The sequence below is a fragment of the Alligator mississippiensis genome, chromosome 5 (assembly GCF_030867095.1).
Source record: "Alligator mississippiensis isolate rAllMis1 chromosome 5, rAllMis1, whole genome shotgun sequence".
In the NCBI taxonomy this organism is placed as follows: Eukaryota; Metazoa; Chordata; order Crocodylia; family Alligatoridae; genus Alligator; species Alligator mississippiensis.
Window position 1 is genome coordinate 218539878 of NC_081828.1, and position 69968 is coordinate 218609845.

The window sequence follows — 69968 nt, forward strand, 5'->3', positions numbered from 1 at the left end:
CAAAGTGCTGCACCCCCTCTGGCGCCGGGTCGGTGCACCCCAAAAGCTGCGCTCTCTCTGGCACTGGGGTTCCCATGCTGCCATGGGTCCTTATGAGGCCTCCTCCTTCCTCTAATAACCTCACCCAAAGCACCAGTCTTAAACAACAAAGAAAACACAAGCCCCTGGGCTATAACATAGCATCATTCCAAGCATAGCAGGGAATACTCCATTCCTCAACAGTGTCAGGAGCTGCTCCTGCAGTCAGGCCTCTGCCTTTGGTTGCTCTGGGAGAGCTCCTTCCTCCTTGGTTGCTGGCAGGGAACTGCTATCCTGGCCTCAGGCCTGGGGTTTATATGTGATCCAAGCCCTGCCCCTTCCTGTCAGCAGACCACTGGCAGGTGTGGGCTGCTAGCTCACTCTGGTTGCCCTGGTAACCAGCAGCTGGGGCTCCCCACTCACTTCTAGGGCTCTTCCCCTAGCAGTTTCCACTCTTTTTAGGAGCCGGGCACCTAAGTGCTCTGTGACACATCTCCCCTCTTAAGACCCTCACTCACCCGAGTGGGTCTTCACATTTTTGGGTATTGCATCCATTGTGGGCTTCTCTCAGCCTTTCTTCCATCACCCAGCAACTCAGGAACAGGAGGCAGAGGTTTTCAGGTGCCTCCTATTCGCCTTTTCCCCAAGGGTGCACCATGTGGGATTTGCTGGGAGTTACCCTGCCACAGGTAGTCCCCCCCACATTAGCCAGCCTTGGTAGGGTGCAACTTAGGCCTGTCTTTTCTCCTCTTCTACATCTGCTAGATGATAGTGAGGATGGTTCCAGGCATGGTGTATTCTTCTGACTGAGACTGCAGGTGCAGCCCTGTAGTCATTGAGAGTCTGCCTCTCTGCTGCCCCTCTGTCCTTCTCCACTTGCTATTTGTAAGGTCTTGGCATTCCTCTTCCTGTCACCTGACTGGCTGGCAGGGCTTGAGCCTTAACTCCTACTTGACTGGCCGGCCATGACTGGAAGGTTCTGGACTTAAAGGGGCCACCCTGCCTCTTAGTAACAGGGTTAGGGTTCCCTGTTACAGCGTCCAAGTTTGTTTACAAGTTGCAACCACCTTCTCAGTCCTACATACTGGTGTGATCCTCTCCTCCCAATCCAAACATCTTTTGTTGCCTCTACATCTACTTGCACATTATACAAAACTGCTGTCTTGCGCTCCAGGGGCCTTGGTCACCATTGCTATTTTTGTGGGTCTAGTGTCATATTGCAGGAGCTGCCGCAATGCACCAGACATCATTTGTGCATTGGAAGACACCTTCCCATGTCCAGCAGCTCTGAGTCACAGCCATGCATTCTGTGCGCTATCACCACTGCAGCTCTGACCTACCTTTTGATCCCTCTGCTCATGCAGGGTTGATTTTTGGGGGATGTGTACACTGTAGACACTGCCTTGAATTACAGCATAGAGCAGTGGTTTTCAACCTGTGTGTCCATGGATGCCTTGGGGGTTTGCAGACTAGGTCTAAGGAAGGATGGGCAATTATTTGGGCTAAAGGGCCATTTAATGAGTTTTGTTGAGCTGTTGAGAGCTGCACATGCACATGCACACCTGTGTGCAGGCACACACACATGTGCAGACACACACACTGCACAGGCCCATGCGTGTGTGCAGGCACACACACATGTGCAGTTTTTTTGAACAGGGACCGGGATATCCCACCTACCAGAGGTAGGGACAATCTTGAAGATAGCTTTGTCAGGCCTTCACTCAGTGCAGATGTAGTTAGGGATCTTCTGCAAGGGCTAGCCATTTTTAAATCTGCAGGTCCAGATGCCCTCCATTCAAGGGTGTTGAGGGAGCTGGCAGGTGCCATTGCGGAGCCCTTGGCTTCTCTGTATGAGCATTTGTGGTTATCTGGCCAGATGCTGGGGGATTGGAAACTGGCTAATGTGGTCTCAATTTTCAAGAAAGGGAGGAAGGAGGATGCAAGTAACTATAGACCTGGAAACCTCACCTCGGTGCTCGGGAAGATCTTGGAGAGAATCATCAAGGAGCACATCTGTGGGGGGCCTGTAGGAGAGCTCATGCTCAGGGGCAATCAGCATCGGTTCATCAAAGGCAGGTCCTGCCTGACCAATCTCATTGCCTTTTATGACCAAGTAACTAAATCCTTGGATGATGGTGTTGCCATGGATGTAGTCTTTCTAGACTTTGAGAAGGCCTTTGACACTGTCTCTCACCCCATCCTGGGAGGGGTTGCGCTCTAGGTCAATGAGCAATATACATCGACCCTTATCAAAATGGAATTGGAGGAGGAGAAAGTAGAAGGATTGTGGGTGAGGTTACATGGAGGTCAAGGAGAAAGGGATTTGGTGGTAGGGGTCTGCTACAGATCCCCACACCAAAGGGAAGAACTAGATTTGGGGCTCCTGAGGCAGCTCTCGGAGATGATAAAAACTAGGGAGGTGGTAGTCATGGGGGACCTAAACTACCCAGACATCTGCTGGGAGATGCAGACAGCAAAGTCCCACCGTTCACGCAGGTTCCTATCCTGTGTACTGCATCTCCACCTGATGCAGGAGGTACACGGTCCCACTGGGGGGAATGCCTTACTGGACCTGGTATTGGCAACGGGGGATGACATGGTAGGAGACCTACAGATTGGTGGTCACCTGGGGGACAGTGATCACCAAATAATAGAATTCATCATAAGACATCGAGTGGGTAAGGTAACTAGTAGGGTGAAAGTGCTAGACTTTAGGAAAGTGCTAGGGTGAAAGAGGCCAGGAGGCTTCCTTGGCTGACCAGAGAAATGCAGAGTAGCCTACGGGCTAAAAGGGGAGCATATAAAAAGTGGAAACGGGGAGAGATTACTAAAGAGGAGTACACCTCCTCTGCTCTCGCTTGTAGGGAGGCAGTTAGACGGGCCAAAGCTACCATGGAGCTGAGGATGGCATCCCAAGTAAAGGATAACAAAAAATTGTTTTTCAGATACATAGGGAGTAAAAGGAAGGCCCAGGGTGGAATAGGACCTCTACTAAATGGGCAGAAACAATTGGAGACAGACAGGGGGGACAAGGCTGAACTCCTCAACGAGTTCTTTGCATCAGTGTTCCTAAGCGAGGGGCATGACAAGTCTCTCACTGGGGTTGTAGAGAGGCAGCAGCAAGGCACCAGACTACCATGCGTAGACCCTGAGATAATGCAGAGTCACTTGGAGGAACTGGATGCGTTTAAGTCGGCAGGCCAGGTTAAGCTCCATCCGAGGATACTGAAGGCACTGGCCGATGTCACTGCAGAGCCACTGGTGGGAATATTTGAACATTGTAGGTGCACGGGCCAAGTCCCAGAGGACTGGAAAAGGGCCAATGTGGTGCCCATTTTCAAGAACAGGAGGAAGGAGGACCCGGGCAACTATAGGCCAGTCAGTCTCACCTCCATCCTTGGCAAAGTCTTTGAAAAAATTATCAAGGCTCACATTTGTGAGAGCCCGGCAGGAAAAATTATGCTGAGGGGAAACCAGCACGGGTTCATAGCAGGCAGATCATACCTGACTAATCTAGTCTCTTTTTATGACCAGGTTACAAAACACCTGGAAGCAGGAGTAGGGGTTGACATCGTTTATTTAGACTTCAGGAAGGTCTTCAATACAGTATCCCACCCCATACTGGTGAACACGTTAAGAGGCTGTGACTTGGATGACTACACAGTCCGGTGGGTGGTGAAATGGCTAGAGGGTCACACCCAGAGAGTCGTAGTGGATGGGTCGGTCTCGACCTGGAAGGGTGTGGGCAGTGGGGTCCTGCAGGGCTCGGTCTTTGTACCGATACTCTTCAATGTCTTAATCAGCGACTTGGACGAGGGAGTGAAATGTACTCTGTCCAAGTTTGCGGATGACACAAAACTGTGGGGAGAAGTGGACACACCGGAGGGCAGGGAACAGCTGCAGGCAGACCTGGACAGGTTGGACATATGGGCAGAAAACAACAGAATGCAGTTCAACAAGGAGAAATGCGAAGTGCTGCACCTAGGGAGGAAAAATGTCCAGCACACCTACTGCCTAGGAAATGACCAGCTTGGTGGCATGGAAGCAGAAAGGGATCTTGAAGTCCTAGTGGACTCCAAGATGAACATGAGTCCGCAGTGTGACGAAGTCATCAGGAAAGCTAATGGCACTTTATCGTGCATCAGCAGATGCATGACGAACAGATCTAAGGAGGTGATATTTCCCCTCTATAGGGCGCTGGTCAGACCGCAGTTGGAGTACTGCGTGCAATTCTGGGCGCCGCACTTCAAGAGGGATGCGGATAACCTGGAGAGGGTCCAGAGAAGGGCAACTCGTATGGTTAAGGGCTTGCAGGCCACGCCCTATGAGGAGAGACTGGGGCACCTGGACCTCTTCAGCCTCCACAAGAGAAGGTTGAGGGGCGACCTTGTGGCTGCCTATAAGTTCATCACGGGGGCACAGAAGGGAATTGATGAGGTTATATTCACCAAGGCGCCCCCGGGGGTTACAAGAAATAATGGCCACAAGCTAGCAGAGAGCAGATTTAGACTGGACATTAGGAAGAACTTCTTCACAGTTAGGGCCAAAGTCTGGAATGGGCTCCCAAGGGAGGTGGTGCTCTCCCCTACCCTGGGGGTCTTCAAGAGGAGGTTGGATATGCATCTAGCTGGGGTCATCTAGACCCAGCACTCTTTCCTGCCTATGTAGGGGGTCAGACTCAACGATCTATTGAGGTCCCTTCTGACCCTAACATCTATGAATCTATGAATCTATGAATCCTCATCAATAAATTAAGCGATTGGGGAATTGATGCCTGCACAGTTGGATGGTTAAAAATTTTGCTGATGGGGCACATGCAGAGAGTAGTGGTGGATGGGTCGTACTCAACCTTGTGAGATGTGAGCAATGAGGTACCCCAGGGCTCAGTCCTCAGGCCTGCGCTTTTTAACATCTTCATCAGCGACTTGGATGAGGAGGTGGAAAACACGCTGTCCACGTTTGCGGATGACAGTAAGATGTGGGGAGAGGTGGACACACTTGAAGGGAGTGAGAGGCTGCAACTAGATTCAGACAGACTACAAAAGTGGGCAGACGAGAACAGGATGGGGTTCAACGTAGACAAATGCAGGGCGCTGCACCTGGGGAGAAAGAACCCACAGCACACATACAGCCTGGGGAGTTCCCCTCTTGAAAGCACAGAGGCAGAAAGGGATCTCGGAGTCATTATTGACTCCAAGATGAACATGAGCTGCCAATGCCAGACCGCAGCCAGCAAGGCCACCCATACTTTGTCACGCATCCAAAGGTGCATCTCAAGCCGGTCCAGAGAGGTGATCCTCCCCCTCTACATGACACTGGTCAGGCCGCAGTTGGAGTACTGCGTCCAGTTCTGGGCACCGCACTTCAGGAGGGATGTGGCCAGCCTGGAGAGGGGTCAGAGGAGGGTCACCTGCTTGGCGAGAGGGCAGCAGGACAGGCCCTACGAGGAGAGACTGAAGGACCTGAACCTGTTCAGCCTCAGCAAGAGGAGGCTGAGGGGGGACCTGGTGGCTGCCTACAAGCTCATCAGGGGGATCAACAGCAAATAGGCAGAGCCCTTTTCTCCCCAGCACCACCTGGGGTGATGAGGAACAATGGTCATAAGCTGATGGAGAATAGGTTTAGGTTAGAGATCAGAAGGCAATATTTTACAGTTAGGGTGGCCAGAATCTGGAACCAACTTCCCAGGGAAGTGGTCCTCGCCCCTACCTTGGGCAAATTCAGGAAGAGGTTGGATGATCACCTGTCTGGGGTCTTGTGAACCCAGCATTCATTCCTGCCTGTGGCAGGGGGTCAGGCTAGATGATCTGTTCAGGTCCCTCCTGACCCTAGCTACTATGAAACTATCAGTTGTGTCCAGCTCTTCTCTCTTCCTCTCTCCCACAGGTCATATCTTTTATTGGACTGCTTATATAGTTGGGAGAGATAGTAGCAAGGTGTCCAGTGCAAAGTGCCCTTCCTCAGCAGCAGACAAGCTCCTCTCAGTTCCTGGTGACTTTTGGTCAACCCCATCATGGACATACAGGTGGAGGCTGGGTTTTTACTATGTGTGGTGAAGCAGGCCAGTTGAATGAGCCATAATGAGCCATTGCCTGTGTTCGGTCCATGGTCAGAAAAGCAAGTTTGTGCTCTGTGGAGAACGGGTGCAGGGGTCCCTTGAGGACACGGGCTGAGAGGTCAGATGTGCAGCGGCTACTCTGTGCAAACTGCCCTCCTGCTGGTGCTGCTCATGCCTCAATTCCCCGATGGGACTGGGACCTGCCCTGATGAGGACAGTGCCCAGCCCCAGCCCCACACACAGGTGGAGGCTGCGGGGTGGTCCCTTGCTGAGCTCTGTGCTTGCAGAGCCGGGTGGGGAGCAGGCTCCCCAGTCCCCACCAGCAAGCAGCTCCCAGCACCAGCTCCATGACTGCAGGGCCAGTGCTGGGAGACCCTTATATCCTAGCACCAGCTCTACGGTCATGGGGCCAGCACCGGGAGTCCCTTATCACAATTTTGGAGTGGGGGCTTGCAGCTCCCTGCTGCCAGGGCAGGGGGAAGTAGTCTCTTCCTGGGCTCTGGGGGCAGAGCCCACCCTGGCAGCTCCCGGAGGCAGGGAGCAATCTCTCACCCCTTGATGGATGACTGACCGGGAGCAGATTTGCTCCCGGTCAGTCATCCACATGAACACTAGTGTGCCATTATGAATTAAAAGTAAATTTGCTTGTGCATTTATAGACACACATGCTTACTTGGCAGTAAACTAAGCTACTGCCCAGTTAAGTGTCTCGTGTAAACATCCCCTGATACGCTTATTTGTAGGGTCTTAGACTCACAGAAAAGCCAGGCTGGCAGTCCATACTAAAATGACCACGGGGTAAAATTCCTCCCTGTCTTCAGTGCAGCACCGGTCTGTGCCTGAGCAGGGTGGGGGCAAGACCCTTTAGGCAGGACCCCACAGTTTTAAGTCCCAGCAGGAGCACTGGCACAGCCCAGTCACAGTGATGGGGGTGTTGCGTTGTGTTACTAATGCCCAGGAGCATTGGTTAGTGCTCTGATTTGCCCAGATGTGAAATGTTGGAGCAAAGCGAATCCTGTACCCAATGGATGGGCATCCCTGGAGCCCCAAATCCTCCTTGCCAAGAGCTCTGGAAACTCCCTCGCAAGTGGGACCCTGGCCTGCTCTGCTCACCCTCTGCCAGGCCTGGCTGACACCATGCAAAGGACCTGGGACCTCCAGGACTGCACAGTTCCCAGCTCTGGTCACTGCCAGCTGTCAGATTTGATAGCTGCAGAAAAGGGTCCAGAGACAGGCAACACAACTGGCCATGGGGCTAGAAAGCAGCTGTGCAGGGGGAGGCTGAGAGGCCTGGGTATATTCAGCTTGGAGAGAAAGTGATTCAGGGGATGGGGCAGCAGTCCTTTGACTGGCTGCCAGAAGGCAGGGGGAGGATGAAGCAGGACCTGTACCAATGGCTCCAGCATTTGCAGCCATTCGTGCTGGAACGGATTTGCTCATGCACGCAGTGATCTGCTGTAGGGTCGGCAAGATGCTGGGGGCAGTGACGTGTGTTAAATATAGCTCTGCCTGCCTTTCTGGTAGCTGCATGGATCTGGTGGCCCCGGCTCTCTCAGGCACGGATGCTATTCCTCTGCGCTGTGCACGGGGGGACTATAACTTGGAGATGAGCCGTACGAGGGGTTTTGTGCTTTGCTGCCCTTCTTCTTTCATAAGTCCAGCTTAAGGTGAGTTCACCAGTCTAATGCTCCTGAGGAAAGGGAATGTATCTCTGCAATGTCACCATCAAATGTGCACTGAGGGCAGACTGTTATGTGGTCCATAATTTGATCAGGATTGCCACAGTCACACTTTGCACAACTCCGAATACACCACTTGTGCATCACGTGACCACAGTGGCCATGCCCAGTTCGGATCTACTTGAGAGCCTTCCTTGTTTCCCCTTTCATTTAAATGCAGGAAATTCTCCCCCTGGAATATGCTGCAGCCCACATTGTGCTGGAGACCTTGCAGGTGCTGAAAGCAAGACTGGAAAACAAGGAGACATTGCCCCTCTTGGTGCTGGGGAGGAAGGAGGGCACATCCTTCCTATTTCTCACCTCTGTTGCCTTCCCATGGGGAAAGCAGCTGGGTGCTGGCAGCCCTCTGGACCAGGAAGAGGCAGCGGAGGGTTTCCCTGTTTCAGGCACTTTGTGGTACTGTGGAAATGGCTCTGGCAGCACAGCGTCTAGACTAATCACCACACACATCCCAGCTCCCCCAGTCCCCATGGAAAGGAGCCTGAGTGCAGACTAGGCTGGGCTCTGACTGGGTGCAGGAGTCTGCATCGGTGATGTGCAGCTCCAGACATGGTCTTCTGTCCTGCCTCCGCCTCTGCTTCCAGCCCCAATGGGCAGAGGGTGGAAGAAGAGCCATTACTATCCTATTCTGTAGGGCGTGGACACCCCAACCCTTGCACAGATCTCCTGGGAACAGGGGCTGGCCGAGGCCCACGTGCCCAACCTCACAGTCCCCAAATGAAGGTGTTTTGAGGATGGTCTGGGGACAGCTGGCAGTGGTGGGTGACTTGCTGCAGAGACTGGGTGGCAGCTGCTCATGCCCATGGTCTTGTTTGGCTGGGGTTGGTTTGTCCCGGGAAGAACAGCCCGGCACCAGAACAGCCCTCTTTATGGCGTCAAACAGGGGTTTGACTGAATGCCGACTGGCAGGCAGCAATCGGAGATGCACAATGTGGAGCAGACCCACCTTCTGGCAGGAGTGTGCACATACATGGCACTCAGCATGTAACATGTACTGTGCTATAAGCCAGTGGTTCTCAACCTTTTCAGTCTGAAGGCATGCCTGGATAGACTTGGGGCCCCCTTTGGAAAATGTCAGCTCTTCGTTTTCAGTCTTTTTTGGACTACAGAAAAAGAATAGAGCTGTTTTTCTGTTGCAAAGAACTCAGGAAGACCTCCACAACCAACACCTTCACCTCCAATACACATGCATAGATTACTAATTCATATACCACTCACACAATGATATCTATATATGCATACATATGTATATTCACTAATTCACACACATACCACCCACCTACACATACAGGTGAATTCCTAAGTTGGGTGTTGTGTTATGTATGTATGTATGTGCTTGGTGTACTTGGGATACCTGGGGAAAGGTTAAGGTAAGAAAGTAGAAGTGTAGGGAGTGAAAGTCACCGGGACTGGGATTAGTACTGGTAGACTAGAGGGGCCTGGGCCGAAGAACTGAGGCTGGGGGTAACTTTAAGCTAATAGATCTTAATTGATTAAAAGACAACACCCAAAGCCTGCAGAAGAGGGGAGGGATGCCAGCACAGAAGCTGGGTCTGGAGCCAGAGCTATGGGGGAGCTGAAAAGGTAGGTGGGGAGAGGGGAAAATGGGACTAAGGGAAAGTGTGGGTGTTAAAGAGATGCTCTGGGTGTGGGGAGCCAGAGGATGGTTCTGGGGCAGCTAGAAAAGTTGCAGGGAGTGGCAGTAGGTGCTGCGAGCTGGAGAAAGGCTCCAGCTGCTGGAGAAAACTGCAGGACAGCCACGAGGACCTGGGAAGCTGTGGTGGGGAGGACTACAGAAGGTGGGAGGGAAGTCTGGAAAGAGAGAGACGGAGAGCAGAAAATCAGAGGAAAAGTGGCAGGAGAGACAGAAAGGTGGCAGGGCAGTGGGAAAGCAGAGAAAGGCAGCAGAAAGTTACAGAGAAAAGGCAATAGATGGCACGGGAGGCTGAAAGGCATCAGGGACAGCAGGAAAGCAAGGAGAGGCTGAGAGGTGGCAGAAAAGGGGAGACAGAATTGGGTGGAGATCGGGAAACTAGTGGGCTGGGGTGGAGCTGGGAGAGAGAGAGAACGAGGCTGGAATTTAAGAGAAGGAAGGGACTGGGATTCAGTAAAACATGAACCAACTCAGGGTTGCAAATGACAGTGGTTTTATTGAACAGGGGAGATGGTGACACAATGTTTTATTGGTTCCCTTGCACCCCCCCCAACACACACACACAGACACACACAATGGCAGCAGGGGTTAGAGAGGCTTGGTGCCGGGGCAGAAGTCCACTGAAGTCTAGGAGGAGAGACAGAGAGAGAGAGAGTCCAAATTGTAGGAGGAGGTGTGCAGGTAATATCTACCTATCCCAAGCTGGAAGTTGATCCTCGATGGCCAGTCGGGGTCTCCTTCAGCTCGGTGTTGTCCAGAGGGTGTCGGAGGCAGGGTCTCTGGGGTAGATAGGTGACATGAAGCTGGTCTGGTCCGGATGGAAATGGTGTTCCCATTGAGTCTGTCTTCACTGCCCCTTTTTATAGGGGCAGACTGTGTGTGACCTTAGTGACAGGAGGCATGCCCAGGCAAGGGTCAGCCCCTGGCGTACTGAGCATGTGTGCTCCATGCAGGGACGTGCAATTCTGGGTGTCTGTAATGGTGGGTACAATGGTCGAGTTGCTGGTTCTGCAGGGTCTTTTGTCTTTCAAATGCTGATCTTGTCTCTGTTCCTGAGTGAGGTCCGTGGTTCCTGGATGAATCAATGTGAGGTGATGGCCCAGTCATTACAGGCCGTTCAGTAGAGACCTGCTACCATTGTATTTCAATCATTCCCAATCAGTCTCATTCATCCGGGAACCAATTTACATGGGAGAGGTACAATGAATCATATTGTTGCAACATGGGATGCCCAGGCAGAGGACACAAGATGGAGGCTTGACATCTAAAATGGAAACTTGACATGACTTTAGTTCATTTACAAACACAGGCCTAAACCATACAATATCCATATGAAACAATAAAAATCAATACGAAAATGATAATAATACAATATACAACAGTAAAAATCAATACAAACCTAATAATTATCCAATATAAAACAGTGGATATCCAAAACCAAAAACTTGCTACCAAAAAAGAAAAAAAAAAGAGAAAAAAATGTTAAAGCTTATCCTAAGTCTGAGCTCGCTTATGCTTGTCTATAGGGAATAGAGAGGGAGAGAAAGAAAAGTCAGAACTAGTTGGGGAAGGGAAGGGAATGCTGCACGAAGGAGTGAAACCCTTGTCCTTGAAACGAGACAGGCTTTGTCAGCACGGCAATCCAGAGGGATGACATGAGGCAGCCAGTCACGGTCCTGCTAGCTTTGATCTCTCTCTCTCCAGCGAGCTGTGCAGAGAGGATACAGCTGCACAGACTTGTCTGTCGTGGAGGAGTTTTTGAAGGGACAGCTAATTCCCGTTATCATCCTACTTCTGGTGTCCTGGGAGTATTTGCATGCAGGAATTCACATTTGCTCCAGGCTCACACCTTCAGAAATATCATTCATCGTTGTGCCCTCTTGCCATAACGCAGGTTGCCTTAGATTTGAGAACTGCCATCCTGGCCCCGACAGACGTTATTCCCTAGGACACTCTCTTGGTCAATGTCTCTGTCTGAATAAGCTGCCAAATGAAACGGTATCACGTTTGCAGTTGAATGAGTCTCTTCTTCCCCTGTCTGTGTCTGGCTGATGCGGCAGGTACAACGTCACTCACCTTTCAACTACAGTTTAATGTTTCCATTCTGGACCATCTCAGCTGTAACATCTCTTACCCTACCACAGCACAGAAGATATCAAAATCCACTGCTTATGGTGGAAAATCTGCAATCTAAAGAAAAAAAGAAGCCAGACTACACAGCAACATCTTCTTAAGCCTGTGTCTTGCTGTGCCTCCCTGCCTCTGTGCAGATGCCCGAGGAAGATTGTGCATTTAAAGGCTTGTCTACCTAGTGGATCCAATAAAAGAGATCACCCTAAGAGCTCCTTGCCTCTGGCATAATTTCTGCACCATCACAGCTAGAGCATCACTCCACTATTTTTGGTAATTCAGTATTACCAATTAAACTAGTTAGTAAGACTGAGTGTTCTCACACATTAAAAGTGTGGCCTATCCTGCTGGGCTCGGGCATGCACGCACTACCCCGCTGCCATCGTGAAGGTGGGGAGAGGAAGCAATGCAATCTTGGTGGTGTGTCAGGGAAAGGCTTTTCACAACCGGCTGTGCAGGAAGCAAATCAAGGGAGCAGTGAAATGAGAAATTATGACATTTTTAGGGTCTTTTCAGCCACCACCTCTTTCTGGCCTTTTTTTGCGTGAAGGAGCTCACTGGCTTTTCAGTGAGTTTGGCAGGCATGCCTCCTTCTGACTTATCTATGAGGGGCTTGCCTTTACGCTTCTTGACCACCTTATCAACCAGCTGCATCAGCTCCTTCACCTGGTTCTCCCGCTCTTGTCCAGTCACTTTGTTGTTGAAAGCGCAGTACCGTTTCCCACGCCATTTGATCAGCTTCCGGAGACCTTTGTTTTTAGACTTTGTCACATACTCCTTCAGGGAGCCGTCGCCCAAGTCTTCTTTCCGAGTGAATAAGACAATCACGAACTTCTTGGCGTTAGGACCAAAAATCCGCTTTACTTGCTTCACTGCTGCCTCGTCTTCTTTAGTGTAACGGCCCAGCTGGGTCACCAGCACCAGAGCATGGGGGCCCGGTGCACAGAGCCGGAGGCAGTTTTTGATCTCCGGGGAATCATATGGCACCTGTCCATCGAAGATGTTGGCAGTGTCAATAAGCTCAAAGTTTTGTCCGTGCCATGTCCCGCTCTCCTTGCTGCATGCCACAGTGACGGGCTGTGCACTCAGTTTGGACTCAAACTTTTTGACCCCGAGGAGGGTGTTTCCTGTGGCACTTTTCCCAACTCCAGTTTTACCAACCAGGACAATTCTCCATGTTGAATCCTCTGGCTCTTGGCTTTCACCCTCCTGTGCTGTTGGGAACAAGTGGGCAGAGTCAGAAGAGCAGCACACACAGGAAAAGGAGCAGTAGAGAACTGCAAGATTTGTTAATAATTATACTCATCGTGTTCAATTTGCACGGAAAGACTTGTGGTGTGTTTGTTAATTAACGCATCACCGTATTGTGACATCGAGTGTTGCCCTGGCCTCAATGATTGCTCACTCATAAAAACTGTTGGAGTTGGTGGTCTCCAAGAAGGGCCCACACAGACAGGGCAGCAGAGGGGAGCTGGGTCTGTGGCCCAGTGATGGAGCTGTGCTGCGTGGATGCCAAGACCGGAGTGGCAGCAGCACTTTCCAGCAGGGTGGAGGTGAGTTTGCCATGTTTGCCCAGTGCTTGCTATGAGCAGGATTAACCTATGCAATGTGCATTCAAGCGGTCATACTTTAGGGAAGCCTGAGCTGAGCAGAAAAGGGAAGGGGAGGTCTCAAAAGAGCTCCAAGCATCATTTTCTTACCCTGGTTGGATTTCTTGGATCCTTTATTCTTTTCTTTCTTGCCCATGTGGACCTGAAACATTCGCAATGCAGAGTTACTTACAAATATGAACGTACAGGTGCAGAGTATGGAAAGCAGTCTCAGCAAAACTCAAATTGCCAACCCCAAGTTTCTTTGGATCACATCTTGTCCAGCCCCCTGCTCAAGGAAGGACCCTCCCTGACTAGACCACCCCAGCCAAGTGTCCGTCCAACCGGCTCTTGCAAATCTCCAAGGTTGGAGACCTCACAGTTTCTCTTGCTGCCTATTCCAGTCCTGGACCACCCTCCGAGTCAGAAAGTTCCTCCTCAGCTCCAGACTCAATTTCCCCTGCTGCAGCTTGAGGCCACTGCTCCTAGTCCTGTCCCCTACGGCCACAGAGAAAAGCCCGTCTGCATCCTGTCTGTAAAATGCCCTTCAGGGGTTGGCAGACTACTATCAAATCCCCTCTCAGTCTTCCCTCCTCCAGACTAAACAACCCTAACACTTTCAGCCTTTTCCGATAAGTCTGTCTCCCAGACCCCGTGTCACTTCTGTTGCTCTGCACTGAACTCTTTCTGATCTGTCCACATCCTTGGTGAAGTGCGGGGCCCAAAGCCAGACACTGCGCTCCAGGAGAGACCTCACCAGTGCTGCACAGAGTGGAAGAAGAATCGCTTCCCTCGATTTGCAAGTCACGCTCCTGTTAACACAACCCAAGATGCTGTTGGCTTTATTATTTTTTTTGCCACAAGAGCACATTGTTGTATTGTTGGCTCACGCTCAGCCTCTGGGCTGCAGTAACCATCAGGCCCTTCTCTGCAGTCCTGCAGCCCGCCAGTCATTCCCCAGTCTCTATTTGGTCCTGTGGTTATTCCATCCCAAGTGCAGGGCTTTGCACTTGTCCTTGCTGAATCTCATCTCATTGACTGCAGACCATTTCTCCAGCCTATCCAGGTCATCCTGGAACCTCGCCCTGCCTTTCGGACTGTCTGCACCTCCATGCAGCTGGGTGGGAAGCCCCATTCCCGCCTGTAAATATAAATCTTCTCTCTGTCAGTTTGTGGCTGTTGTTTCTGGTAAGTCCAAGGGGTGCTCTGGTGAACAGAGCATCTCCTATTTCTTGCTGTCGCCTACCTGATGTATTTATAGACAGGCACTAGATCACCTCTCAGCCTTCTCTTGTGGAGGCTGAAGAGATCTAGGTCCCTCAATCTCTCCTCATAGGACCTTACCTGCAGTCCCCTAACCACATGAGTGGTCTCCTCTGGACCCTCTCCAACCTGTCCACATCCCTCTTGAAGTGCGGCGCCCAAAACTGGACGCAGTACTCCACCTGTGGCCTGACCAGTGCTGCGTAGAGAGGGAGGATCACCTCCCTAGACCTGTTTGTGATGCACCCACTGATGCATGATAATGTGTGGTTAGCTTTACTGATCCCTTCATCACATTGATGTCTCCTGTTCATCCTGGAGATGACTATGACTCCGAGATCCCTTTGTGCTGCTGTGCTGCTTCGAGAGTCACCACCCAGCCTGTGTGTGTGTTGGTGATTCCTTCTCCCACAGTGTAGCACTTTGCACTTATCTTTGTTACACTGCATCCTATTCTGTTCTGCCCACTTTTCCAACCCGTCCAAATCCACCTGAATCTGTTCCCTGCCCACTAGTGTGTTTACTTTGCCTCATACTTTGGTATCATCTTCAAATCTGGACAGAGTGCTCTCCACGCCCCCTCCAAGTCACTGATGAAGATATTGAACAGCACCGGTCCAAGGACCAAACCTTGCAGGACCCCACTGCCCACATCTTTCCAGGTCAATACGGACCCGTCCACCACCACTGTCTGGGTGCAACCCCTAAGCCAATTCACCACCCACTTGACCATGTAATCATCTACATCACAGCCATTTAGCTCATTTATGAGAATGGGATAAGATACCGTATCAAAGGCTTTTTTAAAATCCAAGTAAATGACACCTACCTCAACTCTGGCATCTAAGCATTTTATAACCTGGTTGTGAAAAGAAACCAAGTTTGTCAGGCAGGATCTACCTGCTATGACCCTGTGCTGGTTGCCTTTCAGCATTATTTTTCCTGCTGGACTCCCACAAAAGTGATCCTTGATAAATTTTTCAAAGGTTTTCCCAGGGGTAGAGGTGAGACAAACGAGCCTGTAGTTACCCGGATCCGTCTTTCTCCCTTTCTCAAAAATAGGGACCATCTTGGCCCTTAACGAGTCCTCTGGGACCTGTCCTGAGTGCCAAGTAAAGCAAGAACACTGGGCAGTGCAAGAGGAAGAGCTAATGTGCAGGGAGCTGACTGTATTAAGGACATTGCAAATTCTTCAGTCACAATTAAGTGGCAGTGGATCAGTTCAAGTGCTGCATGCACCGGTCTGCCCCTTTGGAACGACAAAGTAGGTTGTTGCCTTTCTGAACAACTCAGTCTCTAATGGGTCAATGATGTCTGTCTTAAAACAGGAACGTGCCCTTTCCTGTAGCCACTTTTGGAAAATCGACCCATGAATAGCAGCTCTCTGAATCAGTTGGGTGATAAGTTGGGGTCGTCTGATGGTTTTTATAAACCTCCAGCTTTTGCCTGATCAGAAAGTTACTCCTTTTTGTGGAAGAAGGTTTTGACATGCTGGAAATGATTTGGGTCTTCAAAAATTTTTCCGACTTGTATTTTCTCTGAGTGGGTCAAATCATCAAAACTCAGGCTGTGAAACCCCTCAGGCTCCCAGCACTGTTTAACACTGATGGAGCAACTCCCCTGTGCAACACGACCAAGGACAACTGTTCCTTTCATGCATGTAAGAGATAATAAGTCAAACGCAAGTACTGTACATGCAAGTATACATACAGGCAACAGTACACACACAGACACACACATACTACTGCTACCTTTGGGCTGCTGTCTCGCCTCGCAGAACAACTGACTTTGTCTTTTGAGCTGTCTTCAGTCCATTTTCATCCCACTGTCCACGCTGACAGCTGCTCCTATATCCTAATGGGTGGGATTGTGTCTCGTGTCCTCCAACTCTCAGTTTGCAATTCATTCAGTGTCAGCCACAACGTGCCAGCACCGAGAGTGAAACCGAGCAAAGAAAGGCAGCAATTCTAGTTTCCTTGGGTGTCTGGCTGTGGGAGGGGCTACTGGGTTTCAAATAGGCTACAGCACATAAAACAAAAAGGCCTTGCAAAACCTCTGTACAGATCAACACTTCACACCCAGCAGCCTCCTCAAAGGGACTCGCAGTGAGCTCAGGCACTCTGGCTCTAAAGTCGGGATAACTCGGCAGAGCTGAGAGCGCTTGTGCCAAGCACGTGAGGAAAGGGCGTTCTCATAGTGAAGGGCACATTGTACTGTGCTCACCAGTGAGTCACATGGAGAATTAACACTACAAATGAACACAGTTCCTCACCTGGGGGCTCCCTTCGCCTTTTCCTTCTATCACAGGCTCTCCACACGGAGCCAGTTCAGGTGCAAGATGACCTTCCCACCTTCTGCTCCCAAGCATTTCCCCCTTCACAGAAGTGCTGGAAGTCTAGGATGGTCAACACTTGTGATCTGAATGCCATTCTGGGAGGTGATTTTCTTCTTCTTGCTTTTAGGTGCCAATTGACCATTTCTATTACGAGTGGTTGCCATCTGCTGTTATTGCCAACAAGGTGGTAGCCGTTTCCTTCCATGATGCATGGTGATGAGGTTGCCCTTAGTAAAGGTGGCTGTCACCTTGCATTATTTCTAGTGAGATGAAAACTGGACCTACAGTAAAAACGGTGGCTGCCCTATGGGTGAGGGGTGTGGGCAGGACAGGGGCTGTGAGGAAAGTGGAGACATTGTGACAAGTGGGGTGTTCAGATGCAAACCTGCGGAGGCAGGTATCACAGGTGGTGGGTCAACTCACTACTCTGTATTCGTAGCGTGGCTGTCACAGTCATAGAGAAGTGGGGCTGGAAGGGACCTTCAGAGGTTACATCTAGTGCAACACCCTGCCTGAGGCAGGACTATGCAACCATCATCTCAGCTCGACATAAGACTGCCCTCAACCCTGACACAACACAGACCTAACACCCAACACAGACCTACATGCACAGGTAAAGCAGGGGAACCACAGCAGGCAATGTCCTGCTTCTCTGAAATGTTGTGCTGGCTTCCAGTTCCTCCCTTGAACACTAGAGGTCAAAGCTCTACCATTTCCCTTGCACGCCTGCCCTTGTGTCTGTGAGCTCTGGATCTGCACAAACGCACATTCACAACAGTGGCTGATCGTTTCATTTTCTGGGAGAGAAGGGGATTTTTGAACCATCGGTCTCCTCTTTACTTCCAGATTTGCAAGTTGGAACAGAGCTTGAACTCTTGTCTTCGGGACCCTCGTCTTCACCAGAAGAGAATCTGAATCTGTTTTACAAATAGAAGTATTCGGCTGAGGTCCCGGCCACCGTAAAGAAGCAGCAGCCTGAGAAAATGATGTAGAAGGCAGAGGGCTTTGTAAGACAAACACAAGGTATGTTTTCTACACAATGTGTGTGTATGTGTGTGCACATGTGTGTGTGTGTGTGTGTGGGTGTGTAGCTTGGCTAAATGTGAGAAAACGTGTCTGAGGAGCCGTGCAAGAATGTGCCGGCTAATTGCTGAAGGAAATGGGGGTGAGGAGGCTGAATCTGTCTCATAATTTGGCATGTGTATGTAAAAATTATTTGACTTCCAGTCTAGAGAGGGGCTGAAACATCCAAGAGCCAAGAGCTAAGGGCTTTAGTAAAGATCTATTTCCGTTGTTGAAATAAGGTCAGGCTGTTTTATACAACTCTTGGCAACTTTAGTTCCTTTTGCAGCGTCCGGTGCTGACCATATGTCTTGTGGTGAGAAGAGTTTTAGCTAAAGCAAGACCAGGGATGGAGAGAACTGCAATACAAAATTAAGAATGTCTTATAATCAGTCATTGCCTACTGCACATGTGCATCTGGGCCTACACAAAGTTGTACTGTATCAGCATGCATTGTCTTTCCGGTGTATAGTACATTTACAGGATCTTTCACACACACACACACACACACACACACACACACACACACACACACAAATTCAAGGTTTTTGTCTCTTTAACCAGTCTCAAACCCATTGAAAACTAGATTTCTATCAGTGCCTCATTGTATGACTAGTTGGGGGAACTGGCTGTATTGTTAAAGTGTTTCTTAGGCCATCTGCTCTCATGCTAGGTTCTGTTTATTTCATAGAATCACAGAATCATAGAAAATGAGGGTTGGAGGGAGCTCAGGAGGTTACATCTAGTCCAACCCCCTGCTCCAAGCAGGACCAGCCCCAACTACATCATCCCAGCCAAGGATTTGTCTACCCAGGTCTTCAAAACCTCCAGGGATGGAGATCCCACCACCTCTCTGGGTAACCTGTCCCAGTGCTTCACCACCCTCCTAATGAGGAAGTGTTTCCTAATATCCAACCTCAGCTTACCTTGCTGCAACTTGAGCCCATTGCTCCTTGTCCTGTCATCTTCCACCAGTGGAAGGCTGCTATTAAATTACCTACCTCTTTCAAAATGGCTGCCATCTTCCAGTGATCCCAGTGGATGTCTACCAAGGATAGCCTGTCCAGTTCAGTTAGGAGACCCAGCTGGAAAAGGAGGCAGTGAATATAAAGCCAGGGAATGGCTCAGATGAGGAAGTGCCTGTCAGTGGGAGATGGGCTCCTTGAATAGGGCCAGAAGCAGGGAAGTGAACTAACTTCTGGAAATTGCAGCTACCAGCAGAAAACGTTTCTCCTTTTGTTGTTTAGCCCCAGTTTCTTTGTTTGAGGAATAGAACTGTTCCCAGAGGTCAGTCCGGCTAGGTGAAGCCTGTGAGGGGATGTGATGCTATGCCATTGAGTGATGTGCTTAATAAGTTGCGGGGCACTGAATCTGGTCCGACGTGACTGAGGCCAGAGACCATTCTTAATTAAACCATCCCCTTTCAAAACAACCATTGCATCCCATAGGTCTACTTTAACCTGGAGGAAGATGGTCACTTCCTGGACTCCCAAGTGGGGAGAGGAGCACTGCAATGGTAAAGTGAATGGAGCAGGGACTCTCTCTGCTACAGGGAGTCAGTGCTCTTGTTCCCTTTGGAGAGACCGGAGAGTGCCCATCAGGCTGGATTGCACCACGCGTGACCCCAAACCCCGCTGAGAACAATAGGAAGCAGCAGCTATTGTCCAAAAGGCACTTTCTGTGTGGAGTTGAAGTAGAAGGCTTCAGCCTCTTGACAGAAGGCCTTTCCCTTCATAAATAATAATTTGCATGTGTAGGTAGGGGGGACTGTTAGTCCTTAAGAAAATGGTCTTCAAGTTCATGCTACTGCAGCGGTGTTGAACTGTGCAGGAGCTCTGCAGTGTGCCTGTTTAACAACCTTAGGGACCTCAGACCCACGAGTCTGCGCATCATAACCTTGACTTAAATTCCTAGTGTGCTTCCAGGGAAATGGTGCAATATGGGGAAGCATAGCCCACACTTTTGAAATCTAATGAAGGTGCTGAATCATGGCTTTTGGCACAGGACCCAATATTGCCTGAACTATGGAGCATGACTCCCCCCGCCCCCCCCCAATTCTTTTATATTTTTTCAAAAATGAGGTGTTTTAGGTAACATTAATATATTCTGTGGCCTTGAAATAGCCTTTATTCCCAGCCCCCAGCCACAAAAATGCATGCTTGTCATCAGGAAGGGCAGATAAGACTGGATGAGAGATAGAAAACATCGTGTTGAGTACTTTGCCTCAGCCACATGGTGAATCCCAGCTGCACCTTGAAAGCTACAGATTTCCTAGCATGGAACTGCTGAGTCCTCTGGCATTAAGTGATCAGCTTCTCAGAGCTCTTGTTTCAGGCTCTCAGCCGATACAGGCAGGTGACACTACATCCATTTACATATGAGCTTCCCTTCACAATCCTAAGGTTGAGACATGGTGACTGTAAAATGGATAGGGAGATTTTCTATGGCAAGGGAGAGACTTCTATGGTCAAGTCTAGTACTGTAACTTCTGAAGTGAGTGTGTGTGCATGGGGGGACGGGGCAGGGGTTGGCTGTAATGTTCCTGTTCTATGAATTAGTGATAATATTTGTGCATCCAAATTGCATTCACCATTTTTCTCTTTGAGATTGCCAGATTGAGTCAGAAAACTTCTAGTTCACCTTGTTATACTCACAATACTTTCATTACTGCCAGCCGCAAAGTCCAGACTTGCATAAGCTCATTGCAGAGCCTGAAGAAGGCATACTCACCATTGCTTCATCACTTTTTATATGATATATAGCCTCAGCTCTGACAATTAGATTGACTTGTCAGAGCGGCATTTAAAGGCAGCATTTTCTGGAAATGGGTTACAGATTAATTTTTTGCTATAAGAATTCCTCATTTATGAACACAGATGTTGCTACATGCTCCATAGCTTCAAAGGGAATAAAGAGGGTCTTTGTTCTGTGTTGCCAGGTTTGGAAATAACATTGGTTTCATCCCAAATACTTCAGCTGAAGATGGCAAATCAGAGGAGAGGTGAAGAAGTCGTCCATGGTGAGCAAAAGAAATAAAGGAAAAGTTTCTGTTGGCCTTCTAAGATCAGCTTACGGCTTATTTTTAAATATATATGACAATAGATTTAAAACTGTTTGATTATCATAGAATCATAGGGAATTTGGGATGGAAGGGATCCTAGGAGGTAATCTAATCCAACCCCCTGCTCAAAGCAGGACCATCCCCAACTAGATCATCCAAGCCAAGGCGTTATCTAGCTGGGTCTTCAAAAACTCCTTGTTAATTGTTAGCGCTCATGAATACTGAGAGGTTGTCCAGCCAGTTACAGCTTGACTTCATCAATGCTATTTAGTTTACTATTTAAAGTCTTTTTGTTCAAAAGTGATAAATAAATACAAAGTATAAAACTAAACGTTTTACAGTAGCAACTCCATAGCGAAGATGGCTTTCACCGATGTTGGCCATATCCGCTAGTTTTTGCATGCCTCCCTTCTAGTCTGTGCTTGAAGCATGTGATGTATCTGAAAGAATTATAATGGGGAGAGGAAGATTTTTGATGAAAATTCTGTACCTCCAAGATTCAAAGATAAACCAAACTGTTAATTAAAACATAGCCTTCCTTGGGGTTCAGACTGGTCACTCATAATTCACAGCACAGAATAGAGAGAAAAGCCCCTGGCCCTCAAACGTTCACTGCCATGTTCAACTTTCCTCACTCTTGGACTCACTGGGATGCCTTGTGCTTGTAGTTGAGTACTTGTGTGAGGTTGTGGCTGGGATCCAGGCATAAACCTCCTGGCACAGCATGTTTAGACTCGGCAGCAGACAGGAGCACACTTCCGTTCTTATTGGTACATCCTTCCATTTGTTGGACAATCACAATATGGAAATGCAGTAAACTAAGATACATGAATCATTTGTTAAACACCATTCATAGATTACAGAGTTGGAAGGGACCCAATGGATCATCGTGTCTGACCCCCTACCCCTGGCAGGAAAGAGGACCAAGGTCAGACGACCCCAGACAGGTGACTATCTAGCCTCCTCTTGAAGACCTCCAAGTTAGGTGATAGCACCATCTCTCTTGGAAGCCCGTTCCAGACTCTGGCCACCCTAATGGTAACAAATTTCTCCCTAATTTCTTCCTACTGTCTAACCTAAGTCTACTCTCCACTAGTTTGTACCCACTATTCCTAGTAACTCCCTGGGAAACATTCACCCAGTTCGAGTTCTCCTACCTGCCATGGCAGGGGGTTGGACTTGATGATCTGTCAAGGTCCCTTCCAACCCTACAAACTATGAAACTACCTCTGTTTTCTTGCTATGAATCTCTGAATCTGTCAAACCTGTTCCCAGCTGATCCAGGAGAAGGTAACTGCCACATTGGAGCATCAGAGCTGAGAATCATCCTTGTGGGGAGAACTGGAGCAGGGAAAAGCGCCACTGGAAACACCATCCTTGGTGAGACGGTGTTTAATTCCAGAGCCAGTCCAAAGTCAGTCACTGAGACTTGTGCCAAGGCAAGAGGCACCTGGAAAGGGAAGGAGGTTGTGGTTATTGATACTCCTGCCTTTTACAATACAACACACCCTGATAGAAATCCTTCACAAGAGATCAGTCGCTGCATCCAGCTCTCTTCCCCAGGCCCCCATGCTCTGGTGCTGGTAGTACCGTTGGGCCACTACTATGAAGAGGACAAGAAGTCAGTGGAGAAAGTACAGGAGATATTTGGAGAAGCAGCCCTGAAGCACACAATTGTCTTATTCACTTGGAAAGAGGAATTGGCAGATGAGCCCTTGAGTGAATACATAGAAGCCTCAGGTAAAGCTGATCTTCAGCAGCTCATTGAAGCGTGTGGGAATCGATACTGTGCTTTCAACAACAAAGCAGCAGGAGAAGACCGGGATGCCCAGCTCAGCGAGCTTATGGACATGATAGAGAGACTGATGCAGGAGCATGGAGGGCAATGCTATGAGATTACGGAAGTAAAGGAATCAGGGGAGTCCTATAGGGAAGTGAAAGAGGGACCATACCGTTTTGATGAAAACTGTGCAAACACAGGAGAAGAATCAAGGACTGGGTCAGAAGAATTCAAGACAGAAAGGGCAGAGATGGACAAGGTCAATGAAGGGCAGCTGAGAGATCAAAAAAGCACGCTGACAGAGCCAGAGGAAAAAGAAAGAGGTTGTGATGAAGCCATGAGGAGAGTCAATGAAGAAGCTGTGGATGATGCTGGAAAAGTAAGCAAAGTTCTTTTCACTCATATCTGTTGATATAAGTCCAGGGCTCAAACTGTGCTGAATCTTTCTAGGCTGGCTCCTGGCAGGCTGCAGACTCTCCGGACTCACTGAAGTCAGAAGTAACTGTAAGTCTCGAAGTTGCTGACATTTCCTTGACAATATGACAGAAAATTTAGCCCAGTGATTCTTAACTGGGGTGCAGCTGATTCAGAAAAGTTATTAGGGGTGCCTTGAGTCTAAAAAACATGAGAACCGCTGTTTTGGCCAAGGCAAATGCTTTTTATGAGTGAGGAAAGAGCCTTAGACAGTTTACTGAACACCCCTCTTCTCAAGGGGTAGTTATTAAATACCAGCTTGGTTAACAACCTTACCACTTTTTGAGTGAACAGAGTGAAGGTGAGTTCTCGTGCTGCCCTGGCTGGGGAATGTCTCCCTTACAGGTCTTGTGGGGAGGGCAGGGCGTGCAAAGGATGGGGATTTTCCTCATGTGATACCGTCTTTTCCTCCAGCGCTGCCTCTTCCTTCAGGTAGTTAGAAACAGCTGTCTGTCCGTGACCAGCAAGCTGGGTTCAGTCGATCTCCTGGCAGAGGGGTGCTGTAAGGAAGGAACTGAAGTAGAATCCAGCTGTGGCTGGTCGGTTATTTCAAACTTCTCATTTGAGGCACATCCCTTCTCTCTGCCTCTGCCTACCTTCCTGCCCGAGTGGAAAGGGCTCAGCTGGGCCAGCGCAGGTAGAAGGGCTTGAGAGAGGAGGCAGGGACAGTGCAGGGAGCAGGCTAGAGTTTGGTAAGGACAAGAGAAATGGAGGAGAGGGCTTGGGAGGCAGAACTTCCCTCTATGTGCCCAATGGCACAGCTCTGAACACTTCCCGTCCTCTTCTGTGATGGTTCTTATCTCATGCCCATCACCAGGCTCCAGTACACACCACTTAAGATACCCACAAGCAAGGCTGTGTCCAGTTCAGTTTTACACATGACAACAGGCAAGGGTGCAGGAACACCTGGTCCCTCCATTGTGTACACGGCGTCGGTATTGCTTGAGCAACGTTACGTTACTCAGAGCTTGGGCTCAGCTGTGCCCACCTCATTAAGTGCTGTTAGACAGCTACTCAGGGCAAGGATTGTGTTGGTTTGTTTCTTCTCCAGAAGTGGGATACAATGAAAAGTGACTGATTCGCATCTCACCGGCATGCAGGCCGGTTTTGGTTCAACTCCCCGTTGAGAAATGATGCAGTCCCAAACCAAGGCAGTCAGCAGCAAAGCTCTCCACTCTCTCCGAATCAGCCCGTTACTATCTCAGCTCAGAACTCCTGGGACGTTTCCTCACCTAGATCTCAGCACAAGCTTTATTAAATTGACAGAGATGCCAGGAAGTTTGGGTTTTTTTCTTAATGGGCAGCAGTTTGGGAGGTCTGGTACGTGCATGGCTCACTAAAAGGTTTCATTTTCTGCTACAGTCATTTCAGTACTCACCAAGAAGTGTAAATACATTCAAGAGGGACCCGATAGGAGGGGAGGCAAATTTCTTCCTTGAGCTCCTTCTGAAACTCCATACATGCATTTTTTTAAAATTTAAGATTACAATATCATTTTTCTTCTTATTAATGCATATTATTTATTATCATTACAGGTATGTCAGCCATGTTTGCAGCCAAAAAAAGATGCGCCAACTCCGCCAGGTAAGAAAGCAACACTTGAGTCTCTGGTCTGGGGGAAAGGGCAGAAAAAGACTTGCAGGAAACATGACTCCAACACTCATCTCCCAGCTCTGTCCGCCCACTGGCCTTTCCTGAGCCCAACAAAAGGGGAAGGCGACAACCAAGTACACCTGGTTTTCCTGTAATGGCCACAGGAAATCTCTGCTCACTCCCAGCCTTTGAATGACATGGCTGCCCCACACTCTTCAACCAGGAGGGGACAATTCTTGGTTTCTAGTGGGTGGGATCAATTCTTAGTGCTCCTTGATGCAAATTCACTGGCTAGGATCTGGGTTTGTTCTGGCCCTGTGATGCTAAGCACCACCCTCTGGAAGCAGATGGACAAGGCAAGGTTCCCCAGTGAACATAATTATCTGAAAGCTTTACCCTGTCTTGACTGCAAGGGTAGGGCAAGCAGGGAACATCTACTGTGTAGTCTGCTCTGGCCCAGAGAGTGAGGAACAGAGACGATCTGTGGTTTGAGCTATTTCAAAATTCCCCTGTTAAGCACTGCTGCCATTTAAGGACCAGCAGAGTCCTGGCCCCTCTCCTGGTCCTGGCTGGGGATCTGAGGTAGAGGAGATGCCCCAGCCAGTGTTCAGTATATGACAGCCTCCTGATCATAGATTCATAGATGTTAGGGGCTGGAAGGGACCTTGCAAGATCATTGGGTCCAACCCCCCTGCACTAGGCAGGAAAGACAATTGGGGTCAGGTGACCCCAGTGAGGTGACCATCCAGTCTCCTCTCATGAATCAGCTGACTAATGAACTGTCACCGTCTGAAACCCTGCATCTCAGAGCAGAACAAACAGCAGCAGTGACCCCCCCACACCGCCGCGTGCTCCCCGTAGCACCTGGAGGGGGCTTAGTGCAGGAAGTCCCCTCTGTAGAGACCGAAGTCAGTGCTGGAGCCTGCCAGCTGGGTTGGTGAGGAGCTGTGGGAGCCAACTAGATCTTAGGGAAGGTTTGTACATATGGTTAAGATTAAACTTGACATGATTGCACACTTTTGCTGCTAGTGGTCATTGGCCACATGGCCACTCTGGCCTCATGGTTGCACACTAGTGGCAGCCTGTGCAGTTGTTACTGCGCAGTCATTTAGTACTTGCTTGATTAAGTACTAAATGACTGTGCACAGTAACTGGCATTGCTGTGCAGCCCCAAAGCCGCACAGCTATTTTTAGCACTACTGCGTAGTAGCAAAATGCTGCTGAGCAGTAGCTCGTTGCTACTGTGTAGTAGCATGTGTGTCATGGTTTGTTCCTGGCAATGCTGTGTCCCTGTCGCAATGAGCTGCAGCAATGTTGTTCATCATTGCAGCAATGTAGCGTCTCGTACAGGTGTGCCCTCCGACAGGAAGAAGGGATGAAAACCTGGCATCTGTAGCTGCGTGGAGCCCACTCCACTCAGACCCCTACCTCTCCTCTGAGTTAAGGGAGCTGGGGGCTGAAGTGTTTGGGGATTGTTTTTGAGTCTTTTCTTCATGCTTCCTACTGACCCTTGTGCTTCCAGTGCATCAGAGGTGCAGCTCCAGAAGGGGCATGGCACACCCAAGCCAGTGTACCAAGCCCGGCAACCCAAGGAATCGGCAAGGGAAGCTCTCACTTTTATGTTGGGGACTAACCAATTGCCCATCAGGAGCCCCGTGCCCCCCCTCCCCACCATCTGGGCCTGCTCCCCCTTTACCTCCTGCTGCTTGGGGTCTGGGCCCGCTTCTCCGCTCCCTGCTACAGCGGTGGGGGGAGGGGAGGAGTCGGCCTGGGCCCGATGCAGGGGAGGATCACCTCGAGGGTGGGGAGAAGCTGACCCATGGCAGCAGCAGGAGCAGCGGGTCCAGGCTGACTCTGTGGCAGTGGGGGAACAGAAGGAGTGGGTGTGGGGAAGAAGGGGGGTTGGGAGAGGAGTGGGCCTGGGCCCGAGGAGGGGAGGAGGCCTGATCCTGAGCTGGGGGAGAAGCCGGCCTGCTGTGGCAGTGGGGGTGAGTAGCGGGCCCGGCCCGATATGACAGCAGCTGGGGGAGGGGGAGGGGCAAGCCTCTTCCCCTCTCGGCCCGGGCCCACTCCTCCCCCACCCCCCATCCTCCGCCCCTGTTGGCTCTGAGCCTGCTTCTCCTGTTCGCCTGCTGCTGCCGTGTTGGCTCAGGCCCGTGTCTCCCCCGTCGCAGTGGGCCTGCTTCTCCCGTGGCTCATGCTCGGTCCTCCTCTCCCTGCACATGGGGCCAGGGCCGAGGCACTCCTCCCCTCCCAACACCGCCATGGCATGCCCGCTATTCCCCCAACCTGTGTCAGGCCCACTCCTTCCCCCACCACCGCCATGTCATCCCACTTGGGGCCCTGCAGATGGTGATGATGGAAGGGGGAGGGGCAGGCCGAGCCCAGAGCCGTGGTCTCACCCCCCATCCTGCCCCCGTGGTGTCCCAACCACACTTGCCCCCCATGCTGCCGCCGAGGTCACCTGCAAGGAGGAAGGGAAGGGGCAGGCTGAGGTCCGCCCACTCCTGTTCAAACGCTTGTTCGCACTCCGATTTGCCAATCAGAGTGTGACTAAAGTGTTACGGACAGACAGACGTAGGCTTTTGTAATATTAGAATACCAGGGATTAGGGTCACAAGCCAATGAGTTAAGGAGAGCGGGACAGACACAGGCAAATAAATGTTAACATTAAGATACACACACTTAGGATCTGGGTAACAAGAAGTAGGCAGCGATACTGTGGTGAAATCAGCCAAGAACAGGTAATTGGTAGAAAACATTAACATGATGATAGATATGCTTGAGCACGTTTAATCCTTCCACAACACTGGTAGGTTCCAAACCAGCCTCTGGTCCCATAAACTGCTTAATTACCTCCTGCCCAGGCTCCATGCACGAGCCCTTGTGCTGCAGCTCACAGTCCTGGCTCTGCTCTCCTTCTAACTCTCTGGCCACATGTTTCCCTCACGGCTGCATGACTTACGCTACTCCTTCTGCTTACTCCTTCCCCGCACTACCTTCTGGGAGTTATAGTGCACATTGCAGTTTGGGGCATTGTAGTTCTCATTACAGCAGTATAGTATATGACGTTCAGCATCACTGCACATTACATCAGACAAGCATTTGATACAAAAAATGTCCCAAGAGCTCCATTCTCTTGTTAACCACAGCATCACACCGGGGGAGAGAGAAGTAAATTGCAAGAGGGCAGGATGTTTTCCGGAAGCAAATCAGTATTTATTAATTAGCTGGAATCAGCAGGCAGGCAGAGTGGTGGGGCAGGACAGGACAGCTAAGATGAACATAAAAGAGTACCTGTCTGGAAGGACAGGCCCCAGAAGATGTATCTGTTTTGCCTTCTTGGTATCTCTCTCTGGGGTTTGAAATCTCCAGTATTTGGGCGGTCAGGGGGCGGGGGGCTTTTTTATTGCCCTGGTGTTCTTTCTGCAGCTCAATTGCTCTGATGAATTCCTGATGGCTTGTTCCTTACCAGGTAAAAGCTACATACTTCACCTTTTCCTGCTCAGGACAGAGATCTAGGAGTCAGCACAGATAGTTTGTGAAAAACATCAGCTTCATGCTCAGCAGCCATCAAAAAGCAAACAAAATGTCATAGATTATTAAGAAGGGAATTGTAGACAATACTGAAAGTATTGCCATGACCCTTTATAAGTCCACCCCTTGAATACTGGGCCCAATTCTGTCACCAGCCCTCAAAAATGATAGAGGAGATCTAGAGATGGTCCAGAGAAGGACAACAAGGGGGATGGAGGGGTTTTCCTATGAGGGGGAACTAAAGAAGCCAGACCTGGTCAGTTTAGAAAAGAGATGTTTGAAGGGAGATATGAGCAGGGTTTACAAAACACCAAATGGGGAAGAGGAAGTGTATAGGGATTCATGTAGTATCTCTTACAGTATAACAACTAGGGGTCACAACATGAAACTAGTATGTAGAGGGTGCGTCTACAAGGGATGCAACTGCGCAGTGGGTACTGCACATGTATTTAGTACTTCCCCTAGCAGGAAAGAGGACCGAGGTCAGACGACCCCGGCCAGGTGACTATCTAGCCTCCTCTTGAAGACCTCCAAGCTAGGTGATAGCACCACCTCTCTTGGAAGCCCGTTCCAGACTCTGGCCACCCTAATGGTAACACATTTCTCCCTAATGTCGAACCTAAGTCTACTCTCCACTAGTTTGTACCCACTATTCCTAGTAACTCCCTGGGAAACATTCACCCATTTCAAGTCCTCCTACCTCTGTTTTCTTGCTATGAATCTCTGAATCTGTCAAACTTGTTCCCAGCTGATCCAGGAGAAGGTAACTGCCACATTGGAGCATCAGAGCTGAGAATCATCCTTGTGGGGAGAACTGGAGCAGGGAAAAGCGCCACTGGAAACACCATCCTTGGTGAGACGGTGTTTAATTCCAGAGCCAGTCCAAAGTCAGTCACTGAGACTTGTGCCAAGGCAAGAGGCACCTGGAAAGGGAAGGAGGTTGTGGTTATTGATACTCCTGCCTTTTACAATACAACACACCCTGATAGAGATCCTTCACAAGAGATCAGTCACTGCATCCAGCTGTCTTCCCCAGGCCCCCATGCTCTGGTGCTGGCAGTACAGTTGGGCCACTACTCTGAAGAGGACAAGAAGTCAGTGGAGAAAGTACAGGAGATATTTGGAGAAGCAGCCCTGGAGCACACAATTGTCTTATTCACTCGGAAAGAGGACTTGGCAGATGAGCCCTTGAGTGAATACATAGGAGCCTTAGGTAAAGCTGATCTTCAGCAGCTCATTGAAGCGTGTGGGAATCGATACTGTGCTTTCAACAACAAAGCAGCAGGAGAAGACCGGGATGCCCAGCTCAGCGAGCTTATGGACATGATAGAGAGACTGATGCAGGAGCATGGAGGGCAATGCTATGAGATTACAGAAGTAAAGGAATCAGGGGAGACCTATAGAGAAGTGAAAGAGGGACCATACTGTTTTGATGAAAGCTGTGCAAACACAGGAGAAGAATCAAGGACTGGGTCAGAAGAATTCAAGACAGAAAGGGCAGAGATGGACAAGGTCAATGAAGGGCAGCTGAGAGATCAAAAAAGCACGCTGACAGAGCCAGAGGAAAAAGAAAGAGGTTGTGATGAAGCCATGAGGAGAGTCAATGAAGAAGCTGTGGATGATGCTGGAAAAGTAAGCAAAGTTCTTTTCACTCATATCTGTTGATATAAGTCCAGGGCTCAAATTGTGCTGAATCTTTCTAGGCTGGCTCCTGGCAGGCTGCAGACTCTCCGGACTCACTGAAGTCAGAAGTAACTGTAAGTCTCGAAGTTGCTGACATTTCCTTGACAATATGACAGAAAATTTAGCCCAGTGATTCTTAACTGGGGTGCAGCTGATTCAGAAAAGTTATTAGGGGTGCCTTGAGTCTAAAAAACATGAGAACCGCTGTTTTGGCCAAGGCAAATGCTTTTTATGAGTGAGGAAAGAGCCTTAGACAGTTTACTGAACACCCCTCTTCTCAAGGGGTAGTTATTAAATACCAGCTTGGTTAACAACCTTACCACTTTTTGAGTGAACAGAGTGAAGGTGAGTTCTCGTGCTGCCCTGGCTGGGGAATGTCTCCCTTACAGGTCTTGTGGGGAGGGCAGGGCGTGCAAAGGATGAGGATTTTCCTCATGTGATACCGTCTTTTCCTCCAGCGCCGCCTCTTCCTTCAGGTAGTTAGAAACAGCTGTCTGTCCGTGACCAGCAAGCTGGGTTCAGTCGATCTCCTGGCAGAGGGGTGCTGTAAGGAAGGAACTGAAGTAGAATCCAGCTGTGGCTGGTCAGTTATTTCAAACTTCTCATTTGAGGCACATCCCTTCTCTCTGCCTCTGCCTACCTTCCTGCCCGAGTGGAAAGGGCTCAGCTGGGCCAGCGCAGGTAGAAGGGCTTGAGAGAGGAGGCAGGGACAGTGCAGGGAGCAGGCTAGAGTTTGGTAAGGACAAGAGAAATGGAGGAGAGGGCTTGGGAGGCAGAACTTTCCTTTGCGTGCCCCATGGCACAGCTCTGAACACTTCCCACCCTCCTCTGTGATGGTTTTTATCTCAGGCCCATCACCAGGCTCCAGTACACACCGCTTAAGATACTCAGAAGCAAGGCTGTGTCCAGTTCAGTTTTACACATGACAACAGGCAAGGGTGCAGGAACTCCTGGTCTCTCCGTTGTGTACACAGCATCGGTATTGCTTGAGCAACGTTACGTTACTCAGAGCTTGGGCTCAGCTGTGCACACCTCATTAAGTGCTGTTAGACAGCTACTCAGGGCAAGGATTGAGTTGCTTTGTTTTGTCTCCGGAAGTGGGATACAATGAAAAGTGACTGATTTGCAGTCCCAAACCAAGGCAGTCAGCAGCAAAGCTCTCCACTCTCTCCGAATCAGCCCGTTACTATCTCAGCTCAGAACTACTGGGACGTTTCCTCACCTAGATCTCAGCACAAGCTTTATTAAATTGACAGAGGTGCCAGGAAATTTGTCTTTTTTCTTAAAGGGCAGCAGTTTGGGAGATCTGGTACGTGCACGGCTCAGGAAAAGTTTTCATTTTCTGCTACCGTCATTTCAGTACTCACCAAGAAGTGTAAGTACATTCAAGAGGGACCTGATAGGAGGGGAGGCAAATTTCTTCCTTGAGCTCCTTCTGAAACTCCATACATGCATTAAAAAAAAAAATCAAGATTACAATATTATTTTTCTGCTTATTAATGCATGTTATTTATTATTATTATTACAGATATTTCAGCCACGTTTGCAGCCAGAAAGAGATGGAGCAACTCCCCCAGGTAAGAAAGCAACACTTGAGCCTCTGGTCTGGGGGAAAGGGCAGAAAAAGACTTCCAGGAAACATGACTGCAACACTCATCTCCCAGTATTTGGGGGAGGGGCCTGTTTTATTGCCCTGGTGATCTTTCTGCAGTTAAATTGCTCTGTTGAATTCCTGATGGCTTGTTCCTAACCAGTTAAAAGCCACATACCTCACCTTTTCCTGTTCGGGAAAGAGATCTGGGAGTCAGCACAGACAGTTTGCGAAAAACATCAGCTCCATGCTCAGCAGCCATCAAAAAGCAAACACAATGTCATCAATTATTAAGAAAGGAATTGTAAACAATACTGAAAGTCTTGTCATGTCCCTTTATAAATCCATGGTGTGTCTGCGCCTTGAATACTGTGCCCAATTCTGTCACCAGAGCTCAAAAATGATAGAGGCGATCTAGAGACGGTCCGGAGAAGGACAACAAGGGGGATGGAAAGGCTTTCCTTTGAGGAGAAACTAAAGAGGCCAGACCTGGTCAGTTTAGAAAAGAGACACTTGAGAGGAGATATGAGCAGGGCTTACAAAACACCAAATGGGGAAGAGGAAGGCAGTAGGGATTCATGTAGTATCTCTTACAACACAAGAACTAGGGGTCACGTCTACAAGGGATGCAACTGCACAGTGGGTACCGCACATTTATTTAGTACTTGTATAAGCAAGTACTAAGTAAGTGTGCAGTAATCTGAGTTACTGTGCAGTAGCACCAGCAAACATCTTTTAAGTGCTGCAATTACTAATACTGTGCAGATTAGCGCTGTCCATGCTGTGACGCACCCAGTAAATGGCAGTTCTGATGTTCTTATATTATGCTCCAGAGGGAAGTTATTGTATTCTTTCCCTTCATGTAACATCAGACAATTGAGGCAGGGAACACAACACAGGAACAATGATGAGAGAAATATTGCAAAACAGTGACACTTTGTAGCACAACACAAACCCTAAGTTGTATTCACCTAATTTGTTATCTGTGCAAAGATGTTCTCAGTCTGTTAAACTCATTTCCGGCAGCCCAAGAGGAAGGCAGCCAGAACCCAAAGGAGTCAGCATGGAGAATTGTCCTTGCTGGTAAAACTGGAGTTGGGAAAAGTGCCACGGGAAACACCATCCTTGGGGAGAAAAAGTTTGAGTCGAAACTTGGGGCAAAATCAGTAACTTCGAAATGTGCCCAAGGAAGCATGCTGTGGAATGGGCGTGAAGTTGTGATAATTGACACTGCCAACATTTTTGACCCAAATACCCATGGGCCAGAAATTTCACGTGAATTTGGTTCTTGCTTCATGCTCTCCCTTCCAGGCCCCCACGCTCTGGTGCTGGTGACCCAGCTGGGCCGTTACACAGAGCAAGACAAGGCAGCTATGGAGCGAGTAAAAGCAATCTTTGGCTGTGAGGCTCTGACGTTCACAATTGTTTTATTCACTCGGAAAGAAGATTTGGGGGATGGCTCCCTGGCTGAATACGTGAAAAACACAGATAACCTAGAGCTCCAAACATTGATTAAAGCCTGCAAGAACCGATACTGTGCTTTCAACAACAAAGCAGCAGAAGCAGAGCGGGAAGCACAGGTCAAAGAGCTGATGGAACTGATTGAGAAAATAGTGAAGGAGAATGGGGGCAAGTACTGCCCCTATAGTCAGTCTAACCTGGATACCATGTTGAATGAAGAGAATGGAGCACAAATGAGAGACAGGAGAAAGTCTGAGGCAACTATTAGGCAACATGATGGATGGAAGTTGTTTAACAGGGCTGTGCAAGGCTTCAGATCCCACCTTGGATCCGGAGTCCCTTCAGATGCTTCGGTGTCCAAATCGGCACTTCGGGATTGAAGTGGGATTCCACCAATGGTGTCCGGAGCGGGTCGGGGGCATCCAAAGCACTTCAGATCCACTTCAGATGCTTCGGCCATTTTGGGGCAATTAGAAGAAGGAGGGGGAGTGGGGAGGGATGGAGAGTGGGAGGAGGGGAGGGAGGGGCAGCGGGTTGGGGGGAAGACTGAGGTCTGCAGGTAGCCAGTGAGAAGGATTTCTCTCTAGCTACCTTTCCACGACAGCATCTGTGGGGTGGGAATAAAAACAAAAAGCATGAAAGCCTCTGTTTCCAGCCCTTCTCTGCCTTTTGCAGCTTATTTCCTGTCAGCGACTGTGAGAGAGGAACACTGTGACTGAGACCTGCCTGCTCCTTTTTCACGTTATAAAGGAATGGTTAGGATTTAGCTTATCTTAGCTTAGCTATTCTATTTGATTATTAGTAGTATTACAATTAAATTTATTTCTTTGAATTATTTTTTGGAAACTTTGCAAAAAGAAAGTTGTGTTTTCCCCAGCCAGTGTAGCCTATCACTGTGCAGGGAGGCACAGATTGCTTGCACACATGCACACACACCCTCCCACTCACCCAGAATATAGAAAAAAAAATCACAGCAGAAGAAGACAGACAGATATTTACAGAAGAACAAGACACAGGTAATAAATTGAAACACAGGAAGCCACACAAATAATTTGATTCACAGCACAAGACAGACACAGCTATTCACTGGAGAACAAGACAGACTGATATAAAAAAAGGATTCACACACACACACACACACACGCACACACACAGACCTTTTGCAGCACAGGAAAGATCAATATGAAGCGTGCTGGCAAGGCAGGTGCCAGGTCTGCTGGCAGGGGAAGGAGAGGGGGTAGAGGGAGAGCTAGAGCTGCAAGCCCTTCCTCCCCCCCGCCATCCCAAACACAGATGCTTCTCTTCCCGAGCAGCCATGACATCAGTGCTGCCAGTGGAAGCCAGGCAGTGGGAGCAGTGTCTTCATCTGATGTCCCTGCATGTGCACCACCTCTGCTCCATCCAGAAGTGGGCACCAGCCGTGGAATCACTGCCTCCTCCACCCCAATGTCAGCTCTCAGTGCGAGCCTCCCACTGCCGGAGGAGGAGCTGGAGCTGGAACCAGGGATGCTGGGCGTGCTGGCTCAAGCAATTCTGGGGACTGAGGGAGAATCAGAGTTTGTGCTCCACACCCCTCAAGTTTCCCTTAGACCCAGGTCTCCTCTGGAAAGCAGCACCTCAGAGGAGGCTGAGGTTGTGGAGGCAAGTGGCTCAGCCAAGGCAGCTCTTCCTGCTGTTCAGCCTCAGCCTGCTGAGAAGGTGGAAAAGGCAGGATCCTCGCCCTCAACACAGAAGCAGGGGACTAGTGTAGTGTGGGATCATTTTGAGGTGGCAGATGATCCCAGGTTTGCCAGCACTGCTGAAAGCGCATGAGTCGTGGTAAGGACTTGAGACACTTCTCCTCCATGGCCATGCTGCTGTATCTGAGGAGGCACCACCTCCTTCCCCTTCTTCCTGCTCAGCCTGGCACCAGTGCGAGTGTGCCAAAAGGGAAGCCCTACACTTGCTCCAAATCCCTCTTACCCCCAAAGCAGAGGCAGGCCACCCTGGACCAATGGGGGAAAGGTGGACAGAAAGTGGGGCATGTTCCCAAGGTAAGCGAGATCACCCAGCGCATTGGGGAGATGCTTGCTCTGGATAGCCAGCCCTTCTCCCTAGTTGAGTGGCCAGGGTTCAGGCAGTTCATAGCACCTCTGGCCCCATTTTACAAAGTGCCTGCATGCACCACCTTTAGTAGGGCGGTGGTGCCCTCCCTGTATAAGTTATGCAGGGAGTACTTGAGGGAGGAGCTGCACAAGGAAGGGCTGCAGGTAGCCTTGCACTTCACCTCCAAAATCTGGAGCAGCCGGGGTGGTGATCACACCTACCACTTCCTCACGGGGCACTGGTGCACTCGGCCAGGCTGTCAGTGGGCTCTATGGCAAGCCGAGGTGCTGGATGAGTCCCACACAGCAAGCAAGATCCTGGGGGCCGTGAACCGCATGGTGCAGGGGTGGCTCGTTGGGCAAGCCGAGCTCACCCGCGGGTTCATGGTCACTGACAACGGGGCCAATATGGTGAAGGCTGTCCACAGCACAGAATCATACAGGCTGTTGAGACTCGATGGAACTCCACATACCTGATGCTCGAGAGGCTGGTGGAGCAACAGAAGGCCATCCACGAGATGGCCTTGCTTGGGGAGATTGGGATCAGTGCCCCCCTGAATAGAGCTGAGTGGGGTACCATCTCCCAGATGCTGGTCATCGTCAAAGCCTTCCTCAAGGCCACCGAGACCCTTAGCGCTGGCGATGCCCTCCTCAGCCCGGTGATCCCCCTAGTGAGGGAACTGGAGGACCAAATGGAGAAGTTACAGGGGATCAATGTCCCTGGCTGGGGCAGGCCACTGTCACAAGATGTGCAGGCACTGGTGAGGCAGCTGAAGGAGAGCATCAGGAGACAGCTGGATCCCTTGTGGTCCAGTACGGTCCACATGATGGTGGGCATGTGTGACCCAAGATGAAAGGGAACATGTGCACTGGCAGCCCCCAAACCCTTGATCACTGGACGCAGGTGCTGGTGTACAAAGTCAGGGAGGCTGAAGTGCAGAGGTGAGGGGATGTGGAAGAGGGGGATCCACTTTTCTGTGCCAGCACTCCTAGCACCAGCACCAGTACCAGCCAGTCTCCTCCACGCCAGCCACTGACAATGTGGGCCATGGGCATGGCTTCAATGCTGGGGTCCAAATGCACCAGACCTCAGCCTTGGGCAGGTATCGCCAAGGCTTCGGTGGCTACCTATCTTGCTGAGGATGTGGAGCCACTGGACTGTGAACCCTTGGCCTACTGGGCAAACCGCAGACAGATATGGCAGGATCTGGCCACGGCTACCCGGCAACACCTGTCCTGTCCACCGACCAGTGTTTCAAGCGAGAGGGTGTTCAGCATTGCTGGGGATGTTGTGACACCCCACTGCAGCTGATTGGTGGAGCAGTTGGTGTTCCTGAAGGTGAACCTCCCGCTGCTGGGGTTCCCCAAGCTCCACCTGCAGATGGACTGGGTACCACCCTCCTCACTTTGTCTGCACCAATTTCCTTTTCTGAGGTTTTGAAAAGCTGAGTAATGCTCCACTCTCAGCTGGAGGGGGACTAACTGCATCACCAGCCAGCAGGGGAAGAACATGTCCCTGCTGAGCTCATTCCCCTGCCAGGATGAACCTGGAGGTATGGGATTGGGGCTATGGGGAAAGAGGAGGCCCTAGGTCCTGGGCATGACCACTAAAATTGCACCCTGCCAGGGTAGGGAGGCCTGGTGGGACTGCTGGTGGCTCAGGAGCCCCATAAATGCCAGGACTAACGATCCCCTGGTGAAAGGCAGGTAGGAGGCACCATAACCTCCAGCTAATGCATGCACACAAAATCCTGGCTGGGGAAAGCCCAGACCTGTCATGTCTTTGATGGGCCTGATGCTTGCTGGTTGCAGTGCAATTGTGAGGCTTCCAGTGAGCTCAGCTTAGCTGCCTGGGATGCCAGCTTTAGCGTTGAAAACCCCTTTGTCAGGCTGAGGAAGCACCTACAGTTGGTCCTGGATGGAAGGAACAGTAAGAAGCCAAAGGCTGGCCCAACCCTCAATGCAGGCAAGAAAGCCAGTCAGCAAAAATGGAAATGGAGGCGTTGGGGGGGAGGGGGCGGGGGGAGAGAGGGATAGGCTGGGGTTGGGGATAGGGGGAAAAAGGGGATGTAAAAGCTCAGGTAAAAAGGCAGAGGTGCTTGGGGTGTCAGATGTCTGGCAGGTCACAGTGTGCCAGATTTTCACTGTGTATATTAAGTCCATGAGTTTCTGTACTTACTACTGAGAAGGCTGATGCAGTGCAGTTCATAGGCCCAGCTCTGAAAAGTGGTTTGTACATTCAAACAAGCACCTAACCTCAGCACCAGAACTGAAACCAACTTCCTACAGCTCAAAACACAAAACCTGCCAACTACTTCCAGTATTCCCTGTCACAGGCGGGGTCCTGCAAGAGGGATGTGATCTCCTCAAGGCCCTCTTCTCGTGCCAAGTTGGCCAAAGGGCACCCTCAGATTCTCGCCTGCCACGTCTTTGATGTCACCATCTATTTGGGAGGCTGCCTTTTACGCCCTCTTGGTCACTTCTAGCTGGTTACTCGGACCCTATGGTTTCGTGGACTCCTCATGGGTCCCACTCTACAATGGGTGCTTTAGGGGCACCCTAGCCTTATGGGCTATGCGTGGCTCCAACCACCACTTATACCACACCATAAACCTCGCAGCTGGAATAGATGTTGTTCGGTCTCTCTCTCTCTTTCCACACCCTTCTCTGGGGCCTTCTCAGTAAAGCCACCCTCTCTCTGGGCTCTTCTAGTGGACTCCAAGATGAACATGAGTCGTCAGTGTGACGAAGCCATCAGAAAAGCTAATGGCACTTTATCGTGCATCAGCAGATGCATGACGAATAGGTCCAAGGAGGTGATACTTCCCCTCTATCGGGCTTTGGTTAGACCGCATTTGGAGTACTGCATGCAATTTTGGGCACCACACTTCAAGAGGGATGTGGATAACCTGGAGAGGGTCCAGAGAAGGGCAACTCGTATGGTTAAGGGCTTGCAGGCCAAGCCCTATGAGGAGAGACTGGGGCACCTAGACCTTTTCAGCCTCCGCAAGAGAAGGTTGAGAGGCGACCTTGTGGCTGCCTATAAGTTCATCACGGGGGCACAGAAGGGAATTGGTGAGGTTTTACTGACCAAGGCGCCTCCGGGGGTCACAAGAAATAATGGCCACAAGCTAGCAGAGAGCAGATTTAGACTGGACATTAGGAAGAACTTCTTCACATTTCGAGTGGCCAAGGTCTGGAACGGGCTCCCAAGGGAGGTGGTGCTGTCCCCTACCCTGGGGGTCTTCAAGAGGAGGTTAGATGAGTATCTAGCTGGGGTCATCTAGACCCAGCACTCTTTCCTGCCTATGCAGGGGTCGGACTCGGTGATCTATTGAGGTCCCTTCCGACCCGAACATCTATGAATCTATGAATCTATAAAATCTGATTTATATAGTTTATCAAAATAATTTTTCAATTCATTGTTTATTGCTTGAAGATTTAAAATTGTCTTATCATCAGAGGTAATTCTTGAGGAGATATGCTTATTTGTTGCTGCTGCCTTAAGTCTTCTAGCCTACAACTTGTGTGCTTTATCACCTCACTTATAATAATGTTGTTTAACTCTGTTAAGTTGAAATGCAATTCATTGGGGAAGCTGTTCATTATATTTTGCCTTTATGAGGGATAATTATATATAAGTATATTATCATTCTGTGGGTCTAGTCTATGCACCCTTTCTTGATCTGAAATTTCTTTGTCTAATAGAAATAACTGTGATGAGCTTGCTGGCAGCAGCCTGGCTTGGTGGCTCGAAAGAGCTTTCAGCGATTGGTGGGGGGGTTTCAGCGATTCTGTGCAGGGGTGAGGCAAGGAGCTGGACCTGGGTGAAGACTAACCCATCCCTCCTTCCCTGATTGGTCCAGTTTCAATCTTGGGGCAGAGCCCCCAAAGGGAATAAAAGAGCAGTATGATTGGCACATGGATGGCTGCATTGAAGGACAGTGAAGAGGACGGATGAAGAAGAGCTGGTGGAGTTGGCCAGCAGGGCAGAGCTGTTGCCTTGAAGAGCCCAAAGAACTCCCTTCACCGGACAGGGAGTGACAAGGGGCCGCATCCCCCAGCCCCACCATGTAGGAACATGGTGAGCGGTGCATAGCCGGTCCATGCCAGGTCCAAGAGGGACTGAGACCCAGAGAGCTGCTTGAGGCAGCTTGGGTCCCCAACCGCTGGAATGAGACCAGGCCCTCAGTGCACAGCCAGTGGACCAAGACCCTGGTGCTGCATAAGGCTGCTTGGGTCTCCAACCCCTGGCATAAGGGAGAGCCACTTATGCATAGAGCAGTGCACAGGGCCCTGAGTGGGCTGGCAGCTGGAAGAGCCCAGGGCAGCTGCGGCCCCCCTGCTGAGCCAGAAGGCACCTCCACTGGGGAGATGGGGACAGCCTCATCAGGCTTCAGAGTTGTGTGTTGCCAGGAAAGGGGATTTCCCCCAGGGGAGGGGGAAACCCACCCCATCAGTGAGTCTAACCTCTGGGGAGAGGCCTGAAGGCGAGGGACCCCTGAGTTTGGAGGTTTCCCTTGTGGACTATCCCAGATGGTTGTGGAGGGCCAGAAGGGCACTGGGGATGTTCTCTGCTCCTTTATCTCTGGAGTGCTGCCACTGCTCCAGAGGCAGCCCTGGTTGTTCTTTGTGTCTTTTAAGGTTTAGCTTGTATCTGATGTTCCTGCACTTATATTTTGTGTTTTTTTTCTATTATGTTTGTAAGTTCACATTTTATTAGACTTTAAGGATGTATAATTTGCATTTAAGACCTTGTTTTGATCCTTCCAGATTACTTACCTGTATCCTAAGTGTTTGTATAGAGGGTTGTACATATATTGCATATAGTTTCCAGGTCTTGTATGCATGTGTGTGTATGTATGTATGTATGTATATATGTGTGTGTGTGTGTGTGTGTGTGTGTTCCACTTTTAACTTTTTTATTATTAAACAAATTTGTACATAGTTGTTTATAGATTATCCTGGCCTGGCTTTATAGGGGATGGATGGAATTGCACACAGCCTGCAGTTTCATTCTGCAGTGCACCTGCCCTGCTGACATTCCCCTTCAATTGTAGAGGGAGGTACATAACGTGGTACCACCCAGGCTATATAACATTTTAGAGCTTTCTCTTTTTTCTATTACTAGCGAACTTTATACATTGCTTCCTCAAAGCAGCTTTTATAACTTCTTAAATGATCACAGCAAATAACTGTGGCAAGAGCAAGGGATCAGCTGAGCCATAGGCACCCAGCAGCAACAGCAAAAGCCCCATGCCACCAAGCCTGCTGGCAGTATTCCTGTGGGCTGAACTGCAGGAGCATGGCAGTGGCAGCAGGATCACCACACCTCCAGCAATGTGGTGACCCTGTGGCACACTGAGCCTTGGGAAGGAGGAAGCAGGGGCAGAACAGCCATGCTGCAAACTGTGCTGGCAGTAGCACAGCCCCCTGAGACCCGAGAGCAAGGTGGTGGTGGTGGGTTTGCTGCTCTGCAAAACTTACCAGCAACACAGCACTGTCCCATGTTGCAGCCAGCTGGAGCCTGGAGATGGGATAAAGAAAAAAAGCTGATGCCAGTGTGGACATGCTTTTTAAGTGCATGCTGGTGCCAATTCACTGAGTGGGGCAGCGAGGAAGCTATAAATGGGCTGGTGCTAGGTGGGTTATATGGGGAGGTGGAGCCCCAAGATCTTCGCATCCACTTGCAACCTTAGTGAAACACCACTAAACAGAGAATAACAGCAGCCCCAAGATTAGAATTTTGGTCAGATGTGGCAGGCGAGAAGCTTTGGTGGTTGAGGTAACTGGTTCCAGCAGCAAGCTGTCAGCCCACAGGACCGCAGTTGGCTGGGGGTGACTAGAAAAGCCTAAGTGGGTAGCCTCGGACAGTCATGGCAAGTTACAATGACCCTACTGAATGCCTGTTGTCTTCAGCAAAGCATGTAATTGATGTCTTCATCTGGTCACAGAATCTAAAAACTTTCAGTAACGAAGCATTGTTTCCAACTTCCATTTTTCTTAAAACACTGATTTAAATAAATTGCTATTTTAATGGGATCATGATCAGAAACTAAGATGTTATATATTTCTGCAGCTAAACAAGCAATAACCAGATCCTGGGATATGAGAAAATAATCAGTGCTGGAGTATGGTAAATGAACTGGTGAGAAATAGGTGTAGCTTCTCTTCTTTAGGCGGTGAAGCCACCATATATATCAACCAATCCGGTGTCCTTTAATAAATAAGAGGGCTTGTTTTAAGTTTTCTGATAGATTCTATTAACATTAACTGATTTATAATGCACCATACCCAATACATAGTTCTGATCACCACCCAGATTAATTGGTATGTAGGACTTTGTTGCTAGCATATTGTAATATATGACAAAAATGTAGCATCTCCACCACTAGGATTATAAATATTGCCTATAACTAATTTTCTATTGTTACACCTTCTATTGTTATGACTTCACATTGTTAATACCTTCTGTTAGTACAAACCTCCTCTTAGAAAATCAACCCATTTTTTACTTAATTTAAAAGCAATTTGTTTGGGAATTAATATAGATGTACCGCTGCTTCGAGAATTAAGTGAAGACTGGAATACAGATCCTATCCATCACATTTTTTAGCCTAGAATCGTCTTCAACTTTTAAGGGCATTTTTGTAACAAAGAAATCTGACTGTCCATAGATTTTACATGTCTGAGCACTTTCATCCTTTTGGTGGGTTCATTCAGTGCTATTACATTCCAGGAAATAATATTGTCATTAGTTATCCTCCTAACATATTGAATGAAGTTACCAAGTTCCTGGGGACAAAGAGGGAACATAAAAGAAGGAGGAAAAACCAAAATGATATCCATAGATTCATAGATTCATAGATGTTAGGGTCGGAAGGGACCTCATTAGATCATCGAGTCCGACCCCCTGCATAGGCAGGAAAGAGTGCTGGGTTCAGATGACCCCAGCTAGATATCATCTAACCTCCTCTTGAAGACCCCCAGGGTAGGGGAGAGCACCACCTCCCTTGGGAGCCCGTTCCAGACCTTGGCCACTCGAACTGTGAAGAAGTTCTTCCTAATGTCCAGTCTAAATCTGCTCTCTGCTAGCTTGTGGCCATTATTTCTTGTAACCCCCGGGGGTGCCTTGGTCAGTAAAACCTCACCAATTCCCTTCTGTGCCCCCGTGATGAACTTATAGGCAGCCACAAGGTCGCCTCTCAACCTTCTCTTGCGGAGGCTGAAGAGGTCCAGGTGCCCCAGTCTCTCTTCATATGGCTTGGCCTGCAAGCCCTTAACCATACGAGTGGCCCTTCTCTGGACCCTCTCTAGGTTATCTGCGTCCCTCTTGAAGTGTGGCGCCCAGAATTGCACGCAGTACTCCAACTGCGGTCTGACCAGCGCCCGATAGAGGGGAAGTATCACCTCCTTGGACCTATTCGTCATGCATCTGCTGATGCACGATAAAGTGCCATTGGCCTTTCTGATGGCTTCGTCACACTGCCGACGCATGTTCATCTTGGAGTCCACTAGGACTCCAACATCCCTTTCCAATTCCATGCCACCCAGCAGGTCATTCCCTAGGCTGTAGGTGTGCTGGAGATTTTTCCTCCCTAGGTGCAGCACTTTGCATTTCTCCTTGTTGAACTGCATCCTGTTGTTTTCTGCCCACTTGTCCAACATTTCCAGGTCTGTTTGCAGCTGTTCCCTGCCCTCCGGCGTGTCCACTTCTCCCCATAGCTTTGTGTCATCCACAAACTTGGACAGAGTACACTTCACTCCCTCGTCCAAGTCGCTGATTAAGACATTAAAGAGTATCGGTCCAAAGACCGAGCCCTGCGGGACCCCACTGCCCACACCCTTCCAGGTCGAGACCGACCCATCCACTACGACTCTCTGGGTGTGACCCTCTAGCCATTTCACCACCCACCGGACTGTGTAGTCATCCAAGTCACAGCCTCTTAACTTGTTCACCAGTATGGGGTGGGATACTGTATTGAAGACCTTCGTGAAGTCTAAATAAATGATGTCAACCCCTACTCCTGCTTCCAGGTGTTTCGTAACCTGGTCATAAAAAGAGACTAGATTAGTCAGGCACGATCTGCCCGCCACGAACCCATGCTGGTTTCCCTTCAGCATAATTTGTCCTGCCGGGCTCTCGCAAATGTGAGCCTTGATAATTTTTTCAAAGACTTTGCCTAGGATGGAGGTGAGACTGACTGGCCTATAGTTGCCCGGGTCCTCCTTCCTCCCCTTCTTGAAAAGGGGGACTTCATTGGCCCTTTTCCAGTCCTCCAGGACTTGGCCCGTGTGCCACGAGCGTTCAAATATTCCCGCCAGTGGCTCAGCAATGATGTCGACCAGTGCCTTCATCACCCTCGGGTGGAGCTCATCCGGGCCTGCCGACTTAAAGGCATCCAGTTCTTCCAAGTGACTCTGCACCATCTCAGGATCTACGCATGGCAGTCTGGCGCCTTGCTGCTGCCTCTCTACAACCCCAGTGAGAGACTTGTCGTGCCCCTCACTTAGGAACACTGAGGCAAAGAACTCGTTGAGGAGTTCAGCCTTGTCCCCCCTGTTTGTCACCAATTGTTTCTGCTCATTTAGTAGAGGTCCTATTCCTCCCTGGGCCTTCCTTTTACTCCCTATATCTCGAAAGAACAATTTCTTGTTGTCCTTTACTTGGGATGCCATCCTCAGCTCCATGGTAGCTTTGGCCCGTCTAACTGCCTCCCTACAAGTGCGAGCAGAGAAGGTATACTCCTCTTTGGTAATCTCTCCCTGTTTCCACTTTTTATGTGCCCCCCTTTTGGCTTTTAGGCTGCTCTGCATTTGTCTGGTCAGCCAAGGAAGCCTCCTGGCCCCTTTCCCTCTTTTTCCTCACATTGGGATCATCTTCCTCTATGCCTGAAGGATCATTTCCTTAAGGCACAGCCACCCTTCCTGGGCTCCCATCTCTTCAAAACTCCTACTCTTCAATATGTCCTTGACTAATCGCCTGAGTTCATTGAAATCAAAAGCTTCATTGAAATTCAGAAGCTTTAAATTGGCTGGAATATCTGGAAACCATTCAGAAGGAAGATACAGCTCTGTAAAAAGGATTAGTTAGCTGTTGCCTGGATCAGTGGGCCCGTGGACCTCGAGGAGCCCAAGGACTGCATTCCAGGGTCCTTTCCCGGTACCCCTTTGGACAGTGCTATTCAGGGACGCCTGACTTCACTGAACTTTGTGGAAAGAGAAGCTTGCTGTGTATCAGGTATCAGAGGGGACTGCCAATATGTTACTGACATGAATTGCTTTTGTCTGTCATTGTTTGTCTTGTTACTACACATAGTTGTGTTTTTGTTAAGTTAATAAACATTTCTTACGTTTCTACCCCCAACCATACTCTCAATCCCAAACCCTCCACAGGTGGCTGGGACACCCAGAGAGCACTAAGGATGCAGTGGGAGATTTTGGGAAGGCTCATGCACCTGCAAGAAGCTGTAGGGAAAAGAGACTCTTCACAACTGACCCAAAGAAGAAAAGAACTAGGGCACATGAGGAGTGAAGGGGAAAATGTACCCCAAGAGATAGAAGACAGTTCTCCCAGGGGGAGAGAGGAGGCTGCAGCTTCATGCTTAAGTGCTGTATGAGGAAGAAAAGACTGGCTTATATTCCACCCTACCAAGGTTGGCTAATGTGGGGGGACTACCTGTGGTGGGATAGCTCCTGTCAAATTCCACATAGTACATCCTTGGGGAAAACGTGGGTTGGAGGCACCTAAAAACCTCTGCCTCCTGTTCCTGAGTTGCTGGGTGACAGAAGAAAGGCTGAGAGAAGCCCAAGAAAAATGTGGTCTCAGAAAGAGTGAAGACACACTCTGGTGAGCTAGAGTCATAAGCGGGGAGGTGTGTCTCAGGGAATTAAGGTGCCTGCTACGTTAAGGGCTGAAACTGCCTAGGGAGAGAACCCTAGCAGTCAGTCAGGAACCCCTTAGCTGCAAGTTTTCATGGCAGCAGGAATGAGGGAGTTAGCCCACGCCTGCAGATGGATAGCTGACTGGAAGAGGCAGGACCTGGGGCATATATAAACCCCAGGGTTGGGACCAGGAAGTCAGTTCTTTGCAACCAGCCAAGGGGGAAGGAGCTCTCCTAGAGGAAGCTAAGTGAAGAGGCTTGACTTCCCATTTGGCTTCTGGTAAGGTTAAGGGACTTCAGGAGCTCAACAGATACCTTGGCCTACAAGCCATGTAGTGCTGGGGGGAAGGGTGATTCTTTTAAAGGGACAGGGCACACCTTTAGCTGCTTGCATTATGTTATAGCCCAGGGGCTCATATTTTGATTTCTGTTTGTAAACCAGTGGATTGGGCTAAGGATACTGGGGAAAGAGGAGGCCTCATTGGGGGACCCACTCCAGTATGGGGACCCCAGCACCAGTGTGGGCATGGTATCTGGGAATGGGTGGACCCCAGTGCCAGTGTGGGCACAGTATCCAGGGCTGCAGAAAGCCCAGCACCAAGGGGCACTGAGAGAGACAGGGCTGCAGAGCCCAGTGATGACTGGATTCATAGATTCATAGATGTTAGGGTCAGAAGGGACCTCAACAGATCATCGAGTCCGACCCCCTGCATAGGCAGGAAAGTGTGCTGGGTCTAGATGACCCCAGCTAGATGCCTATCTAACCTCCTCTTGAAGACCCCCAGGGTAGGGGAGAGCACCACCTCCCTTGGGAGCCCGTTCCAGACCTTGGCCACTCGAACTGTGAAGAAGTTCTTCCTAATGTCCAATCTAAATCTGCTCTCTGCTAGCTTGTGGCCATTATTTTTTGTAACCCCCGGGGGCACCTTGGTGAATAAATACTCACCAATTCCCTTCTGTGCCCCCCGTGATGAACTTATAGGCAGCTACAAGGTCTCCTCTCAACCTTCTCTTGCGGAGGCTGAAAAGGTCCAGTTTCTCTAGTCTCTCCTCGTAGGGCTTGGTCTGCAGGCCCTTAACCATACGAGTGGCCCTTCTCTGGACCCTCTCCACGTTATCCGCATTCCTCTTGAAGTGCGGCGCCCAGAATTGCACGCAGTACTCCAACTGCGGTCTGACCAGCATCTGATAGAGGGGAAGTATCACCTCCTTGGACCTATTTGTCATGCATCTACTGATGCACGATAGTGTCATTGGCTTTTCTGATGGCTTCGTCACACTACCGACTCATGTTCATCTTGGAGTCCACTAGGACTCCAAGATCCCTTTCCACTTCTGTGCCACCCAGCAGGTCATTCCCTAGGCTGTAGGTGTGCTGGACATTTTTCCTCCCTAGGTGCAGCACTTTGCATTTCTCCTTGTTGAACTGCATCCTGTTGTTTTCTGCCCACTTGTCCAACCTGTCCAGATCTGCCTGCAGCTGTTCCCTGCCCTCCAGCGTGTCCACATCTCCCCATAGCTTTGTGTCACCTGCAAACTTGGACAGAGTACACTTTACTCCCTCGTCCAAGTCGCTGATGAAGACATTAAAGAGTATCGGTCCAAGGACCGAGCCCTGCGGGACCCCACTGCCCACACCCTTCCAGGCTGAAACCGATCCATCCACCACGACTCTCTGGGTGCGACCCTCTAGCCAATTCGCCACCCACCGGACTGTGTAGTCGTCCACGTCACAGCCTCTTAACATGTTCACCAGTATGGGGTGGGATACCGTATCGAAGGCCTTCCTGAAGTCTAAGTATACGACATCCACCCCTCCTCCTGTGTCCAGGCGTTTCGTAACCTGGTCATAAAAAGAGACTAGATTGGTCAGGCATGATCTGCCTGCCACAAACCTGTGCTGGTTTCCCCTCAGCATAATTTGTCCTGCCGGGCTCTCACAAATGTGAGCCTTGATAATTTTTTCAAAGACTTTGCCTAGGATGGAGGTGAGACTGACTGGCCTATAGTTGCCCAGGTCCTCCTTCCCCCCCTTCTTGAAAATGGGGACCACATTAGCCCTTTTCCAGTCCTCCGGGACTTGGCCCATGTGCCACGAGCTTTCAAATATTCCCGCCAGTGGCTCAGCAATGATGTTGGCCAGTGCCTTCAGCACCCTCGGATGGAGCTCGTCCGGGCCTGCTGACTTAAAGGCATCCAGTTCTTCCAAGTGACTCTGCACCATCTCAGGGTCTACGCATGGCAGTCTGGCGCCTTGCTGCTGCCTCTCTGCAACCCCAGTGAGAGACTTGTCGTGCCCCTCGCTTAGGAACACTGAGGCAAAGAACTCATTGAGGAGTTCAGCCTTGTCCCCCCTGTCCGTCACCAATTGTTTCTGCCCATTTAGCAGGGGTCCTATTCCTCCCTTGGTCTTCCTTTTACTCCCTATATATCTAAAAAACAATTTCTTGTTGTCCTCTACTTGGGATGCCATCCTGAGCTCCATGGTAGCTTTGGCCCGTCTAACTGCCTCTCTACAAGCACGAGCAGAGGAGGTATATTCGTCTTTGGTGATCTCTCCTTGTTTCCACTTTTTATGTGCTCCCCTTTTGGCCCTTAGGCTGCCCTGGATTTCTGTGGTCAGCCAGGGAAGCCTCCTGGCCCCTTTCCCTCTTTTACCCCACACTGGGATCGTCTCGCTTTGTGCCTGAAGGATCGTTTCCTTAAGGCACAGCCACCCTTCTTGGGCTCCCATCATTTCAAAACTCCTACTCTGCAGTGCGTCCTTGACTAATCGCCTGAGTTCATTGAGATCAGCTTTCCTAAAGTCCAGCACTTTCACCCTACTAGTTACCTTACCCACTCAATGCCTTATAGTGGATTCTATTATTAGGTGATCACTGTCCCCCAGATGGCTACCGATCTGTAGGTCCCCTACCATGTCATCCACCGTTGCCAATACCAAATCCAGTATGGCATTCCCCCTAGTAGGACCATGTACTTCCTGTGTCAGGTGGAGGTCCTGTACACAGGTTAGAAACCTGCGTGAGCGGTGGGACTTTGTCGTCTGTGTCTCCCAGCAGATGCCTGGGTAGTTTAGGTCCCCTATGATTACCGCCTCTTTAGCTTTTATGGTCTCCGAGAGTTGCCTCAGGAGCCCTGCATCTATTTCTTCCCCTTGGTGTGGGGGTCTGTAGCAGACCCCTACCACCAAATCCCTTTCTCCTTGCCCCCCATGTAGCCTAACCCACAGTCTTTCTACTTCCTCATCCTTGGATTCCATCTTGATGAGGAGGCCAAGTTAAACCTACGCCTCAGAGGGACACTGTCTGAATACCATGCCTCAAGCCTCACTGATGGCAAAGGGATGGTTTAGAGCCACGCATCTAGCCCATAAGGCTGAGGGTGTCCTGAGAGGCATCCATTTTGGAGTGGGACCCAAAAGGGTTCAAAGAACATACAAGGTTCAGTGGGGTCCATCAGGACCATGCCCAAAAATACAAACTCGAGGGCACCCTCCCCATCTATTATAGGTACAACAAGACGTGGCAGATGAAAAAGAGGTTGCCTGTTGGGCAGGATTGGCATGGTCAAGGAGCCCTAGGGGTATCACAGCCATCCCTGGGGACCCCCATTCCGTGACTACCACCACTGTGCTCCACACCTCTTACATTGGCTGTGGGGATAGGTGGAAATTTATACTGTACATTCCCCTCAGGTCTATTTCTTAGCACAATGAACTTTGCTTACCTATAGAACAACCATGTTAATTAGCCACTGTGCTCTGACCCTGGTATTGATATTAAAGTTTTTAGGTCAAGAAAACAAAGATGCACTTTATTATCACCATGCAACCTCTTATAAGCCTTTCTTCTAGTACATTCATATCTGCTGGTGACCTTATTGTGTTCCACCTGAGCTGGATGTGGTAGAAGCAGTTGAGCCCCAGCCAGCAAAAGCAACATGTATTTTCTCTTCAGCCCATTTCCCAGAAATGACAATCTCTTTTTCTTTCATGGCCCTTCAGTTAAGGGGCAGGTGTCCAGGTCCAGGCCCTTTAATTGTCACCACCCTGATAGAAAAGAGGCAAGAGACCAATCTATAGCACAAACTTTTTATTGTCACATCCCAAAAGCAGAGGAACACATTTAACTGCCCATGTAGCTACTCTCACAACAGCATACAGCATAATTCAGCTTTTACCAGGACTTGCAGGAGAGAAGAGGAGGAGTTGTGTTAGATGCAAAAGAGTCGTGTGACTGGTGAGAGGTCCAGTATGAAACTGGGCTCTCACCAAAGAACACTTTGGTCCCTGGTGGGATTTGCAGTGTGAAGATACCTTTCAGGAAGTGATCCAACACTTGACAGGCACCTGTACTAGCACATGCTGACACCATCTGCCCTTTTATTTTAAATGCAAATGCTATCCTGTCCAGACTGGGGGCAATACTGTACCAGAAGCATGATGGACATTGGCACCCCATAGCATTTGCCAGCAGGGGACCGTCACCCAGTGAGACTCACTACCCCATGCATAGGCTTGAAATGTTGGCCGTCAAGTGGGTGGTCGCTGAGAAATTCTGGGACTATCTGTATGGGACTACCTTTAAGGTATGGACAGACAATAATCCCTTTACATATGTGTTCAGCCATGCCAAGTAGGATGTGATGGACCACCGCTGGATCATGACACTAGCAAGCTATAACTTCAGCCTGCACCATCAATTGGGATGAAAGAATGTGGACAACCATCCAGCATCCCAGGAGTGCTGGGCAGACTCAAGGCCTTTTTAGAGAACTGGTAACCCAGGAGCCTCAGACCAAGGGTGGGGCCCAGTGAAGAGTCCAGGAGCCTAGAAAAAGGCTGAGGCCCAAACCAGAAGGTCCAAGAGCCCAGGGAAAGGTGGAGCTGGACCAGAGGGTCCATGACCCCAGAGTGGTCCAAGCCAGACTAGAGGGTCTGAGGCCCCAGAGGAGGGGCTATGTATGGGGCCAGGGGTCCAACAGCCTGGAGGAGGGGCTGTGTATAGGACCAGGGGTGCAAGAGTGCGGGGGGAGACTGCATGTGGCAAGTGATTGATGCCACTTCTGTTTGAATGATTGGTTTAGTGTGAGATTGACAGGGGAGTTTAAAGGAGCTTGCACCTGAGGTGAATGTATGCCTATGAATGTGTGTGAGACAGGGTGTGTTCATGTGAGACTGGAGTTGTCTGTGAGTGAATTGGTGTCTGTGGTACAGAAGGTGGTTAGGAGCTGTGGAGTGAGTCTGGCTGGCTGATTGGAAGATTGAATGAAGCTCTGAGGAGGGAGCTCTCAGAAAAATCTTGAATCCAGCCCAGAAGACCACCCTGAGCAGGATCACTTAAGGGGGTAATGTGTCATCCACCCTTAACTGTGGAGTACCCAGAGGGGGAAAAGCTAAGAAAGATTCATAAGTGGGGAGAGGGAGCAAGGGCAGCTCCAGGGCACCAGCATATTGTGACTGAGAGAAGTGAGCAAGGGCCTCCTGCCTCTTGTTTGTTGATTCCATATATATATTGGTGTGATGAAAGCCCGCAGTCAGCTGCTTTGTGCGGTGCATTGTGGGAGTGATGCACATCAAAATATAGTCTCCTGTGTAGATTTGTGCTCCTCGCTCGTTGTCTGTGACACGTGTTTCTGTAGTTGCCATCCCCATTATGATAGTGCCCTGTGCTTGTGTGTACTGTTTGCTGTTGGTGAGTACCAAAATTGTCTTGTAAAAGTGGTAGAAATGGGTCTGGGGGGCAGTACAGTTGAGGTCTTGGACTGTATCCTTATCTGTTACATTGTAAAGTGGGTTCCCTTTATGTGAATTGGAGTTATGCACTGTTTTCCAGGATCACATGTACAGCATAAAGCGAGGGAAACCTGTATTTACTTGGTCTCATAAAAAGATATCACATCTACCCAAAGAACCTTGTGTGTCTAAGTTAAATGATAGGACGGGGGAGTGTTAAACTGGTGACAGAAGATTGTAGCTGGTAAAATGCAGACTGGTTATCTGGGGTTATCGGCTGGCAGGCAAGTTATAATGTGCCATAAATCCAATGTCTATATTTAGTCCACAATTTTTTATATCCAGTAGATTTATGAAGTGAAGTTTGTAGGCTTATCCACAAAAGATGTTTTGTAAATTCCCTTTGAAGATTAGAACTGAGGGGCTGGAGAGAGAGTGGTTTTCTTGTGAGCTATGTCCACTTACAGGTCATCGAATAAGTTTGTCTTCGATAGATTTTTGGTGTGCATTCATTCTGGTATGCAGTTATTTGGTTTCTCCTACATATTTTTCATCAGGGCATTTGGTGCACTGGGTGAGATATATTACATTTCTGGAGGTGCAGGTGTAAGATCCAGGAATGGTGTTGTTGGGTGTAGTTATTGTGGGAGTGCTGGAGCTATGTTGGCAGGTTGTAGATTTCTTGTCCTGGCATGGTCTGGATCCATTTGGTATGTTTTGGGCCATGGGAAGTTTGCTTTAGTGATGAGGTTGGTGAGGTTTGGTGCTTGTTTAAAGGCTAGGATGGGTGGTTCTGGGAAGATCTCTTTAAGAATTCAGTCTTCTTCTAGTATGGGTGCAATTGTTTGAGGACTTTCTGTATAGGTTCCGAGGGAGGATGGTATGTCATAACTAACGGTATGTGATTCTTGGGGATTTTCTTTTCATACTGCAGCAATTCTTGACATGTTATCTGGGTGGCTCTTTCTGAAGTATGATCTCTCTCTCTGGAGGAGTGTTCTTGGTGTGTGAAAGTCCTTTTGAGCTTTGCGAGGTGATGATTGTGGGAGTTCTCCATGCAAACTTGGTGTATCAGAGGGCTGGTTGTATAGTACCACTTTCTTGGTGTGTTTAGAGCGATGCTGACTCTGTGTAGACACTTTTGTTGGTCTGTGGGTTTCTTGTATATAGCATGGGCGACTAGTGCTGCCTTAGTCAGTGTGGGGGGGGGGGCATGTGTCCCCCCTGTGACCAGTCCTACCAACTGGGGGGGTGTGTGCCCCCTGGCCAATCCTGTGTGGGGGGGGAGGGGTCCCCTGTGGCTGATCCCGTGACGGCCAATTGCTGTGGCTGATTGCTGTAGCCACTTCTGGGAGTGGCTGTGGCTGCTTCTGGGAGTGGCTGCAGTGATCAGCCGGTGCTTGCAAGGGGGGGCACTGGCACTCCCGCTGGCCCAGCCTGCCCATTGCCTAAGTGGCAAGTGCAGCCAGTCAGGGGGTGCACCAGCATTCTCAGGGGTGCATGTGCACTCCCGTGCACCCTCTATGCATTGTCAGTAGTATATAGTGTTTTGTATTTTACCACTCTGAAGATCGATCATCGTGTCTAAAACATGCTGGAGTATGCAAGAGAGAGTCTGATGGAGGGGTGATGGTTATTGAATTTGTCATGGAAATCAATCAGAGACTGCAGGTTTTCAGTCCAACTGATGAAGGTGTCATCTATATACTTTGGGTAAAGCATGGGTTTGATGGTCTAGTTTTTGAGGAAACTTTCTTCCAGTTGGATGATACAAAATGTGGCACATTGTGGGGCCATTTTGGTGCCCATAGCTGTGCCCATGGTCTGGAGGAAGTGTTGGTTATTGAAAGTGACGTTGTTGTGAGTGACGATAATGTGTATAAGTTCAGTGAGATCTTCAGGTCTGTAGTCTTTCCACTAGCTGCAACTCCAACTGTGCTTTGGCCTTCCTGACTTCATCCCTGAATGGCAAAACAATATTCTTCATAGTTCATAGATACTTCATAGACATTAGGGCTGGAAGGGACCCCGGAGGATCATCAAGTCCAGCCCCTTGCCCCAGGGGCAGGAAGTCAGCAGGGATCATAGGATCCCATCAAGATAAGCATCCAAATGTGTCTTGAAGGCGTTCAAAGTGGATGCTTGAACCGCCTCCGGCGGCAGGCTATTCCAAACCTTGGGGGCTCGGACAGTGAAGAAGTTCTTTCTTATGTCCAGCCTGAATCAGTCACAGTGGAGTTTGTGACCATTCAATCTTGTCATCCCTTGGGGCGCTCTGGTGAACAGATGTTCCCCCAGACCCTGATGAGCACCCCTGATAAATTTATAGGTGGCCACCAGATCACCCCTGAGCCTGTGCTTTTCCAGGCTGAAGAGCCCCATGGCTCTCAGCCTGTCATCATAAGGTCTGTTTTCCTGACCTCTGATCATGCACATGGCTGTCCTCTGCACCCTCTCAAGCTTCTCCACATCCTTTTTGAATTGTGGAGCCCAAAACTGGATGCAGTACTCCAGCTGCAGCCTCACCAAGGTCGAGTACAGCAGGAGAATGATCTCCTGGGATTTGCTTGAGAAACATCTATGGATGCAAGCCGGAGTTTTGCTCACTTTACTAGCTGCAGCATCACACTGAAAGCTTATGTTCTTCTTGTGGTCAACCATGACCCCCAAGTCCCTTTCATCTGTAGAGCCAACCAGTGTAGCACTACCAAGTCTATAAGGATGCTGAAGGTTTTTCCTCCCAAGGTGGAGAACCTTGCATTTTTCGGTGTTGAACACCATCAGGTTCTCATCCTCCCATTTCATGAGTCTATCCAGACCCACCTGGATCAACCTCCTATCCTCAAGGGGGGAAGCTTTACCCCAGAGTTTGGTGTCATCGGCAAATTGGCCTGTCCACTTCTGACACCAATGTCCACATCATTGATGATGATGTTAAATAATATAGGCCCTAAGACAGAGCCTTGTGGGACACCACTGGTCACAGCACACCAAGATGGTTGGCTCCTGTTGACCACCACCCTCTGGGTCCTACCGCGGAGTCAGTTCCCCAGCCAGCAGATCGTGGTGACATCAAGGCCGCAGTTAGCCAGTTTAGCCAAGAGGTGATCGTGGCATACCAGATAGAAGGCTTTTTTAAAGTCAAGGTATACAATGTTGATCTCTTCCCCCTTGTTCAGGTGATAGGTCACCTGGTCATAAAAGGAAATGAGATTGGTCAAGCAAGACCTACCCACAACAAACCCATGCTGGGTATCCCTCAGGATATTGCCATCAGCTAGTCTGTTAAGGATGGCCTCCTTGATAATCTTCTCCAAGACCTTCCCCAGGATAGAGGTCAGGCTGATGGGCCTGTAGCTTGCTGGATCTACTTTCCTCCCTTTCTTGAAGATAGGCACCACATTGGCCCTCTTCCAATCATTGGGCACTTCACCAGAGCACCAAGAGCTCTCAAAGATCTGTGCCAGGGGCCGAGCTATGATGCTCACCAGCTCCCTGAGTACCCTTGTGTGTAACCCATCAGGGCCGGCTGACTTGAAGGTATCCAGCCTGTCAAGGTGTTCCTTCACGAGGTCAGCTTTGATGGAGGGCAAGGAATCTCCCTCACCTGGGTCTCCCTGACCCATAGTGGGCAGGGCTGTCCCATGGAACTAGTGAAGAACTGACACAAAGTACCCATTTAGCAAGTTTGCTTTTTCCTGGGCATCAGTTGTCAGTTGTCCCATCTGGTTTAGCAGGGGTCCAATGTTGCCCTTGCTTTTCCTCCAGCTCCCCACATATCTAAAAAAGGACTTTTTATTTTCCTTGATATTTATAGTTAGCAGGAGTTCCATCACAGCCTTGTCTTTCCTGGTTTGCTCTCTGCAGGTGTGGGCCAAAGCAGAGTATTCCTACTTGGCGGTAGTTCCAGCCCTCCATCCTTTGTAGGTCTTCCTTTTAAGATGCAGGAGGTCCACCAGTTCCCTGGACAGCCAAGGGGGCTGCTGTGCCCTTTTGCTGTCTTTCCTCTGAGATGGGATGGACTTTGCTTGTGCATCCAGGATTGCTCCCTTGAGGAGCAACCACTCATCCTGAACTCCCCTCTCCGCTGGGTTGTGGCCTTTTATGGCCTCTCTGATAAGCCCCCTTAGCTTGTCAAAGTCAGCTTCCCTGAAGTTGAGGACTTCTGTGTTACTGACTGACTTGCCAGCTCTTAGGCGGATGGTGAAGGTGATCAGCTCACGGTCACTGTCTTCCAGCTTCCCTTCGATTGTTAGGTTACTGATTAGGTCATTCCCGGTTGTCAGTACGAGGTCAAGCAGCCCTTTACCTTTCATAGATTCATAGATTCATAGATGTTAGGGTCGGAAGGGACCACAATAGATCACTGAGGCCAACCCCCTGCATAGGCAGGAAAGAGTGCTGGGTCTAGATGACCCCAGCTAGATGCATATCCAACCTCCTCTTGAAGACCCCCAGGGTAGGGGAGAGCACCACCTCCCTTGGAGCCCGTTCCAGATCTCGGCCACTCGAACTGTGAAGAAGTTCTTCCTACTGTCCAGTCTAAATCTGCTCTCTGCTAGCTTGTGGCCATTGTTTCTTGTAACCCCTGGGGGTGCCTTGGTGAATAAAACCTCACCAATTCCCTTCTGTGCCACCATGATGAACTTATAGGCAGCCACAAGGTCGCCTCTCAACCTTCTCTCGCGGAGGCTGAAAAGGTCCAGTTTCTCTAGTCTCTCCTCGTAGGGCTTGGTCTGCAGGCCCTTAACCATACGAGTGGCCCTTCTCTGGACCCTCTCCAGGTTATCCACATCCTTCTTGAAGTGTGGCGCCCAGAATTGCACACAGTACTCCAACTGCGGTCTGACCAGCGCCCGATAGAGGGGAAGTATCACCTCCTTGGATCTATTCATCATGCATCTACTGATGCACGATAAAGTGCCATTGGCTTTTCTGATGGCTTCGTCACATTGCCAACTCATGTTCATCTTGGAGTCCACTAGGACTCCAAGATCCCTTTCCACTCCCGTGCCACCCAGCAGGTCATTTCCTAGGCAGTAGGTGTGCTGGATATTATTCCTCCCTAGGTGCAGCACTTTGCATTTCTCCTTGTTGAACTGCATCCTGTTGTTTTCTGCCCACTTGTCCAACCTGTCCAGGTCTGCCTGCAGCTGTTCCCTGCCCTCCGGTGTGTCCACTTCTCCCCATAGCTTTGTGTCATCTGCAAACTTGGACAGAGTACACTTCACTCCCTTGTCCAAGTCGCTGATGAAGACATTGAAGAGTATCGGTCCAAGGACCGAGCCCTGCGGGACCCCACTGCCCACACCCTTCCAGGTCGAGACCGACCCATCCACCACGACTCTCTGGGTGTGACCCTCTAGCCAATTCGCCACCCACCGGACTGTGTAGTCATCCAGATCACAGTCTCTTAACTTGTTCACTAGTATGAGGTGGGATACCGTATCGAAGGCCTTCCTGAAGTCCAAGTATACAACATCCACCCCTCCTCCTGTGTCCAGGCGTTTCGTAACCTGGTCATAAAAAGAGACTAGATTAGTCAGGCATGATCTGCCTGTTACGAACCCATGCTGGTTTCCCCTCAGCATAATTTGTCCTGCCGGGCTCTAGCAAATGTGAGACATAATAATTTTTTCAAAGATTTTGCCAAAGATGGAGGTGAGACTGACTGGTCTATAGTTGCCTGGGTCCTCCTTCCCCCCCTTCTTGAAAATGGGGACCACATTGGGCCTTTTCCAGTCCTCCAGGACTTGGCCCGTGCACCACGAGCATTCAAATATTCCTGCCAGTGGCTGTGCTTGGCCCATAGACTTGGCCCATAGACTTTCATTGGCCCCTAGACTTCCTGTGTCAGATAGAGGTCGTCCACATGACAGAAAGCTTTGTGACTGCTCAGATTTGGCCGAGCGCTGCTCCCATGAGATGTCTGGGTAGTTAAAGTCTCCCATAACAACCATATACTGGGATCATGCGGCCTCAGCCAATTCCCTGGTGAACTCCTGGTCAAGGTCTTGACTCTGGGTAAGGGGTTTGTAGTAGACCCCCACCATAGTATCCCCTGTGCTGTGTTCCCCATGGATTTTAACCCAGAGAGTCTCAAGTCATCCACTGTGGGTGCCAATGTCAGCTTTCAGGGACGCGTAGCTTTCCTTGACATAGAAAGCTACACCCCCACCCCTTTTGTCTACTCAATCTCTCCTGTACAGGGTATAGCTGTCTATATCTGTGGTCCAGCCATGGGTGGAGTCCCACCAGGTCTCTGTTATCCCAATGACATCATAGTTATTTGCATTTAGCAGGAGAACAAGTTCCTCCTTATACTCCTCCCTATTTCTTTGCCCAAGTTTCCACTTCTTATAAGCTTCCTTTTTTTATTTTAGCTTCCTGAAGAGTTCCCTGCTAAGCCAAGCTGGTCTTTCTGCCATACTTGCTAGTCTTCCTGCACATCAGGATGGTTTGTTCCTGCACTCTCAGTAAGGCTTCTTTAAAGTACAACCAGCTCTCCTGGACTGCTCTCCTGCCCAGATGGGCTTCCAAGGGGATCCTGCCCATAAGTTCCCTGAGCAAGTCAAAGTCTGCTTTTATGAAGTCCAGGGTCCTTACTGTGCTGCTCTCCATCCTTCCTTTCCTCAGGATCTTGAACTGCATGTAGTGGTTGCTGCTGCCCAAGTTGCCATTTACTTGTACATTCCCCACCAATTCTTCCCTGTCTGTGAGCAGCAGGTCAAGTGCATTAACATCCCCTGGAGCCCTTGTTGTTGTGTTCCACCTGAGCAGGATGTGGTAGAGGTAGCTGAGTCCCAGCCAGCAGAAGCAGCATGTGTTTTCTTTTTAGACCGTTTCCCAGAAATCACAGTCTCTTTCCCTTTTGGGGCCTTTCAGTTAAGGTGCAGGTCTTAAGACTCATTGTGTTACCAAAAACTTGGGCCCATTCAGTCTTTAGAGAGATAAGACTACAGGCTGTTGGTAGTCAGGACCTATCCTGACAGATTAAACATGGAAGTGAGGTCCAGGTCCTTTAATTGTCACCACCCAGATAGAAAAGTGGCAAGAAACAAATCTATAGCCTGAGCTTTTTATTGTCACATCCCAGTGGAACACATTTCACTGCCCATGTAGCTACTACCACAACAGAATACAGCATAATACAGCTTTTACAAGGACTGGCAGGGGAGAAGAAGAGGAGGAGTTGTGCTAATAATGGTGCTCTTATTAATCCAGCTCAGTAGGCTATTGGCTTGTTTGCCAACAAGAGTTCACTGTTGATTCATACCTACCTCTGCTTCATCCCCCAGGTCCTCTCCTTCAGTACTGCAGCCTAACCATCCATCCCAACTCATGGTATGGACTTGCAGGCTGTGCTTTTGAAGACCTGGATGCCCATCAGCATAGAGGTATGGACATGTCAAGTTGTTCCCTCTCCCTGCCAATCCTATAGCTGCATCCATCCTCACAAGCAGTGATGTCAGTGCTCCTCCCTCCAGCAACAGGAACTTTCACGTCATTTAGAAGCCTCTGCTGTGCTGCTGTTTGCAAAGACTGAACCGCCCATAAAAACCACTGCTTAGACCCAGCCAGGGTTGGTTCTTGCCAGAGGGGCTAGTTGCTCAGTTCCCACCCTCCCTGCAGAAGTGCACAGACACACGCACAGACACACACACATATGTTCTCACAGGGTGAGTGCAAATTTGTTCAGTCTTTACCTGGGAAAGCTGCATTGAGTCTTTAGTCCCTGCAAAGCTTCTTTACCAGCAGAATCACCCAGGTGGACTCCTGAGTCACTGGCCAGCCCAGAGGACAGTGCTGGATAGGCAAGCAGCACAGAGGAGGTAAAATTGCAGGGGGGGGGGTGTGTGTGTGTTCTGTGTGTGTATATGCATGTATAATAAATTTTGCATGGTTATTTAAATTTAATTTAAACTACTCTTTTGACCTAAATTGTTTCCGGCATCTCCTAAATTCAATTCAATCTCTTGAACAGTATTGAAAAGCAAATAGCAGTGCTTACTGCTTGCTTTCTCTTTTCCTGTCATCTCCTTTCTGTAACTGAAAGTTGAAGGCAGGGCAGGGCAGCACTTTAAAGAAAAACCCTTGCAGTCAGTCTCTAAGGTGTACCCTGGTCTGTTTTCTGCCTGATACCAGACTAACCTGACTATCTATCTCTGGAAATGACAGCAGAGCTTGGGGACTAGGTTGTTACACTCTCATGCAAGAGATTTGAATTCCCACAGGGGAAGGGAGCCTGGACCCAGCACCCCACAGTCTCAGGTGGTTGTTCTCACCACTAGGCTGCTGGGCCAGAAGTGAGAGAGATGGATATGCTCACCTACTTTTTGCTCAGCTTCAGCGTGGGGACTTCACACCGCATTCATGTGAGTCCTCAGTGGAGAAGAACCATGGCCAAGTGGACGTAGACTTGCATTGAACAGCCACCAAGCATGTGCATGAGCTGCACAGGGGGCATGTCTACATGTCCATTAATGTGGTGTAATATGGTACATGAAGTTTTATACCTGTAATCACAGGTACTAACTTAATATGCTGTAATTGGTGCTACTGTGCATTAGTGCTGGCACATGATTTTGAAGTGATGCTAATGCTCAGTAGACTCATTCCACTGCACATTAGTGCATTAGCACAGTTTTTTCATTCTATGTTAATGAGCAGTAGAATTAGTTTACTCACTAGTTAGCGTCTCACGTAGACATGCCCAGGGTGTAACCATAACTGTGCATCTGAGGCTCAGGCTGTTATCTGAGACTAAGGTGAATGTTGTTGGGTGCAAGATACGGGAAGCGATAGTGGGTCTCTTCAGCACTATTTTGGACCTGGAGAAGTTAGAGAGAGTTGGGAGGTGGGTGATAAAAATGACAAGGTCTTGGAAAGCAAGACGCAGGGGACTGAGGGAGGTAGTAGAAAGAGCTCTTCAGAGGGGATAAGAGAACAGTCCTCAAATACTGAAGGCCTGCCATGGGGAAAAAGGAAAGCAAGTTTCCTCTCTTGCTGCAGAGAGGAGGAGGTGGACTAATGGCTTGAAGCGGCAGGAAAGTAGGTTTAGGCTGGCTATCAGGAAAACCATCTTCACTATAAAACAGCGAGGCCATGGAGCTGAAGCTGAGGGAAGGGGTGGACTCTCTGTCACTGCGGGTGTTGAAGAAGAGGTTGGACAGCTGCAGGTCAAGGATGATCTAGGCTTAGCTCTGCCTATGAGAGACTAGAGAAACTGGACCTTTTCAGCCTCCGCAAGAGAAGGTTGAGAGGCGACCTTGTGGCTGTCTATAAGTTCATCACGGGGGCACAGAAGGGAATTGGTGAGGATTTATTCACCAAGGCGCCCCTGGGGGTTACAAGAAATAATGGCCACAAGCTAGCAGAGAGCAGATTTAGACTGGACATTAGGAAGAACTTCTTCACAGTTCGAGTGGCCAAGGTCTGGACCGGGCTCCCAAGGGAGGTGGTGCTGTCCCCTACCCTGGGGGTCTTCAAGAGGAGGTTAGTTGAGTATCTAGCTGGGGTCATCTAGACCCAGCACTCTTTCCTGCTTATGCAGGGGGTCGGACTCGATGATCTATTGAGGTCCCTTCCGACCCTAACATCTATGAATCTACGAATCTACGAATCTATGTTCTACCATGGGTATGTTGCAGGTTTCTGGCCTTTGTTGGTTGCCACATGGGGCCAGGAAGAAATTTCTACCCCACCTCCACCATGCTGCTATATGTTATAGATTTTTAAAGCATCCCTCTGATGCACTGAGAGCTGTCTGCAGCCCAGGCTGAGGATTTTGACTGGACTGTGCCAATGCTTCTTCTGGGACTTAAATAAATAAGTCCCTCCTGCTGGGATGTAAAGCTGGAGGTTCCTGGCTGGAGGGTCTTGGCCCTTTGCTCAGTGTCAGATTGAAACTGTATTTGGTCTCAGGAAGGAATTTTACCCCCTGGTCAGATTGGTGCAGACTGTGGAGATGGTTGCCTTCCTCTACAACAGGGCATGGCCCTCCTCCTGGGTTAGGTGTAATGTCTTGTGTCGCATCAATATTGACCATGTCGTTTTGCTAAGTGGTTGGACAGTAGGTTTGTATGGGATGATTTGGCCAGGGTGGAAAGTGGAAGCAAGGGCTCATGTCCCACAGAGCAACAACCTGCTTTGCCACACAGTCAGGCTCCCTCCTGCTTGTTCTCCTGTCCTCAGGCTGCCTTTCCTCTTCTTTGCCCACTGGCCTGGCCACACCAGGAAAGTGCTCTCAGCCTGGCCAGGTGATTAGTTCATTCCACTCTGAGGAGGGAGGATCCCATGCCCTTATGAGCAGGTGAGCCTGGGACATGCACTCCCCAGTCTCTTGTCCCTTTTTGCCCCTGCTCTAACCACTTAGCTACTGGGCAAAAAGTCAGATGGAGGGACACGTTCTCCTGATCTTTGGCCAGCTACAAGTTTGCACTGTGCCTCCATGCATCCTCAGTGGGGCACAGAGTGCAAATGGACTTAGACCTCTACAATGCAGCATTAAACAGCTGCAGTGGTTGCAGATAGTTAACCTGTAGCTGTTTCCAGGAGGCTCAGGCCCTTAAATGAATCATGCAGTCCCAGAGCAGTGGGCTGAAAGGTCCTTGCAGAGGTCACATTTGGCCCAAACCCTGCCTGAGGCAGGATCAGCCCTGTTCAAACTGTCCCATGCAAATCCAGTGTCTAACCCATGAGTAAAACTGCACTGGCAACCCTGACACAACACAAGACATTTCCACTGCAACTAGGAGTGTAGTGGGGTGATTAAAACCTGTGCAAGTCCCTGAGGTGTCTTAGCAGTGAAAGGCAGGAAAAATGTCCAGCATACCTACAGCCTAGGAAATGACCTGCTGGGTGGCACGGAATTGGAAAGGGATCTTGGAGTCCTAGTGGACTCCAAGATGAACATGAGTCGACAGTGTGACGAAGCCATCAGAAAAGCCAATGGCACTTTATCGTGCATCAGCAGATGCATGACGAATAGGTCCAGGGAGGTGATACTTCCCCTCTGTCGGGCGCTGGTCAGACCGCAGTTGGAGTACTGCGTGCAATTCTGGGCGCCGCACTTCAAGAGGGATGCGGATAACCTGGAGAGGGTCCAGAGAAGGGCCACTTATATGGTTAAGGGCCTGCGGACCAAGCCCTATGAGGAGAGACTAGAGAAACTGGACCTCTTCAGCCTCCACAAGAGAAGGTTGAGAGGCGACCTTGTGGCTGCCTATAAGTTCATCACGGGGGCACAGAAGGGAATTGGTGAGGATTTATTCACCAAGGCGCCCCCGGGGGTTACAAGAAATAATGGCCACAAGCTAGCAGAGAGCAGATTTAGACTGGACATTAGGAAGAACTTCTTCACAGTTCGAGTGGCCAAGGTCTGGAACGGGCTCCCAAGGGAGGTGGTGCTCTCCCCTACCCTGGGGGTCTTCAAGAGGAGGTTAGACGAGTATCTAGCTGGGGTCATCTAGACCCAGCACTCTTTCCTGCCTAGGCAGGGGGTTGGACTTGATGATCTATTGAGGTCCCTTCCGACCCTAGCATCTATGAATCTATGAATCTATGAAAGAGGAACTTGGTCTAAGCCTGGATGAGACCTTAATGTTAATTGATTTAATCAAATTTCAAAAACCACTTGTTACTCTGCAAAACTTCCAGTAACTGCTGTTAGGAAAAATCCAAATGGGTTTTAACTCTGCCCAGCTCCGAATCCCTCCCTCTTTCTGCAGCTCACACATCTCTTTGTGGGGGGCAGGAGCTGCACTCTGCGTTTGCGAGGCGGCCTCTCCTCCCAGGGCAGTTTCATCTCTGTGTGTTTCCTCTGATTTCTTTGCGGTTACAAAAAGACTTTCTTAGAAGTCTAATGCTTCTGTTTTTGTTCCGTAGGTGACAGCTGACACCATTATGGGCAGAAAAGCAAGTTCAGTGAGTATCACCCCAGGCCTTTGTACTGCATATGCAAGCTCAGTGGTTCACAACGATTTTAGACTCAAGGCCCTCCTCAGAAAACACCAGCTCTCAGCTTTCACTCTTTTCTTGACTCCAGAAAAATGCTAGGGCAATTCTTCTGTTGCCAGGAACTCAGCAAGGCAACAGCAGCCAGAATGGATTGGATGCTCTGGATTCCTATTTGAAATGTCTGGGTTTATTTTGTGAATCCTGCCCAGGTGTCTGCCCACTTCATACTACGTATCCTGCCCATCCCCTCGTGGAACCCTGGTTGAGAACCACGGTTCCAGCACACGGGATTTTCTGGGGTTGCATCACTAGGGAGATGAGCTTTGTCCCGTGGTTTCCTCCCCTCTTTGCTCTAGTCCCCAGCCCTGCACTAGGGATTGGATGTGATGGAGGTGCTGCGGGGAACAGCTGTCTGGGCAGTGAGGATGAGGGCTGGGGATGGTCTAATGTTAAGCCCCATTCGTCCCTGGTTTGTAAGCAGAGGGGCTGCCGAGTGCTTCACAGGGGCATTCAGAAGAGGCCTGCAGTGGGGATTGGGAACTGACATCTGTACGTTGCCGTTTCACATGTCCTGTATCTCTGTGTTGCAGCTTTATAGTAATCTCATTTTTTTAAACAAACTTTTCAGGAACAGAAATTTCAGGAAGTGGCAAAAGGTAAGGACATGGCCTGTGCACTGCCCGTGTTCTTCTATTTCTTCTCAGCTCAAACCTTCCTCTCCTAAAAACAGAAGCCAGGATGTCCCCAGGGCTTGATCCTTGCTTTAGAAATGTCTCTGGCCACTAGGGCTGCGTGAAATTTCTCCAGTTGTTTCAACGCTGTTTCGACTCATTTTGAGCTTGAAATAGAGAAATCAAAACGAAACAAAGGGCTTGAACAAAACAGCCTTGAAATGAAATGAGGCCAGCTGAAACCTTTCCAAAGTTTCAAAACGTTTTGAGATTTGAAGCAGCAGCTAGGTGGTGGGAAGCAGGGGAGAGCCAGGGCTACGCTCCACCTCCCTCCACCGGGCTCAGCACCCAGAGGCTCCCAGCCCTATGGAACTGAGCCTGGTGAGGGGAAGCGGAGCTCAGCACCGGGGTTTGCTCTGACTCTGTCCACTGGGCTCAGCTGCCGGTGCGGGTCACAGGCAGCAGCAGCCTCCTGCCCGCGCCCCCGGGAGGGCTCTGCTGGACTCCTCTGGGGGTGTGGGTGAAACTCAAAACAGCATGGAAACAGTAGAACTGTTTCGACGAAACAAAATGGAACGGTGCTTTTGGAATGAAACTAAACTCGAAACAAAACACTGTTCGGTCGAAATGTCAAAACAGAAGTCGAAGCAAAACGGTCCTGTTTTGCACGGCCCTACTGACCACCCTTTAGGCTTCCCCTGGGTTCCAAGTTTTCGTTCCTGTGACCTCTGTGGCAGGCGCTTTAAATAAGACTCGCTCACCTGTAGCCAATGATGACAATTTTCAGTCCTCAGCCTTTGCTGGTCAAGCACCAGCAATTGGGCCAACTATCGCAGCCATGCTGTCACACAGGCACAGAATGCTCTTTTCTGAAAATACTGACAGTGGGGGCAACCTTTTTGGCAGGTGGGACATAATATAAAGCCCCCTCCCTACCCCAAGTGCCAGTCTAATCCCTGTCCCTGATCTGCTGCTCCTTCTGCTCTCTGCCCTCTCTGCCGCTGTTTCCCCTGCTCCCTGCTGGATCTGCCACCTGCCACACACAGAGGCTGCCTGGGCTGTTTGTGGCAGGTGCTACAGGTTGACCACCTTGGTCCAGACAGTATTTCAGCCCCTCGCCCAGTGGAGCTACATGGGTTCAAAGATCCTCTCCTTGAAACCCATCCTTTGAGGGCTGCACTCCCTTTACAGACACAACTACTGCAAGGTTAATAATGCTCTTTTGTTTTACCTCTCCCTGCATTTCTTCTGCTTTTGCAAGCAGCTAGCTCTCTCCAGGCTGTATTGCCTCATGGCTTCGTGGACAGGGTGGGAAGAATGGCTGGGGCTCAACATAGCTGTGCACTGCCCATTTTGGGCTCAGGACTGGGACATGAGCATTGTGGAGGGAAGCTCCCTTGTGCAGCTAGACAGCAGAGCCCAAGCAGGGAAGTGCAGAGGACTATGTGCACAGGAGAGGCTGGTGCCAGTTTTGGCCTTCAGTTGGTTGGATGATGGAGCCCTGCCCACAGGCCTTCAACTTTCAAGGCCTTCAAGGACTGGGGGTGAAAGTGCACTGCAGATTCATGGTGAGATGAAATGCAATGCTATTACAAAAAAGCAGCAAATACAATTTGGGGTTGCAAGAGGTGAGAGCTCAGCTGCGCTGGGTGCTGGTTTGACCTCACCTGGAGGATAATGTGCAGTTCAGGGCTCTGAATTTTAACAAGGGAGTAGAGAAATTGCAGCAAATCCTGAGATGAGTGATGGAGAGGGAAATGGGGGTTGGAAGGTGGCCATACAAGAAAAGGCCTGGAAGTATATTTGGTTTGGAGAAAAGTTGATTTAAAAACCAGCAGTTTCCCAGTACCTGAAAGACTGCCATAAAGAAGAGGGAGACACATAATCCTCTCCTGTTGCCAGGGGCAGGGCATGTGGCAGTGGTTTAAACTGCAGCAGGCCAAATTAGGCGAAATCTCAGGAGAATCATCTTAACTGTGATCACAGCTGTGTATGGAACAAGCTGCCGGGACAGGTTTGGCATCACATTTACAGGAGGCTTCCAAGAAGAGACTGGATGTGCATCAGTTTTGCATGGTCGGGGAACAGGGAATCCAGCCTTTATATGGGGGGTGGGAGGACAGGATGCCCCAAGGTGTCTTTCAGTCCTGTGCTCCTGTGACAGCAGGGGTCCAACTTCTAGCTCTCCGGTGCATCTGTCTGTTAGTCCCATATTGCCGCTGTGATACTAGGGAGAGCTGAGCACTGCCTTGCCCCACTCCAGCCCAGCTGCCCCTACTCTGCACAGAGGGGCTGTCTGGGAGGTGAACCAAGGCTTCCAGGGACAACTGGCTGACCATGCTCACCCCCCCCTGTGCTGCCCAGTCCCCACATGCCCAGCATCTCCAGGCCAGTGAGCTGAGCCCTCACAGCATCTCGAGAAACAGAAGCAGAAACCTCACAAGCAGCTGCTTTTCCTTTACTACCTTTACAGTGACCCTGTGACCCTTTTTCCCACAGGCTCCAGGAAATCTCAGCTGAGGATTGTTCTCGTTGGTAAAACTGGATGTGGGAAAAGTGCAACAGGAAACACCATCCTGGGGGGAAAGTCTTTTGTGTCTAAAATCGCAGCTGGATCAGTAACAAAAAAATGTACTAAGAAGATGAACACGCGGGATGGCAGAAAACTGGTGGTGGTTGATACTCCTGGTTTATTTGACACAAAAGTTTCTTTAAATGAAACTGCAAAAGAAATAGGGCGCTGTGTGGTTGTCTCCTCCCCAGGTCCCCACGCCATCGTTCTGGTCATGCAGCTGGGGCGTTTCACTCAGGAGGAGAAAAAGACAGTTGCTCGAATACAAGATATATTTGGGGAAGAGGCTGTTCGATACATGATCTTCTTGTTCACCAGAAAGGAAGATTTACAGGGGGGGAACTTAGAGGACTTTTTAAAAGCATTTGATGACAAAGATCTCCAGCAGCTGCTGGATAAATGCAGAAGGCGCTGCTTGGCTTTCAACAACAAAGCAACAGGACAGGAGCAGCAGGACCAGGTCTCTGAGCTGACAGGAATGATCGATGCGATGGTGGAGAAGAATGGAGGTGAGCACTACACCAATGAAATGTATGAGTATGCTCAGAGGCAGCTTCAAGTGAAAATGGAGGCGCTCAGGAGAACCTACACTGAGCAGATGGAAAGAGAAAGAGAGGAGAAGAAATCTCAGCTGGATAAGGAACATAAGAAAGTGGATGAGGGATTAAGGGAGATAATACAGAAGTTAAAAAAATGTGGCTTGCTTGATCAAAACACTTTATCATCCCTAGAACAAGAAGCCCAAAAGAAGAAGGAAGCCATTCAGCAAAAACTGAAAGAAGAGCTACAGGAAATTAGTGACCGCTACCAGAAAGATCCAGACGAACTCTCAGAAGAAGCTGGCAATGATGGTGCTCTAATAGAGTCTGTTTTAAAGAGATTTGAAGTGATATTTTCAAAAATCCAATACTGGTTCAAATAATCATGATTGAGTTACCATAATTTCTATTTCTCAAATGGTGCTACCTTGGTTTAGTCATCATACGTGAGATTTGGTTCCTTGAAACACTTTACCAGTGTGGTATTTCTGCCTACGAGTTGATCTGTGTATAAGTTTCTTAGTCGTCCCCCACACAGCCTGTGGCCAGTTTCTACATAGCATGAAAAAATGGGGCTGTGATTTGTTCTTTATAAACATGGTGTATTGGTTTCCACTGAAGTTTAGAGCTACAATTCTGACCTCTTTTGAGCTCAGGTTTACAGTAAGATTGGGTTGGTGCCTGGTGTTTGTTACAGCTAACAGTGATTAAAAATGTAGACTTCCCTTCTGTTCACAAGCCACTTATCATAAGCAGGATCTGGTCATTAAAATATTCTTGATTAAGAAGAGTCCACAGAACAGTTGAGATGGACAGTTCCGTCTTCATAGGATGTAATTTTTTTGTCCCAGTCACATGATGCTCTTTCTGCTCCTGGACTAAAGTTCTGCTAATAAGGGGCTAAGGCCTGGGGTGTGATCTGGATTTGCAGACCAATAAATGTTCATTTGGATATTCATGGAACCTTAACATTTGCAAACACATTTCCATGCCCCATATAAATCTCCTGTCTGCAAAGGTATTCAGAAATGAAGGCCTTAAAAATATTGTCACTTGAATGTAATTCTCACAGGCAAAACCCACTCACCTATGGTTATAGCCAAATTGGTTATTTTCCAAAGAATTCTCCAGCTGTATGCAACACTGCTGGTGAATTATGCTATTGATATAAATGTTACTGCTCATCCATTCCCAAGAGCAGCACCTGTGGTTTTTGATTGATGGGGACCATATTACTTCACCCTGAGGTGAACTTCAGGACACAAATGAACCCTAGCATGCTTCATTATGAAAGAGTCTTCAACTCATCGGCTCAGGTTCAGATTTGCTTTCCTTTACAGATCTGTGGAGGGAGTGAGCTCCCATCTAGGAGTATTCCAGGAGCAGGAGTGAGTATAACAGGGTGTCCGTGCTGCAGGCAGCTCACAGCTGTGGTTTTGGCTACCAGGAGCCCCTGCCCTGTAGATCAGAGGAGCTCCTTCTGGCTTTGCTTGTTTCAGAGGCCACACAAGCCACTGGAGAGCTCAGAAGTGGGAGGGCTGGTGTCAGCCTTGGCCATTCTCAAGGGGCTTGGCCCAAGCTACAGAAGCATGGATAAGTAGAGGGCCCCAAATCTTTTTTAGTGTGACCACAGAAGAAACCTTTGCAGATGTGACAACAGCTTGGTCAGCAAAGTAAAGGGAGCCATCGCCATGTCCAACTAAAGCAGGAATGAGAGGAAATTAAACAGAGAGCAATCCGGAAAGGAGACATTATAAGGAAGACTATGCATGAAATAATCTAAATAGTCTATACTGTAGTTTTATCATATAGTAACTGATGTAAGCACATATTTTAGATGCTGTTTTGCTATATAAATATGTTTCTGTTAAGATTCTTAGATAAGTTATAAAAACAAAGCAGCCTTTTTTATGGAAGACCGTACATTTCAGGGAAGAGAAAACAGCCTGGTGGCAAGCAGTATCCCATAATGGTGAAGGAAGGAGACAAGAAGTCCTTCCTCCCAAAGTGTAACTTGCTCAAAAACATAAATCCAGCTCCTTTTACACCCACAAGAAAACTGGTTCAGTCCAGTTCCAACAGGTTTGGTGAAACAAAGACGTTGATATAAAACCAATCTGAGGTTATTTACTAGAATGTTAGAACCAAGCACCTATGAACATGGGGCAAAGGGTGGAGGGGAATTTGGAGAGCTCAGCAGATTCAAGAAAGACTTACGACCAAACTGCATGCCACCCACCCCCACCCTCTTGAGTCTCTCCAGGGAGTAGAGGTAAGAAGCTGTGCTGTGCTGTCATGGGCAGCCAGATGGATTTCGGGATAAGGGCTTGTTTTTGTAGTTGGCGGTGCAAGTAATAAAAGTGTGGGCATCAGTCCTGTTTCAGCTTCTTTTATCAGTAGCCACCCTGCAAGGTTATCAAGGATCCAGGGAACTGATGGCTAGAAAATGGTATTCTGCAAGGGTGCCCTGGTGAACAGTTGCTCACCGAGCCCTTGATGTACTCCCCTAGCCTACTGGTAAGCTGCTACCACATCCCCTCTCAGCCTGAAGAGTCCCAGATTCCTCAGCCTTTCCTTGTATGGCTTACCGTGTAAGACTCTGATCACATGGGTGGCTTTTCTTTGGACTCTCTCAAGCTTGTCCACATCCTTGTTGAGGTGTGGTGCCCTAAAACTGGTTGTAGTACTCCAGCTGTGACTGTAGTCTATTATTACTGTCAGGTCCCTTTCATTCATGGTACTATTCATAAAGTAATGGAGAAGTGTTTGGCAGGGACCTGCAGAGTAGGGCTGTGTGAAATTTCACCGGGTGTTTCATTTCAATGCTGTTTCGAGTTCAAAACAGCAAAGTCGAAATGAAACAAAAGACTTTGAAACAGCCTTGAAAAGAAACGGGGGTGGTTTCAAAGTTTCAAAGCTAGGTTTGCTTGCAGGGAAACAGAAAGTAAGGAGAGGGAGGGAGGGGGAAGTGGGGAAAGGACTGTTCTGATATTGACTGTGTAGCTCTCCAGTGCCTGTGATCCTTCCCTGAGGTCCCTTCCAATCCCAGTGCTCTGGGGGAGGGATGGAAAAACAGCATAAAAAACAGCATTGTGTCAACTGAACTTTCTGCCTTGGGGTCACTTACTGAGCTGTGTCTTCCAGCAGCTCAGCAACATCAGAGAAAGGATATCACCTCCTACTTGCTGCCCTGTTCCTAGCAAGTGGGATTCAATACCTCTTGCTTTCTATACACTTTTATTTTATTATTATATTAGTTGATTCCTTTTAATGTATTCCTCTCCAAATCCTCTTTTTGTTTTTGTTAGTCTATTTTGATTTTTTTTTCCCCCAGAAAATATATCTGTGCTTTTTCTCACAGTGTGCATTCCATTCACTGTGCAGGGAAGCACAGCATGTATTACATATTATATTATTGCATATGATATTCATACTGCATATATTTATGCATTTAATTTATTACATGAATATGTACATACATTACATAAATACACA

General features: G+C 49.3%; 3 protein-coding genes and 1 non-coding gene across 5 annotated transcripts; 3 read left to right on the top strand and 1 right to left on the bottom strand.

Moving 5' to 3' along the window:
- Window positions 1–9945: 9945 nt before the first annotated feature.
- LOC132250994 (GTPase IMAP family member 5-like) lies at window positions 9946–16538 on the bottom strand. Of its 2 annotated transcripts, XM_059729435.1 has the most exons (3): window positions 16203–16538; window positions 13300–13351; window positions 9946–12813 (listed from the first exon to the last, which is right to left on the bottom strand). In XM_059729435.1, the coding sequence occupies exons 2-3, from the start codon at window positions 13343–13345 to the stop codon at window positions 12101–12103; spliced, it is 759 nt and encodes a 252-aa protein (XP_059585418.1). In that variant the 5' UTR covers window positions 13346–13351; window positions 16203–16538; the 3' UTR covers window positions 9946–12100. The 2 variants fall into 2 exon arrangements, with proteins under 2 accessions (XP_059585418.1, XP_059585417.1); XM_059729434.1 differs by lacking the exon at window positions 16203–16538 and having other exon boundaries at window positions 13300–16180.
- A 901-nt stretch (window positions 16539–17439) lies between these two features.
- Window positions 17440–33506, top strand: LOC102572809 (uncharacterized). The gene is made up of 9 exons (XM_059729397.1): window positions 17440–17809; window positions 20787–20867; window positions 22185–23068; window positions 24699–24747; window positions 29042–29925; window positions 29997–30050; window positions 31265–31351; window positions 31505–31553; window positions 32594–33506. Exons 2-9 carry the CDS (start codon window positions 20831–20833, stop codon window positions 33406–33408), a joined length of 2859 nt encoding a protein of 952 aa, XP_059585380.1. The 5' UTR covers window positions 17440–17809; window positions 20787–20830; the 3' UTR covers window positions 33409–33506.
- Window positions 33507–58361: 24855 nt separating this feature from the next.
- LOC102573288 (uncharacterized) lies at window positions 58362–63348 on the top strand. The gene is made up of 3 exons (XR_009462812.1): window positions 58362–58565; window positions 62620–62658; window positions 63320–63348. It is a non-coding gene; the product is annotated as an uncharacterized LOC102573288 (transcript).
- Window positions 63349–64855: 1507 nt separating this feature from the next.
- LOC132250986 (GTPase IMAP family member 7-like) lies at window positions 64856–68833 on the top strand. Its single transcript, XM_059729371.1, has 2 exons — window positions 64856–64930; window positions 65774–68833. The coding sequence occupies exons 1-2, from the start codon at window positions 64856–64858 to the stop codon at window positions 66854–66856; spliced, it is 1158 nt and encodes a 385-aa protein (XP_059585354.1). The 3' UTR covers window positions 66857–68833.
- Window positions 68834–69968: the final 1135 nt, after the last annotated feature.

Excerpts from the sequence above, each read along its gene's own strand:
- LOC132250994 (XM_059729434.1), bottom strand. The coding sequence starts at position 13,360 with ATGTTTCAGGTCCACATGGGCAAGAAAGAAAAGAATAAAGGATCCAAG. Across the intron at positions 12,814-13,299 it reads ATCCAAGAAATCCAACCAGG|CACAGGAGGGTGAAAGCCAA; the intron begins GTAAGAAAATGA and ends TGTTCCCAACAG.
- LOC102572809 (XM_059729397.1), top strand. The coding sequence starts at position 20,831 with ATGGCAAATCAGAGGAGAGGTGAAGAAGTCGTCCATG. Across the intron at positions 20,868-22,184 it reads AGGTGAAGAAGTCGTCCATG|CTGATCCAGGAGAAGGTAAC; the intron begins GTGAGCAAAAGA and ends ACCTGTTCCCAG. Across the intron at positions 30,051-31,264 it reads CACTGAAGTCAGAAGTAACT|GGCAGCAGTTTGGGAGATCT; the intron begins GTAAGTCTCGAA and ends TTTTTCTTAAAG.
- LOC132250986 (XM_059729371.1), top strand. The coding sequence starts at position 64,856 with ATGGAGCCCTGCCCACAGGCCTTCAACTTTCAAGGCCTTCAAGGACTG. Across the intron at positions 64,931-65,773 it reads AAGTGCACTGCAGATTCATG|CATCTCGAGAAACAGAAGCA; the intron begins GTGAGATGAAAT and ends GAGCCCTCACAG.